The 72,089-nt window shown below is 43.0% G+C and overlaps 1 protein-coding gene and 1 long non-coding RNA gene across 2 annotated transcripts; both read right to left on the bottom strand.

The window, feature by feature from the left end:
* Window positions 1-4,225: 4,225 nt before the first annotated feature.
* Window positions 4,226-7,709, bottom strand: LOC307236330. Its single transcript, XR_013844373.1, has 4 exons — window positions 7,677-7,709; window positions 7,206-7,235; window positions 6,964-7,006; window positions 4,226-4,756 (listed from the first exon to the last, which is right to left on the bottom strand). It is a non-coding gene; the product is annotated as an uncharacterized lncRNA (long non-coding RNA).
* Window positions 7,710-16,034: 8,325 nt separating this feature from the next.
* On the bottom strand, window positions 16,035-64,412 carry ccdc142 (coiled-coil domain containing 142). The gene is made up of 13 exons (XM_080008548.1): window positions 64,227-64,412; window positions 62,407-63,824; window positions 53,421-53,728; window positions 51,919-52,005; window positions 51,455-51,652; window positions 33,685-33,851; window positions 32,898-33,059; window positions 32,349-32,463; window positions 31,095-31,272; window positions 21,198-21,308; window positions 20,781-20,881; window positions 20,137-20,305; window positions 16,035-18,457 (listed from the first exon to the last, which is right to left on the bottom strand). The coding sequence occupies exons 1-13, from the start codon at window positions 64,269-64,271 to the stop codon at window positions 18,349-18,351; spliced, it is 3,168 nt and encodes a 1,055-aa protein (XP_079864674.1). The 5' UTR covers window positions 64,272-64,412; the 3' UTR covers window positions 16,035-18,348.
* Between the last annotated feature and the right edge of the window lie 7,677 nt (window positions 64,413-72,089).

Genomic DNA, 72,089 nt, shown 5'->3' with positions numbered 1-72,089 from the left:
AGAATGATGCAAAATGTATTAAATATTGTCTGAATGCTGTTTTCAAAGGTTTTGACATCACCCTGTGACATTTCTTTATATGGTCATCTGCTCCATCAGATTCGCTGCACTTTTTTCCAAACAAAACCAATAACAATTGTGTTTTTAATTGTAGATGAATTTATTTCATTATATTTTCCGATTTTTACATGAAACAAAAAAATCCCCACTCCCCTCTCACACAAGCACGGCAAGGAAAGTCGGAATTAACTTTTAAATTAGACCTTGTAAATCTGATTTGAGTAAAGCACAGTAAAGCAGCTGGATTGCTGCTAAATCTTACCTCGCAGACCCCAGAACTTGTATAACAAGAGGGTTATAGAGGCATGTTATGAAAGCTAGAATGCATAAAGGGTGGTATTTTCTGCAACAAACTTCAAAGACATGTTTTGGGGACCTCAGAGACCTATATTAACTTGTGTGAAAAGGAGCATAATAGGTCCCCTTTAAGTGATATACTGGAATTGATATCACATTAAATTAACATGTTACAATATAAACAAACTCTATAAGTCAGCCTTGGTTGTTTGAGATGGACACCCAAAGCTTGCAGTTTGTCTTTGCTGGTCAATGACGCTTTTGTAGGAATTGATTAAGATATGAGAGCAATTTATGAAAATCAATCAGCAACATTATTTATCAATGTGTTGGTGAAATTTCACATCAGGGAAAATATTTAGATAAATTTTGCATCCATCATTGACCAGCTGACGTAGAAAAGGGATTGAGAGTTTGACTGGAAATTGTGTAATTTGTATATCAGTGAAGTTCTAATAGACACTACTATACTCCTAACTATAATCCACTGGGATTTTAGTTTTTCCTTCCTGCTTACGGTGATGCAGCAGCTTTTTTACTGAAGTATCTACAGATTGACAACTTAGCCTAAACCTGCCCACAGCCCTCTTGGCAACTCTAAGATAATTAGCCGATCTCTTTTGACCTTTGAGTGGGGGACTATAGATAGCACAACACTATGACCTACACACACACAAACAGTCTCACACAGACAGATGTGTGTGTGTCAGTGAAGGGCACAAGGCTGATGGTTTTCCATTCCATCGGTGTTTTAATTCTGAACTAGATTGGAGAGTAGATAACGTGCTGTTATCGGTGGAGGAGAAATGACAGAGTGACAGAGAAAGACAAGTGGGGCTATGGGGAAAGGTTTAGAAAATAGGTAGAGAAAAGGGCAACTTGAGAGAAAGTTCAAAAAGTAATCATACTAAGTCATATTAATCATACTCAAATGTTTATTACACCTTTTTGACAGTATTATAGAGACAGAGCACTTTGGCTTTTACTGGGGAAATATGCAATACTAAAAATAAGTACTAACCAAGTAAATATGGTGTCACTAAAACTGGCCAATCACCCCGTCGTTGTGTACAGTACAATTAACAGGAACTCAATGGGGCTTCATTTTCTACCGCCTAGTGCATTGATCTATCTTTTAAAGCACCACATGTAACGGTGAAGTATCTGGTGAAAAAGCGAGGCTTACCTACAATTTTAGAAATTTTTATTTAATTGTAAGTCTTATAGCTCTTTTGACTACATGTGCATTAAGGAGACTAGAAATAGGAAGCTGCGCCACGCCACCCCACTAATATTGCTCTCTGCCAATATAAAGTTTCACATGCTGGACTTTCATTCAATGCACCGGCAGCGAAGGGATAATGCTCAAATCAAAATCAACTGCCGACCAATTAAGAAAAACGAACTGAGCATCGAGAGGCTCACGGCATGATACAGTGGACACGGAGAGGAGTAGAGGTAGAGGCGAGGACGGCGTGTCAGCGATGGACGATCAGTGGATCTCAGTAGATTAGTAAGAGCAGAGGTTGTGCTCTGTGATGGCCACACACACAGAAAATGCTGTAGCAATTTTGGCCTCGCCAAAATTATGAGTTTCAATACTTTTTTTTTTTTATGTAGAATCGTGGACTCTTATTATTGGAGCTGAAACAAAGGAGTGCAAAAAATATTGAACAAGACAGTTGACTTTGCCAAGCACAGTCAAAAAAACATTTGTCTGCACACAACGCATAGCAATGGAGTAGAGGGCGAGGGAATTTACGGTCTTATGAGGATACGGGAGAGGCTTGTGAGCCACAGTGATCAACATAACATCATTTGACATCATATGGTCAAAAACAAAAGACCATTCATGAAATGAAAAACAATTGCAACACAGGAGTAGGAGACGAGTGTGATTGGCTGTTAATGTATGAGCATTCTTACTGAGACGGTATAGAGAAAGAAGACAGGTAACAAGAGCAATGGTACAGGGATGGGGGCATGAAAGAGTGAGGACAAAATGAAATGAGAGAGGGGAAATGCAGTGTTAATGAATACAGAATTTATTCAAGAAGCCAATTGTCTCTTAATTAATGCTCTAATTACACTTCCTTCCTCTTGCTGCCCCCTCACCCCGGCATGCATACGTGCATGAATTTTAACACAGTGCAGGTAAGCTGGTGACCTTGCGATAGCTTTTGTGTTTAGTAAAGTCTTGCCTGAACACATATACGCACAAACTTAAATAGACCACAGGAAAGATAAGCACAAGTCCAGAACACTTAAAACACACCAACTCGTGCAGCCCTGTCCCATTACCATCCATTTTACAGGTGTGGTTCTCTGCTTGACAGTTGGATATTACCCATCAGGCCTCACATTAAATATATTCAGTGGTCCTGCTGCCATCATGGCAAACCGGAATTAATGACTCGCGACAGGCCAGCGGCAAGAGCCGGACCAAGAGAGAGGAACGGAAGAACAGAGGAAGTGACCAGAGTATCAACATGACCACGTCCACAGTGCAGGCTAAAGTGGCCCTAGTCCCAATTTTTTTGCTCTTATGACTCAGATCAGATTTTTTTTTCATAACCATGTGAACAGCACAACTTACATGGAATCTGTTGTTTTTGATTAGGAATTGGGCCACTTTCGTATGTGGTCCATAATCTGAGATTTTTCCGAAGTCAAACCGTAATTCATGCAAGTTTTATGTCAATCTAGAGCAGTGGTTCCTAACGTTTTTATCTTGGACCAGACTACAGTGCACAAAATGTTCATGGACTGGGGTAAGAGACTGACCGTTCATGGGTGGACAGGATTGACTCTCTCTCTCTCCATTAAGCAAGGAGGAAAATAAGTAAATCTACAACAGAGTACTAGGGCCATGCAAAAAGTACTAAGCGAGGCGCACTGTGGCCACCCGCCACTGTTAGGCAGTGTATAGTGCGGAACAGCAATGAATGAATGATGGGCAATCTACAATAGCGTGCCCTCTGAGGGAGCGATTGGGGTGCAATTTGTGCATTTTTATTTTCGATGACTTTCACTGTACTAAATTTGTTTGTTGCACGGAAGAGGGGTTGGAGGGGAGTGACAGTAATTTAACGCGAGACTAACTTTTTTTTTTTTTACAAGAGGTTAACATGAGTTATGCGTAAGAGGCAGTGGGAGACAAAAGCAATGGAAGAGAAAGACGTGTGAAGGGGGCACAGGTAAAGGGGTCAAAATTTGAGACACGGGATGAAGGAAAGAGCAATCTTCTGGTTTGACCCCTGCAGCAGACGGTCACTCGCGCACACACAGCTCACACCATGGCCTTGTAATTTAACGGCCTGCTACACCTCGGCAATAATTGACGGACATCAGCTATAGCAGACCCAGCACTGGGAGGCTTCGGCAAAGCCTTAATATTGTGCGATGTGTTTCAGGGTGATGGGGTTCTTAGAACTCATGTAATGTGTTAAACATCATAATAGAATTACACAAACTAAGAGTGGCCTACACTTAAGTGACTGTTTAGCAGGAGAATTTGCACAAGTAACTGTCTAAATGACAGGGAAATTGGTACTCCACAGGTTGATTCCCTGCACTTCTCTCAAGTACTCAAGCAATATATTCCACCTGGTAAAGGAAAACAGCGAACAGAGCATACATTGAATGGCTGCTCATTATTAAAATAAAAAAAAAAACACAGAACATGCATTGAAATTGAGGAGCATGGTTTGAGAATTTAAATTTGAAGTGTCGAGGGTGCAAAAAAAATTAACACAAGCTGACACAATTTGATTGGTGTAGCAGATTATTTGTTTCGATACACACAAACAGCTGGCTTAGCAATTCTTCCTTTACTTTGGGGGGAAAAAAAAAAACCCAACTCCTTAAGCACTGTCCAAATGTATTGTTTAATAAAAATGCAGCACGGTTCTATGTACTCTGGTGACATCATGTGGAGGCCATAAATATTGCAAAAACGTCAAACCTACACAAGGATATTTACCTACTTTAAATTGGGAGGCACTTTGACTGCTGCAAGTCAGGGAGAGTATAACTACACTTCAAAACCATATTTAGGAGGGATTAATGTGAATTCCTCCTATTTCTGTCCCTTCATTATAAAAAACAGTGGGACAGAATCTGCAGGTCACAGCAATTAGAAGTCCAGTGACTTGTGTATCATACAAAAAAATATAAACTGCATCTTCAGAATCTCACTTATTGAATTTTGTAAGTGCATGCACTCACCAAGTATGCAAAGGTAGGTAAGTACTTAAATTACTTTATCAAGTCTCAGGTTGTTGTGAGGCTGCAGAGAAAATTTATATTCATTCAAAAATATAGCACATCACAGTAACAGCAGCAGTCTCTATATCACGTCCATCTCGAATTTCTTTCCTCCAGAGCAAGTGAATGCATCCTGTCAAACATTGAGGGAAAGAAAAAAACAATATATCACCATCAGACAGGTAAACAACTAATATAAAACATTCCTACAATTAAAAGTGCATGTTTCAGGACTTAAGTCAGATTCTAGGAGATTGCTTCTACTGAATCTGTGCCAAAGTCCCGAGGATGCTCTCCCAACACAATGAGTCCACAGCAGAGTAGAAGTCTCTGCCATGGCAGTACAGGCTGGGCGCGCGCACACACACACACAGTTCAGAGTGATTCTGGGCCGATTTTCCGCTCACTGATAGGTTTTTGAAGACGCCGAGCAAAGCCCCAGACTGGAGGAAAATCACAGCACGCATGAGCGACGATGAGTGTGTGGTGTGAACTGCTCGACACGATCTGACTGCTTGCCGATGCCGGCAAGATATCAAACATGTTCAATATCTTGTAATGAGTGAGGCAATGCGCTACAGCCAATGAGAGCAGACATGGCATGACTAGGGGAGGGGAGGAGTCGAGACAGACGGGAGCACCGCAGAGCAGCCAGAAACGCAACATACCCATTTTACTTTTGTCATTTAGGTTTTTGATATGGTCATTTAATTTCTACTTTTTTTTACAGTGATAAATTATTTTATAAAAAAAAAAAATAATAATCCTGTTCCTCACATGGTATCGCATCATTTCCGGTGTCAATTCTCACATGTTTGGGACAAAATGTAGTTTGGAGACCCGACAGATCGGTCGGGATTCCTCCTGGTAAAAGATCTTGTAATCTGTGATCCCCTGTTGCCGATCAGTCATGTAGTGTGAAACCACAACACTGCAAGATTCCCGATCACAAGAAAAGTTGTTTAGTGTGAACAGTACAGTGTGCCCATGGCATTAATGGGGAACCCTCCATGGTGTTTAGTTAGCATTAAAAAGCCCTGAACTTTTGCTGACTTCAGATTATTCACAATACACTAGGCCTCCCCTCACTATATTGAGACATGGATATCAACAGTCAATGTCAGTCAATGTCCAAAACAACCTACTGCCTTAAAACCTCCTGTATTATTAAAAAAAAAAGCAGAATAATCTATGCTGATGGATGAAATGCATTATGTTCTTAAATCTGACCTTATTTACACCTGGCATTAAAATGAGTGTAGGGTGATGCGATCACAAGTGGACAGCTCCAAGTACAGGTGTGAATGAAACACACCCAAGACGTTTTAAGATCTCATCGTTCAGACCACATTCAGGGGTGGTCTGGGCTGCGATATGGCCTCATTCTTTCAGCAGTGTGTTCACATATGTGTCCTGGGCCACATTGAAGGACTTCCTACTCAACTGACATCCAAGTTAGCGCATATTCATTCGTGCGCCAGCGTAGTCATTGGAGCATGAAGCAAGAGTGGTTAAAGTTAAAGTGTTATTATGTTAAAGTGGTTGCCTTTGGCAACTACTTTAACATAATGACAGCAATCTGAAAAACATGCACCTCAAAATAAACACATTTGCTGCATTAGAAAGATTTTAATATTGCTGTTGCAGTCAGAACGCTGCACGTACGTTCACTCATGTGCACAGGCAGCAGTGGACGGCAATAGAGCAAAGTTATCAGTCAGGAATGCAAACTACTCACTTTTTCGCTTCAATTTGGATGAGTTTTGTGAATCGGCCAAACCGAAACATTGTCAATTAACTAGTAGACTCATTCTGACATTACCTTAGAATTAATGATCCTGACACGGCTCCAGTTGAACGTGCTCTTACGCAACTTGTCTCCGTAGAGACTAGACGCGTTTCAGTTTCTCGTCTTTGCAGCTGAGCCCCACAGTTCGGACCTTTCCCAAACATTTTCCTCCCAAAAACCAATCTATTTTAAAAATAGATGTAAGAAATAATGTGTGTGAATACACAATATTTGTGCTTTATTTGGATTCTGCTCCATCCCTACGTAACAGCAATGTTATGCTTCCATTCCCACATACTCCCATTCACAGCCGTTCGGGCTGTAAATTATACTACTTAAAGAATGAGTAATTTATGGAACATCTTTAACTGAACATTGACACCGGGCTCCCATTCCCACATGACGCCAATTCCGCGTGTACAAGTGTGAGAAATAATATTAAGTAACAATTTGGCAGTCTCATAAAGGGGAGGGGGCTCCGATGAAAACAGTTTGAGAACCACGCTTTAAATAACTAATTTTGTCACTGCAAGAACCCCAAAGGAACTCACCGAAACACGGCAATGGCACAGTCAAGGTAGAAGTCCCAAATTCCTGGCGGGTGAGTGGGGGCAGCAGTTAGTTTGAGAAAAAAAAACCCACAGCATTGGAGGTGAGAACACTAGTTATATGCTCAGGAATAAAGGTTCACCACAGTCATTTGTCTGCATGATGTGTTAAATATCATCAAAGCATGTGGTCATTGTTAGGTTGAGCGTCACAGGTGGATCAGGAGTAATGGTGTCAAACTCACCTTCTAGGGAGGGCTAGGTCAGTGTACGACCTGGTATAACAGGTAAAAAAAAAAGGCATAATCACTTAGTTTCAGCAGTGTTTATACAATAGGCTATACGCCAAATGAGTGAATTATAACAAGTGAATTATAACAACCGCACACGAATAATCGTGCTACAACGGATCAAGCCAAAAACCCGAAAATGAGACTTTAGAAGTGTGCGACCCTTCACTAGGGCTGCCTCTGTGTTAACATTGGCAGCCCACTCTCGTCGGGCCTTGCTCTGCGTACAACTCAGCGGCTGCACCCTCCAGAACGGAACGTGCGGCGCCGAGAAAAGCTCCAGAAACTTCCTCTACCAGCGCTGTAACACTGAGCCAGACACGTACAACTGGACAGCTGACTTAGAGCTGGGCTTCGATGACAAAAAAAATAACACACACTTGGAACAAAGCACAACATATTGGCACATGGTTGAGACACGCTTACCGGAGCCTCCAGCAGACATACGCCACGTTTTCGTAAGAGAGCGAGCGGAAGTGTCGCGAGGACTTATAAGGGCGCGTTTCGCTGTGCATTGTGGGATATACCCGGAGAAAGTGGGAAGGCTCCAATAAAAAAAAAAAAGAGTGGCGCAGTGAAGACATATTTTTGTAGGCCAACCCAGTAGATAGTCTCGCCCTGGTTCCCTCGACCAAAAGCCAATGGGATTTTTCCATTGGAGTTTGGATTATCGCAGAAAATAAGCTCTGTAGCAAACAAAAGTTTATTTTACTTACACCTTTTGTTCACCAAAATAATCTTCACAAATTATCACTACCATTACACGTGCTGAGACCCGACAAATATCTGTAAAACACTAATATGTCCAATATTTCAGCATTCACTACCAAATTGTCCCGGTTGTCACCACAATTAAAAAAATATTATTATTATTATTATTATACTTGATAATGGTGCTTTCTGCACATACTCCAAGAGTATCGGTCGAGCACGGTGGAAGTGCCAACATACATTAAAATATAATATTAAGATGGCCATACATTGAAAAAAAAAGTAATAATAATTGTTCGCCATTTAGCCACTTGTTAGATACCGCCTTTTGAAGACATGTTAAGCTTCAGAATGCACGAGTGGGGTATTTACTGACCTATTTTATGTCGTAAAACAAAACGTGACATTCGCTTAAGATTGTGTTCACCACGTACCTTATTTCAGTCATATAACCAAACACCCATTCAAAACCCCATTGACTTTCAGACACAGGCACAACTCTATTCTTGGACAATCTATTCACGAAACCGTTCATATTTTTATTATAAATACGGCCATATTTACAGGGATTTTAAAAATAATAATGCTTGAAGTCTATTTTACAAGCTTCGGTCAAACCTCTCTCTCTCTGTGGCTCTCGCGGGCACCCGATCTGGGGGGGACGGCCGGATCGGGAGTGAGTGTGTCAGTGTCGGACTCCGAGGGTCCACATGGAGACCTGTATACCTTGGTTGAAATACAGGGGTTTCTAGACGCCACATTTGGAAAGTGTGTTAAAGTCACAGATCATTTCCCTGACTCGGGGAAGTTTATTAAGACGGTGGCTTTTCTCAGGAAGTCGGCCGGGTCAGGGTTGGATGATAAAAAAAGGTATTGACTAAGGAAACACATGACGGCTCTCCGGAAAGAGAACCGTTGTAGGGGCTCGGGGAGACCCAACCATACCTAGGTGTTAGGATGGCTGGTTTCGACTGGGTGTTCCTTCTCCATTTGCTAGTTTTCGCAACTGTCTCCCTCTTTTCTCCCACACATACTCCCATGCACAAGCTCAGGATTGGCTCTTTAAATATCAATGGTGGGAGACGGCAGCAGAGGAGGGCTCTGGTTGCAGAATTATTTCATCAGAGGAAGTTAGACGTGATATTTCTGCAAGAGACACACAGTAATGCAGCCATTCTCAGCCATGGGACTAACTTCAGTGCAGGGACCGCGATCCTCCTTTCGAGAGGGTCAAACATCAGGGTTCTGGCCAGCACCGAGATAGAAGCGGGTAGAGCTCAGATGGTCAGGACGGAGGCAGGAGGTTCTACTTTCTGTTTCATTAATGTCTACGCTCCCACTCTAGGCTCACAGAGTTGTTTGAAAAGTTGCAGGAAACATTGTGGAGGGCGGATCAGGCTGACTACATTGTGATGAGTGGGGACTGAGAAGAGGCAGGAGCTGAGCACTTTCCTCCAGGAGAGAGGACGGGGTGCCATGGTCAGGGCTCGGTACATCAGCATCAGGGATATAGACGCCCAGACAGATGGCCTGTCTCTGTCTCCCGGCCGGCAGGGTGACCACCTACCAGTGCGCTACGCTACCAGTTTCCTCGCGGCGAGCAGCCCTCTCTCTTATACCCAAGAAAGGGGACTTGGCCTTGCTCAAAAACTGGAGACCCGTTGCACTGCTTTGCACGGATTACAAACTCTTCTCGAAAGTCCTGGCCAATAGGCTGAAGGGAGTTTTAGGGCTGTTGATTTCCATGGACCAGTCTTACTGCGTGCCGGGCAGATCTATTAAGGACAATTTATTTTTAATGAGGGATTTGTTTGACCTGTGTAATTTCAATAACATCAATATGGGTGTCTTATCCCTTGACCAGGAGAAGGCTTTCGACCGAGTGGAGCACTGTTTTCTGTTTTCGACCTTGAAAGCATTTGGGTTCGAAGAAGGGTTTCTTAACTATGTGCAGCTCCTTTACAGGGGATTGAGCTGTCCACTCCCTGGAGAGAGAGGGATAAGGCAGGGCTGCCCCATCTCTGGCCAGCTCTACTCCCTTGCTATAGAACCTCTTCTGCACGCTTTAAGGAACAGGCTGAGTGGGCTCTCCCTACCGGGGCTGCCACCGGGGCTGCCACAGGGGCTGCCGCTGGTCGTCAGGATGACGTCTGGGGTTTGGTGGCTTGCTTGGGGATGTATCCGACGGCCTCATCTGCTAAGGTAAACTGGGAGAAGAGCGAGGCCTTGCAGGTGGGGAGGGGACGCCTCCTGAGCTACCAGGGGGCCTGAGCTGGGGAACAAGAGGAATGAAGGTTTTGGGGGTGTTTTTGGGCTCTGAGCAGTACCAGATGCAGAACTGGACTGGTGTGGTGGAGAAGGTGTGTCCCAGACTGTCCAGGTGGAAATGGCTGCTACCCCAGTTGTCCTACAGGGGGAGGGTGGTAGTTGCTAATAACTTGGTCGCCTCGTCCTTATGGCACTGACTGACCGTTCTGCATCCACCCGGGTGGATGCAGAACGGTCTAACCAGTGCTCTGACGGTCTGAACGGTGGCCACAAACAGGAATCTGGCATGCCTGGACTCCCGCACGGGGCGGGATGTGTCTTCTGCTCTGAGAGGGAGACGCTGCAGCACCTGTTTGTTCTGTGTCCTAGGCTGCGGGGGCTGTTCGGGCTACTGTAGCAGTGGGTCTGGGGGAGTGCTTCTCTTTTAAACTCTTTGTTTTTGGTCCTGTCTACACTGTGTCAAACAAATCTGTCCATGTCCTGGTGAACACTGTTTCGGGGGGTGGCCAAGCTGGCCATTTGGAAAAGCAGAAGGAATGCTGTGCGGGGTCAGTAGACCCGGCCCAGATGACGATTGGTCTGCTCTCGGCCCGCCTCAGGGTGGATTTTGATTTTTACAAACTGACTGGCAAATTGGACACTTTCAGGAGTGTATGGGGTGTTGAGGAGGTGCTGTGCTCAGTCCGGGATAATTCCGTCATTGTTAACCTGTGATCTTTCCTGTGGTAACTGTGATCTTTTTTCCTCTTTCTCCTCTCTCTCTCTCCCTCTCTTTCCCTCCAAGGAGGTAAACTGTACAAAGGAGGAAGTCGGGGCTACAAAGGGAGCTGTCTTTATAGTGAGCAGCTGTCTCAAATCTGGCGAAGAAACCAACAGATCCGTGGGTACCTAGTTATCTCTGAAGAGGGATGTCTGTACTCTTGCTGCCTATTTTACCGGTTGACTGATTTGTCTGCTTTTTTTTTGCTATGTCATTTTGGTTCCTTCGTGATAAAGTTGCTGCTGCTGTGACATGACTTACTGCAAATAAAGGAATCTTAAAAGTCTCTCTCTATCTCTATCTCTCTGCTCTGTACATTTTTGCTCATTCTGTGTGCCGTCCTTCCAGTGTTTTTCCATTTAACTCTGTGTGCCGCCCTTCCAGTAGTTTTCCACTTGGGGGGGGGGGCTATAAGATGAGTCCGAACCGTGTCTCATCGCTCATACCTTGGTATCAGACCAGAGTGCACCATTGTTGTACCTGTTGGAATAAAACTATGCAAGTACTGTACACCCTTACTGACTTTGTTTGTTCTTTCCTCAGTCGTACAGGCAGTAAATAACAGACCGTCATGCTGCATTTTTTAAATGTAATAATACAACTAAATATAATAATAAATAATAAAAATTTAATAATCAAAAAGAAGCAATATTTGGTTTGATGAAAATGACTATTTATATACTGTTATATAATATATGTATTAGAACTGGAATGTTTTCATGGAATGGTTTCATTTCTCAATAAAGGTATCTAGATGTGAGGAATAAGATAGATTTGGGATTAACACTGATAGTAAAATTCATCTCATGATGCATTTGGACACATCCTCAGTGATAGTACCTGGGATCATGACACCCTCACCCTTTGATTTGGGTTTCCAGGTCCACCCAAGAAGACCTGCCTGGGCTTTTGGGCATGGGTTTGGATGTTGTCCCACTCTCACGGATGCGATTTCTCGTCTTGATGGTGGGAGATGCTTGCTCTGGTCGATGGTGCTACAGATGGACTCAGCGATTACCTTCAGCACATGGTCGTGTTGCCAGCGGTACCAGCTCTCTCCCAAAGCTTTAGGACAAGTGCTGAGGATGTTCTCCAGTGTTCCTCTTCCTTGGCACAAGGGACATGATGGTGCGTCTACTTTGCCCCAACAGAAGAGGTTAGATGGGCTGGGCAGAACATTGTACACGGATTGAATGAGGAACTTGATGCGGAAGGGTTCAGCCTTCCACAACTCAGACCATGTGAACTTGCGATCCACTGCCTATTCTCACCTGGTCCACGACCCTGCTGCCTCATTCCCACCATCTGGCTCACACGCAGCTCCTCGACCCCAGCTCTCACTTCTTTCTGGACCAAGTCCCGCCTCTCTTTCCCCTTTGCATTGATGTAGTTGGAGGTTAGTATGCTTCCCAGTCCTGCTCTACCAACAGCCACAGATCCCACCAGTGCTCTGTGGCGTAGACGTGATTCTGCCTGATCCACTGCTTCCAGTGCCTGCCACTTTCTTCGAGTCCTCACCTCAATGCCTGCCTGGGAGACTTTTGGATCCCTGGACTCCCTGTATTGCAACACCTCCCTTGCTCTGGCAACCCTGAACTCCTCACTCAGACTGTTGCAGGGGAGTGTCAGTTTATTACTGTTGCCATACAGGGCAATGCTGCTCAGGCATCTTGGCAATCCCAACCACCTACGGAGGTGACGGCTAATCCTCCTCTCAAACCCCTCGACTGTTGACAGTGGGAATTCATACACCACCAGAGGCCACAGTATCCTGGGTAGGTTGCCATGCTGGTATATCCAAGCTTTGAATTTCCCAGGTAGTCCTGATCAACAGTTTATAGCCATCCCTCTAGTTCTTGGATGGTTGCTCTGATGGAGGCAGCGTCCTTCAGGGAGCAGTTAAAGATTTTCCCGAGACTCTTTATGGGTTTTTCTGTAACTGATGGAATCTGGATACCTCTGAGGGAGAAGCGGAATCGGTCTGTAACCTTCCCTCTCTTCAGCACCAGACACCTGGATTTTGACGGTTTGAAAGACATCCGAGCCCAAGTGATTAACCTCTCCAAGCCCTGGAGGATCCACCTGCTTCCTGGGACTGACGTGGTTGTAACTGTCAATTCATCCATGAAAGCCCTGAAGGGGGCTGCCAGACTTCAGACGTGGATACTGGTCCTCTGCACTCCACCTTGGCCGACTTGACCAGCATGTTCATGGCCAGGGAAAAAAGGGTCACTGAAATGGTGCAGCCAGTGATCGCTTTTTCCAGTCGGTGCCACTCCAATGTGATGGGCCCAGAAGTAAATCTCAGGCTAAAGAGGTTATAATAATACAAGATGAGGTCATTGATGTTACTTGGGATGTGATGTCATTCCAATGCTGTCTGAACCAGTTTGTGAGGTATAGAGCTGAATGCATTGGCGTAAGACTAACCATAGCACTGCCAGGTCGCCTTTTCCTTCTCGTGCCTCTCGGATGAGCTGTGTTACCACACCACTGTGTTCTAGGCAGCCTGGAACCGCTGGAATTCCACCCTTCTGCAGAGAGGTGTCATTGTAATGATTCTTCAGGGATTCATTTGGGATTAACACCCAACAGAATACAAAATAATGACTCATTATTATTTTATGACCTACTGAACATGACAGAAGGTGAGGCCATAAACAAAAATAAAAACCCTTAAGCTTTACATTGACTTCATTGTAACTAAGAAATCATAGGACAATGATTAAACATCAAACAACTGACCAAAACAAAATGTACAAATAGCTTCAGTGAAATTAAATATATGCTGCAATACATTTGTGCATAATAGGCCTAGAACCCCCATCAAACCAATAATAATTTGATGTATACTCAGTATACTCAACACAAAATAACTTGGCACATTTATAGATACATGTGACCCACCACAGCAAAACTCGCCATCTCACGCATTTCTAAAATCGCCAGGGGCAGCCAAATGAGTTGAAAGTTGATTTTTCCAGATTCCTGTTCCTTTGTTTTTTTTTCATCTCTCAACATATTTTCAAAACCGAGTTTGATTTATAAATTGTAGAAAAATCGTGGAGTTAACAATTCCCGTTAGATAACATGGGCAAACACAGTTCACTTGAAAGCACTGAACAACGCCAATCCATCGTTTCCTTTAAAGCAACCGTCCAGGTGAAGATCATTCCTCCATATTCCATGTGATGTGAAGTCACAATGTGAAACCATTTTGATAGAGTTCAACCTTTAAATCTTACGTGTTTTATACACACACAGAGAGACGTCGTTGTGGAGGGGGCAAGATGAGGATCCGGTTTCAATTGTCTGTGAAAACTTTAATTTCCCTGTGTTGTTATTGATTACGAGAAGCAGGTGGAGGAAGATCTAAATCATATCGCGGACCTTAATCTGACCAGTGCGATAGATCCAAGGCAGTTTAAGCAGCGACTCGACTTCATTTTCTGCTATTATAGTCAGTTCTCGACAGCGACTCTGAATCTGATATTACTCCGTAATTGGAGAACATTTCAAACAGCGGATTTCAACCATTTACCAGTCAACTTGAATGTGACGAAGTAACGGAATATTTTCAAGAACCATCGGAGGAGACCGATGATACGCGTGTTGCTGTTAAAACGGAAGTTGATGAAGTGACGAAGTCCGCAAATGTTGGTGATTTAAAATAAAAGAATTCCACTTTTATAAAACATGTATATTCTTACTGTTAAATAAAACCCTTTTTCAAAACAAAAATACGTTCAACGTTCCCTCAAAACACAAGAACAGAGCAGTGATTGGCCGATTCCGCAGTATGTTAATTAGCCATGTGGCTTTGGCTACCCCATTTGCATTCTGGGAGCTGGCTGAATGAAGACGAGTCTCGGCAAATTTTCAAGGTCATTAGCTCAGAAACAGTTTGCCACACCCTTGTCATTAACAAGTCATAGCTTTAAAAATATTTGCTTGATTTGCACAAGTAACACATTGTTCGAGGCTCTGATTCTCCACTTTCAAATGATGCGAGAAAAAGTCGAAAGCCGCCAAATGACCCTAAATTAAGCGGTGGGTCACAAATGTAATATGCTGCCTACTTCATACTCGAAACTAAAATACTAAAAACACAACAAAAACCCCCCACAAAATACTGGTGCAAAAAAAGTCCTGAGCTTGGTTTGTTGTAGTGGGGTGTGGTTTTGGCGCCACCTGAAGGTGGGGGAGCCAGCACTGAGCTGCTGGCTGTATGGTTACTGACTGAAGTAAATTGAATATAGTAGTTTAAAGAGACTGTTGGTGTGTATGTCAGAGAAATTTTGCTGCGTGGTTGTTGAGGTGATACTGCTTCGCTGTCAGGAACAGACACAGATCTTCGCTTTATCAACAAGATTTATTTTGCTAAATAAATGAGACAATAACGTGATGCACTCTCAAAAGCAGTGACCAGCATTTATTTGTCCAGAGAGAGCTCTTACGCACACAAAAAAATAATGAGCAGTACAGTTTGGGCGCAGGTGCAAGAAAGACCTGTGTAGACAAACGTTTTGTTTTTTTTCTGACCACTTGGCAATGGCTACAGTATGTCTGTATCTATATAAAAAAAAAAAAAATAGGCTACTAGCGGATGGCTGCCATTAGTAGCTGGTCATTTATTAAATTGGGAAAATGGATCACATTGAGAACACTATTTCAAAGGTGTCATTACAAACAATGAAATTCTTGACTCAGTAAGTCATAATGACTTATGTATCTCATAATTACGATTTAAAGGTGCAATAAACCGTCAACTTTTGTGCCGCTGTCGCAAAGACAACCGGATCGCTTTACAGTCGCTTAGAGTGCTCCTTGTAAATGATCAATACCACTTCGGAAATAAAAGAGAAGAGGCATGTTCACTGAAGAGGTAAATGGACATTGTCAAAATTTTAGTTACATTTTATTTATTTTGGTTATGCAATCATAGACATATACACTGACCAGCCACAACATTAAAACCACCATTAATAACCACTAATATTGTGAAGCCCCAGCCCCCCCCCCCCGTGCTGCCAAATCAGCTCTGACCTGTCGAGTCATGGACTCCACAAGACCTTTGAAGGTGTCCTGTGGTATCTGGCACCAATACGTTAGTAGCAAATCCTTTAAATGCTGTAAGTTGCTGTAAGTCCCCCATTTATCGGGCTTGTTGTTCCATCACATCCCACAGATGCTCGGTCAGATTGGACCCTATCCCCGACCACCCAAATGAGGTAGAACAAAATGTGATTAATCAGACCAGGCCACCTTCTTCCATTGGTCCAGTTCTGACGCTAATGTGCACATTGTAGGTGCTTTCGGCGGTGGACAGGAGTCAGGGTGGGCACTTAGTGCACTTAGTCTGTGGCTACGCAGCCCCATATGAAAGCTGCGATGCACTGTGTGGTCTGACACCTTTCCATCATAGCCAGCATTACCTTTTTCAGCAGTTTGTGCTACAGTAGCTCCTCTGTGGGATCCAACCAGACAGGCTAGACTTCACTCCCCACATGCCTCAATAAGCCTATCTGCGCCAGGTTGCCGGTTCACTGGTTGTCCTTTCTTGCACCACTTTTGGTAGGTACTAACCACTGCATACCGGGAACACCCCACAATACCTGCCGTTTTGGAGATGTGCTGACCCAGTCATCTAGCCATCACAATTTGGCCCTTGTCAGTTGCTCAGATCCTTACGCTTGCCCCTTCTTCCTGCCTCCTGAGGTGTCTTGGAATGTGTGGCGTCCCAAGACAGCCCCATCGTATAAGATAATTACTAAGAGACGGTGCCAGAACCAAATGGTAATTGTTGTCCTTGGGCAAGCATAAAAGAGCCCGCCCGAGTCTCATTCGACAGAGAATCCTTCCGGCTCGGTTCTCTCCTGGACGTCCTAGGAAAGTCTGGTCTGATAGTGTTCTTTTGTAATAAATCTATTATTTTACTCAAGTCAGCGTCAGCGGTCTCTCCTTCTTCATCAACACATCAAATTCATCAAGAAACTACACTCCAACACATCAACTTCAAGAACTGACTGTTCACTTGCTGTCTAATATATCCCACCCCTTGACAAGTGCCATTGAAACAAGATGAGCAATGTAATTCACTTCACCTGTCAGTAGTTTTAATGTTGTGGCTGATCAGTGTATATATAAACACTGAATTGACTGCTTCGGCTCGTAGCTGTGATACATCGTCAATGAGCGAATATAGAATTATTCCATATTGGAACGGGCCATATTGGATTCTATAGCTTTTACAGTACATCAACATTAACTTGATAAGTAAAGGCAAAAAAAAGTTGGATATTGCTCCTTGAAGTAACTCAGAATTATGACTTAGTTAATTATGACTTCTTTTTTGTTGTCCCTGGCAGAAATGGGCTTCCATAGGTTTGGGTTTTTGAAAATACAATAAAAAAACATATCCTGCTTACTGGCCGGCATTAATTAACCCTACACAACTGCAAGAGACTTGCTACTATGTTGTCCTCTCCTTTAAGACCCGCACAGAAATCACATTTCCCATGTCTGCATCTCTTAGGGAATCCCCTTGAACACATTTGGCTTCTCAGTGAGGGAGAAAAAAAGATCACAAGCAAATGTATTACACCAAGAGTAACTCAAGTATTCATATGCATAGCATAACAAATCATGTAAAATGCGTCTCTTAACACATGGGAATTTTCATTTTTACCAACATTCAACCACCATGGTAATTTATCAGAGATAATAGTTTAAATGTAAAAAGATACCTTGTTCTCTTTTGGCTCAACAGTCCAACACGAAACAACACGAAACAACATTGAAATATGCTTCATGTGTGCATTTTCACTGCAAGTGCAAGTTCACATAACACAATTTTAAAGATTGTGATTTTAAGTAGCTGTTTAGGTTGTCTGTTTAGGCTTGGTTCTACTGTAGTCCCTGCTGGAGTCTAGAGGGGGTTACGACTATGAAGGCTGCTTAACATATGAATCGTTTCTTTAAATCACCTCACATTATGTCTTTTAGCAGACACTTTTGTCCAAAGCGATGTGCAAAATACGTTTTGTCATAGTATCACATCACTGTATATCACAATAACAGCCAGCTAAACAAGATGGCTCTTTTAAAAAACGCCTTATTCAAGATAAAATAGGAGTTTTTCTAGAGTGCAGTTAAATACAAACTAAAATAACCATTTATTTCCAATAAGACAAGGGACAAATTGAGGGTTAGGTCAAATTAAGTTTAAAGTTAGATAGTTAACCGATACATTCTGCTCTGTAAGACTACAAAGATGGTTTCAATGCAGCAATGCTCACATTCATATTAAAAAGGGGGTGTTGGCAATACACCCTGAGTTTTGCCGGAAGCGTGTCACTTTTAGGGTTCAGACTTTGAGAGACAGTGCAGCCCCAGTATCCACCATCGAGGGGCACCGACATGGATTCTCAGGTCCAACCATTCCTGCTGAGCGGCACCTAGAGCTAAGCTAGAAGCAAAATGAGACGAGTGCCCACATGACAAAAATCAACAGATTGTTCAGAGAATAAATAAATGAGACAAAATATACTATGTAAATTCCATGTTGTTTTGCCCTCTGATAGAAATGTTAAGACATTAAAGGTTCTATTGACTACATTCATTTCAGGTAAACAATTTTAGGAATCTGCTTCCAGTCTTCTAGCAGATGCTAGATCTTGAATGAAATTTACCAAAGTGCAAGTCATCAAAGTTAGTTTTACTTCAACAAAACCACGAGAAGAGTTTTAAAAAGGAAAGTAAACTTCTCACAAACATGTTCACAGTAAACACATTGTGAATCTGTTTAATTTCCTGCCAATTTTCACAATTACAAACATCAATTTCTGAACACTGTCACACTATCAGTTGCGGTAAACAAAAAGGTGCCTCTTGCAGCCTACCGTTTTGTAGGAGAACCACCCTATAGCCTCCTTACAGTGCGCTCACCACAAATGTGACACGCAGCGACAAAGCGGCCGGAAGTCATTAATTTCCAGTGGGCGGTGGCGACGAGGAGGGAAGGCGAGCGACTGGAGAGAGCTGAGCAAGTTCAACTTTATGCTAACTAGCTGTGACGTGGGGCAGTGAAATTGCATTTCCGCTTTTCTGTCCGCTACTAAACCATGAACAATCCCTTGACTTTGGTTGCTACAAAAGCTTTGTTCCCAAAATCGAAGAAAAGCTCATTATTGCCGGAGCCGGTTTACCCATGCTTTATGATGTAACGCTATTCATTTATAGAGACCTAATTAAAAAAAAATATGGAACAAGATTTGGGAGGTTGTTGGGATCCCTGGTGAGGTTTATTAAATGCAGTGGACTAAAACGTCTCCAAGACTTACAATGCCCCTATACTTCCATAGTTTTGATGAGATGTTAATCTGACCGGTAAAAAAAGTATAATTTGTATAATTTACACTATTTTATGTGTATAAACACACTTGCATACATCCACTAAGAGAGAGACAGAAGGTTTCAATGTTTTGTTATTGTATTTTTTTTTTTTATATCATTAGACTGTAAGACAAAATGGAAGGGACATACAGAAGGCAGCGGGATGGCATTTGATTTGTGAGGTAATGTTGCACATATTCATATAAAAAAAACCGTGTCACTTAAAATTAAATATATTTGCAAACAACAGCTAAATAAATGAATGCATCTATGTGCAAATTTATCTGTTTAAACTCTATGGGACCTACTCAGCAATAAGTTGAACAGCGACAGCGATCACGTCTCTTGTGAGTGTACAGTAGAGCAACAGCTCTCTAGCGATTGAGAGACCACAATTGCCTCATGTAGTGGTTACAGTACATTGCTAATAAAAAAGGTCATCGTTCCAAGAAGACACAGTAATCTGGATTACCCGCTTGCTTTGTCTATTAGATATATTTTTTAAAGATTCCTAATTATAAATTAGTTATTTTTTGGGATTTCTTCTGGAGATCTAGGCTTCTGTATCTTCTCCAATTTAGTATTATCTTGTTAGATACAACATACAGTGATACACTGTCTGTTTCTCTCAAATGTATGGAAAAATGTACAGTAAAAAGATGTAATTGTTCAGAGTGTGACATCGAGTGTGAGGACTGAATAATAAGGTGAACAGAAGGGGAAAGGTCAGAATCTCATCAAATTCTCACACACCTTGGGGCGAGGTAGGGCTGGCCTGTGGGGGTGGTCGCTGCTGTGGGGGCATCAGAGCTTAAGAGAGAGGGCCCCAAGTGAGTCAGCACCTCCCCCTCCATATGCTCCAAATTGGTTATACTGCCCCCCATCTCCACATTGACGCTACTTCCACTCCTCGCAGTAGGGCCTGGAAGGATGGGCAGAAAGACAAAAAAGATGGACAACAAGGTTTGTCAAAAATGCCACATTGACGCCACTTTACCTTGAGTGCCACAAAAGGTTCATGGCAGGTTCCTGTTTGTTGTCTTTTCGTCAGCATTTTATACTATCCATCCAACCACCGGTGAGGAACAGCTTAACTCTTCTTCACCCCCCTGCACACCTTATACTCAACTGAACACAAATGAGTTTCCTGATGCTATTATCACTTTTAGTCTTGTTGGTTGGTTTATGAAGCACACGGGTACTGACAGAAGAACACAATTTCTGAGGAACAAAGGCAAGGGCCATTGTACCATCCTGTAGCACATTCCTTGTGCAGGAAATTCTAGGAACTCTGCATGTGATACTGAAGGTATTGTTTAAAATAACTTCAGTATGGGACATTGGGAAACAAGGGGGAAATGGTATTCGGATGTTCTGCTGGGTTAGCAGTTACTCACAGCATCGTATGAAGGGCTCCCATCCTCTAGACTGTAAATACGGTTTGGCCTGGGGCTGCTGTAACAGACAAACTACTGCTGAATCCACCTGCTGGAAAACCCTGTCGGAGAGACAGACGGATCACAAAAGTTGATGAACTTTTGATTAAAATAAAAAAAGGTAGTTGGCCTTTATGTTACAATACAATAATAAAATCTTATATGAACATTAGATTTAGCACATTTTTGTATTTAATAACTTCAATAGATATATTTAATTTTAGACTGGTGTCGTATCAGTCCACCCTCAATAAAGAATCTGGGACAGTTTAAAGAAATGCAATCTTGGTCAAAATAATCTAAATTGAACATGAGGTCTTCTCCGTCAACACATATGTAGCAATTGGATAAAAAGAACACAGTAAATCGGTGTGGTACCTGAGATCCAGCAGTCGGTTGTGTAGTTCAACTGACAGGTTGTAGCGGTCTGATTGGATAAACTCTCTGATGAAATCAAAGTCCTGTTTCAACTGGAGCGCCCCCTGAATACTAGAGGCAGACGTACGTGTGTGTGTGTGTGTGTGTGTGTGTGTGTGTGTGTGTGTGGAGGGGGTTTGGTTAGGAAAATTAAATAAATTCACATCCTAAGTTGTGTTAAGCGATATTTCTGCAAATGAAATTAAATCAAAGGATTGCTAAATACTGCCAATTGTCAGAATCATCAACTCAATCTACAACTACATAGAGTATGCTATTTTCTTTTTACATTAATCACAATTTCTTTGAATTTCAGTTAATGCAGCTTAAATACATACACACACACAGCAGATACATTACATTAAGTCCCTTTTTGTCCAAAATAATGCTACAATAAGTAACATTTACTTTACTTAACTTACTTATCATTGATTATTTTCATTTGGCAATTAGATAAATTGTGAACTGTTTGTTCGCTCTGTAGAGGTAGCACTAGCCAGGCAGGCTCACACAGGAAATAGGTGCATGTAATTATTTTCCAAGATTGATCCAAGTTGGATAAGCACTCAGCAGCTGTGGTGCACTTTCGCTACTGTTTTGCTGAAGAACCACCATGGTGGTGCTCCCGCCTTGCTGTGCGCAAATTTGAAATAAGGTATATTTAAAAATAAATTCTAGCGTTAACATTATTAAGTTAGTAGTTCTGGGTGTTTCTCACCCTGTCACTACATCGGAGCTTATGGAAGAGTTTGTAGAGTTGTACAGTTTCCTTTACATTCGACCTTACCAGGCAGGTGCAGAGGGGGTGGTGGAGGTTCCCCAAGTCCCTGTGCCTTTGCCACTTTATGTCCATGTCCTTTTTATCAGGCGCATTTAAAAATGTTTTATTTTGCGTGAATGGGCATTTGAGATTTTATATAATAATATAAGCCCAAATAACAGGCATATTTAAGTTGGCGCCCCTGTGTGGTTTGAGTGGGGAAAAAGAAGACACTAACTCTGTGGCAGTTTCGCCTACCACACGCCACCTAAGTGAGACATTAAATACGGGGGTTGTAGACACCAGTTTATTGTAGAGAGTGGGCTAGTTGGAATTAGCCCAGCAGCAGATAGACATGTGTCATCACACATGCTCGGCTCCCACACACACACACACACACACACACACACACACACACACACACACACACACACACACACACACACACACACACCTAAAAATTGTTTCTAAAATTGACCAGGTTATGCTGGAAATGGCATTTTAGAATCTTGTTCCATGCGCTGTTTTTTTTTTTTTTACTTTGAGCACCTGCCCCTCTTAAGGTCTCTGGGACAAGCTAGGCAGCAGCTTGCAGGCCTTGCCAGAGAACCTCCAGTGAGTTAAAGAGTTGCAAATATTGTGTCCAGCCACTAATAACTTGCCCTGGTCGCCGACCAAGGACACGGCATTCCTTGTTCCCTTGCCTAAGCGTATCTGCCACTTCCAGCGCCAAGGAACCAGATTTCCAAATGTCCCCTCTCGAGGTCACGGAGGCAGGCAATGACTATTCAAGGTGGATGGTCAGCAGCCTCTCCTGGCAGCACCTCATCCGTTGGGAAGCGCTTACTTCAGACCCATGAGTAACTACAACTCCAGATGTTTAATTTCAGAAACAGAATGCAGGGTAGATGGAAGAATATGGAACCAACAACAATAGATAGCACCATATGGCATTTAACCGTTTTTTTTTACATTGACATTTTGACACTAACGCGGGTCGTCGCTTATCGACCAATTCGCTTAACGACCTGGTCCTAGGAACGGAACATGGTCGTTAAGTGAGGAGTACCTGTATTGATATTTTCAATTTTCCATCGTTCATAGAATGTTTGGAATCTTGAATCATATCACCAGGCATTTCATAGAACTATTGTTTGTAAGCTATTGTGAGCCAAAAACGCTCTTGGACAATGAGGAAAATTACATTTAAATGTTTATTGGAATATTGGAAGGAACACCAGGGCAATCTGTGCTTTTGCCCGGGGGCCTTCAACTGTTTTCAGCCCAAGGACCCCTTGGTGGATAGAGAAACCTACCCCTAGATTTTTTTAAATTTAATTAAAACTTTGTGTTGCATTTTAAGCCTAGCCTATAATAACATATTTATAATGCCTTATTAACCTATTTATATACTCTGTTATGATGCTTATGGTTCCTGTGTTTTTATTTTAGATTTATACATTTTCGTTAGTTTCCTAATAGTATGAAAGAAAAAGCGTAAAATGGAGGGAGGGGGGGATGAACAAACAACGTTAATTTCAACACATTTATTTTAACACGTACAGTGGGGCAAAAAAGTATTAAGTCAGCCACCAATTGTGCAAGTTCTCCCACTCAAAAAGATGAGAGAGGCCTGTAATTTTCATCATAGGTACGACTATGAGAGACAGAATGGGGGGAAAGAATCCAGGAAATCACATTGTAGGATTTTTAATGAATTAATTGGTAAATTCCTCGGAAAAATAAGTATTTGGTCACCTACAAACAAGCAGGATTTCTGGCTTTCACAGACCTGTAACTTTTTCTTTAAGAGGCTCCTCTGTCCTCCACTCGTTACCTGTATTAATGGCACCTGTTTGAACTCGTTATCAGTATAAAAGACACCTGTCCACAACCTCAAACAGTCACACACCAAACTCCACTATGACCAAGACCAAAGAGCTGTCAAAGGACACCAGAAACAAAATTGTAGACCTGCACCAGGCTGGGAAGACAAGAGATTCAAGATTTTTTTATTTGTCACATACATATACATACTTCCATACATATATGCAGTGAAATGTAATGCAACGCACCCGGTGATAGCACACAATATGTCCTAGGAAAAAATAGAAAATAAAATAAAAAGTAGAAAATTCCTTTCTAATAGACCGACAAACTGACTCCTAAAACGTAATACAGTAAGTGGAATACGTATAGAATAAGATAAAAATATATAGAATAAAATACAATAAAAATGAATTGAAATAAGATGGAATAGATAGAAGGAATATGCCTATGTATATACAGATATGTGCATTTAAAGTGGCATGTGAATAAAAGTGGCATGTGAATGTGAATAGAGTGAGGTAGTGTTTGGGATGATACAGCACAGTATACAACAGTACGGCGCAGCAATACGGCATCACGAACAACCCTGAACAGTGACACAGTATGCTACATACAGTACAGTAGGTAGTGGAGCCTGGTGAGGTCAGCGTTGACAGTTCTAATGGCGTGCGGGAAAAAACTCCGTCTCAGTCTCTCTGTTCTCGCTGTGTGACTGCGGAGGCGCTTACCTGACCGCAGCAGCTGAAACAGTCCGTTGTTGGGGTGATGAGGATCCTTCATGATCCTACGGGCTCTGCTACTACACCTCCTGGTGTATAACTCCTGCAAGGGGGGGAGGGTAGTTCCAGTGGTACGTTCAGCTGAACGCACCACCCTCTGCAGGGCCCGCCTGTCCTGGGCAGTACAGTTCCCAAACCAGGCAGTGATGTTGCCTGTCAGGATGCTCTCCACTGCTCCAGAGTAGAAGGACTTGAGGTTCCTCACCGAGACCCGGAATTTCCTCAGCTGCCTGAGGTGGTAGAGACGCTGCCTCGCCTTTCTCACCAGAGTGTCTGTGTGAACAGTCCATGTTAAGTCCTCTGTGATGTGGACTCCCAGATATCTGAAGCTGCTCACCCTATCGACAGAAGTCCCATTAATCCACAAGGGCGCGTGCGTCCTCGATTGTGATCCACGCCTAAAGTCCACAATCAGCTCCTTGGTTTTGCTGACGTTCAGGTGGAGGCTGTTGTCCTGGCACCAGAGTGACAGGTCAGCCACCTCCTCGCGGTAGGCCTTCTCATCGCAGTCGGTGATCAGGCCCACGACCACGGTGTCGTCAGCAAACTTGATGATGGTGTTGGAGCTGGACCTGGCCACACAGTCGTGTGTGTACAGGGAGTACAGTAGGGGGCTGAGGACGCAGCCCTGGGGGGATCCTGTATTCAGGGTGAGGGAGCTTGACATGTACTTCCCCACCTTGACCACCTGGGGGCGGCCTGTGAGGAAGTCCAGGATCCAGGTGCACAGCGGACCATTCAATCCTAGCTCCATCAGCTTGACAGCCAGTCTGGTGGGAACTATGGTGTTGAAAGCTGAACTATAATCGATGAACAGCAATCTCACATAGGCCCCCTTCTGGCCATCCAGGTGCGTGAGCGTGGTGTGCAGTACCTGGGAGACCGCGTCATCCGTGGATCTGTTCTGCCGGTACGCGAACTGCAACGGGTCCAAGGTGCGGGGGAGGGAGGCGCAGATGTAATCCTTAATCAGCCTCTCGAAACACTTCATGACCACCGAGGTGAGGGCCACCGGACGGTAGTCATTCAGGCAGGTTGGAGAGGCGATCTTCGGGACAGGAACGACGGTGGACCTCTTGAAGCAGGACGGGACCACTGATTCAGCCAGGGAGATGTTGAATATTGTGGTGAACACTGGAGCTAGCTGGTTAGCACAGGTCTTCAGTACTCGCCCAGATATGCCATCTGGGCCCGCAGCTTTCCTGGTGTTCACCCGCATCAAAGACCTCCTGACCTCGTGCACGGACACTGAGAGTGCGCGCTCATCCCCAGCGGTGTAACTCCAATTAGCGGGCGAGCTAGCGGTGTTGCTGCCAGACTCGAACCGCGCATAAAAGGAGTTCAGTTGGTTGGCCAGGGAGGCGTCCACACTCGTGGCTGGGGAGGAGCTGCTCTTGTAGTTTGTTATTGTTCGCAGCCCCTCCCACAAGCGTCTTGTGTCCCCCCGCTCCATCTGCAGCTCCACGGTGTCTCTGTACGTCCGTTTAGCGTCCCTCACCGCCCTCCGCAGATTGTACGACGCCGCTTTGTAATTGTCCATGTTGCCAGATACAAGTCCGTCGTTGTAAGCGGCCGTGCGCGCATTCAGAGCGCAGCGGATGGATTTATTAACCCATGGTTTCTGGTTTGGAAATATCCGAACTTTCACCGTGGGAACGATTTCATCCGCGAGCGTAGCCACGAAACTTACTACAACCTCCGTAAACTCGCTGACGTCACTTGAACTTGTTTGGAACATGTCCCAGTCTACGTCAGTCAGAGCGTCCTGAAGCGCAGCCTCTGATTGGTCCGTCCACCGCTTCACTTCCCTCGTCATCACCAGATCCCGCGCGATCAGAGGCCTGTAAACAGGAAGCAGCGAGATCGCGGCGTGATCTGATTTCCCGAAAGCAGGGAGCGAGACGGGCTTGTATCCGTTCTTGTAAGGAGTGTAACAATGGTCCAGAGTTCTGTCTCCCCTGGTGGCACACGTGATGTGTTGGTGGAAATTCGGCAGAACTTTTTTAAGGTTGGCCCTGTTAAAGTCCCCAGTCACCACCACAGCCGCGTCGGGATGTCTGTTCTGAAATCCGCACAACACATCGTGCAGAACCGACAGAGCTGCGGATATAAACGGCTGTAATGATGACCGTGCTGAATTCCCGGGGGAGATAAAATGGACGGCATAGTATGGTCAGCTGTTCCAGGTTCGGCGAGCAGGAGTGGGAGAGGAATTTGGTGTTGTTGGCGTTACACCAGCGGTTGTTTACCATTAGGCAGACGCCTCCACCTTTGGATTTCCCCGACTCTCCCGTTCTGTCGCCGCGGAACACGGAGAAGGCCTCGGCTGGACGTATGGCTTCATCCGGCACCAGTGGGTTCAGCCATGTTTCCGTCAGGCAGAGGACGCAACAGTTCCTCGTGTCTCGCTGGAATTGAATCCTCGGTCGAAGTTCATCCATCTTGTTCTCCAGGGACTGGACGTTAGCAAGAAGGATGCTTGGCAGAGGTGGACGGTAAGGTCGCGTCCTCATTCTGACCCGAATGCCGCCGCGTTTACCTCGGTGCTTCCTCCGTGGGCCGGCTCGTGGAACAGCGACTCCATCTTTGTTGTTGTAGTTGTTGCGAGTGTTCCCGCGTAGGATTTCCGCCGGCCACTCTGCTCCCACGGATAAAAAGTCCCAAAGTTGTTCGTTTAGGGAAATTTTTATATCCATGAGTGCATCGCGGTCGTATGAGTTAATTGTTGTTGTTTTTCTGGCGAACATTGTGATAAAAAAAGGAAAAAAATACTAAAGGGTAAGAAAGTAACCGGAGCGCCGGCGCAGGCGACCGCTAGGGGCGGCGCCACTATCGCCACAGTCTGAATCTGAAGACTGAATCTGCAATAGGTAAGCAGCTTGTTGTGAAGAAATCAACTGTGGGAGCAATTATTAGAAAATGGAAGACATACAAGACCACTGATAATCTCCCTCGATCTGGGGCTCCACGCAAGATCTCACCCCGTGGGGTCAAAATGATCACAAGAACGGTGAGCAAACATCCCAGAACCACACGGGGGGACCTAGTGAATGACCTGCAGAGAGCTGGGACCAAAGTAACAAAGGCTACCATCAGTAACACATTATGCCGCCAGGGACTCAAATCCTGAAGTGCCAGACGTGTCCCCCTGCTTAAGCCAGTACATGTCCAGGCCTGTCTGAAGTTTGCTAGAGAGCATTTGGATGATCCAGAAGAGGATTGGGAGAATGTCATATGGTCAGATAAAACCAAAATAGAACTTTTTGGTAAAAACTCAACTTGTCGTGTTTGGAGGAGAAAGAAAGCTGAGTTGCATCCAAAGAACACCATACCTACTGTGAAGTATGGGGGTGGAAACATCATGCTTTGGGGCTGTTTTTCTGCAAAGGGACCAGGACGACTGATCCGTGTAAAGGAAAGAATGAATGGGGCCATGTATTGTGAGAGTGAATACCTCCTCCCATCAGCAAGGGCATTGAAGATGAAACGTGGCTGGGTCTTTCAGCATGACAATGATCCCAAACACACTGCCCGGGCAACGAAGGAGTGGCTTCATAAGAAGCATTTCAAGATCCTGGAGTGGCCTAGCCAGTCTCCAGATCTCAACCCCATAGAAAATCTTTGGAGGGAGTTGAAAGTCTGTGTTGCCCAGCGACAGCCCCAAAACATCACTGCTCTAGAGGAGATCTGCATGGAGGAATGGGCCAAAATACCAGCAACAGTGTGTGAAAACCTTGTGAAGACTTACAGAAAATGTTTGACCTCTGTCATTGCAAACAAAGGGTATAGAACAAAGTATTGAGATGAACTTTTGTTATTGACCAAATACTTATTTTCCACCATAATTTGCAAATAAATTCTTTAAAAATCAGACAATGTGATTTTCTGGATTTTTTTTTCTCATTTTGTCTCTCATAGTTGAGGTATACCTATGATGAAAATAACAGGCCTCTCTCATCTTTTTAAGTGAGAGAACTTGCACAATTGGTGGCTGACTAAATACTTTTTTGCCCCACTGTATAATGTGGTTTTGAACTACAGAGAACCAAGAAAGGAGTGGGAGCAGAGCCAGTCTTGAGTGTGTGCATGCAAGATGCGCGGGGGACCGCGCGCAACCACCAACTTCCTATCAGATCTGGGGTGGCCAATGACAACGACAGGCCACCCCCTAGAATCGCCACTGGATGGCCCATCCGTCTGAACAATAGGATTCACACACCGCTTGTTCTAGTGGAAATGGTTGAAAATGATTTGAATTTTTCATAAAAAAACAATTTTGACAGAAAAAAGCCGGACCCTGTGCAGTACCTCTGGAGTCCCCTGATTGAAGACAACTGCTTTAGCCCATAGATCACAAAAGTGCTGCTGCACTTGCTTCTGTATTATCTCAATTCGATCACAGAGAAGTAGCAAAAGTGTAAGAATATTATCCCATTATATGTTCCGTGGTGATTCTCTACGTTTCTACTTTCTAATCAGCTGGTTGTTTGCTAGCATAGCAGCAAGCCAAGTCAGTTACGGTAGGGTTACACATGGGAGGCAAAGGGACTGCAATGCATTTAAAACGGAGCTCAGCTTCATTGAGCTGCAAGGGGCGGAGCTATGACCGGTGATGTGCTCATAGCTTCACGGCAACAAGGAAAGTTGAGCAGACTACAACTTTATGCAAATGAGCAGCGACTATCGACAGCCAATAGAAGGGTGGATACGCTCTCAATGTCGCTGATCCTTGAAAAATGGATGCACTGCATCATTGTTCATGATTAGGCTATTTTTTTTTTAATGAAAAACATCCGTAAAACCATTGATAAAATAAGGAACACGTCATTTTATGTTTCTCCAATAAAGAGAAACTCTATTTCTCTTTATAAGTAAACAGCTACACAATTTTAATAAAAATAAAAATGTACACACATCTATCTATATTATGTATATTAAATATGGAAAAGGAGAGAGGTTTGTAATGTTTAGTGTGCCCACAACAGCCAGTCGACTTTGAGCTGACACGCCCAAAAAGGCCAGGGGCACAGAGACCTGGCGACAAGACGAGAGAGACTTGGCTTCATTTTGCAGCACCATCTTGACCGTAGCATTAGCTATCAAAAAAGGAAAGTAAATGAAGGTGCCTGCTTCATAGAATTGATTTCAGACTTGAATGAGCGTTACTAGCCTGCATGGAGACTGTAACGTCAGATGTACTTTTAAGATGGTACGGTTTATTTTCTTTATAGGTGCGTAACTGTGTAACTCAATCAGGATTTACGCACACACCTTAGATCGTTGTCAATAATCGCCCATTTGACTTGTCAAATCTGAAGAAGGGTTGCTTACTCTTTCATAAGAAAGAAAGCGTGCAAGAAATGATTTGCTGTTTGATTAAATTAACATTGTTTTTAAGAACCATATAACATGAAAAACATAAAAAAATAAATAAGAAAAACAACATTACTTATAAGCAATAATTATTAGTATAGCATCACTAGTAGAGACAAAAGTGCAATTCCTTGCACCATGTTTTTTTACAAACCCTGATTTCAAAGCCAAATCTCACCCTATGGCTGGCAATAATGTGAGTGTGTGTGTGCGTGCGTCAGTGTATAGCCATGTTACAAGTCAAAGCTGTGGCTGGAACTAGGGTTTACACTTGTTCTCGGACTACATGGCCTGAGGGCCCTTTTCCACATCATTTTATTGTGTTTCACAGTCTATACTAGTGGTGTAAAGGACATAAGTTTGCCCCCCAAGGTTCGGCGCGCATTTGAACCGTGGATTAATTGCAAAATTTAACCATCATAGCGAAATACATTTCCAGCCACCATTACTTTTTAAAGTAATAATTCCCTAAATCTTGATGCTGAGTTGCAGTGAAAAGAAGATAGACAAGACAGATGCATGCTGTGTTTTACTCTGAAACGCAATGATTGGTTTACGGTACATACAGTTTAGGGTGCAGCGTTGCTGCTACTTTACAACACGTCGTGATTGAGGTGCTGAAACAGTCAATATCACCACTATGCGTCTGCAGGTCCGCCAAATTGGAGTGGTCAACATCCGTTGGTAAATCAATCAATTGAACATGATACTGTTTACTAATTGGAATTAAATTCAGTTACCTGAGGCGAATCGAATCATATTTTTTCATTCACTATCATGTATAAAGGAAGAAGCTATCATGCGTGCCTCATATTGCACTTTAATTTAACAAATAAGTATTGATTGAATATTTGATATACTTTAAAATTGTATATAAATATTAGACATCAAGAATGTTGTTTTCATTTAAGACAATTGGCAAAAGTTCCTTGCTTTAAGTGTTTTACAGAATAAATGGAAAGCTATCTCCCTTTTTTCCCGAAAAATTATCCGATCTGTAACTGAAAACCATGACACGATCCGAACCGTGAGTTTTGTGATCCGTTGCACCCCTAGTCTATACTTTCAGATTCTACAAGATAATGCTACCACTTAAGTTCAATCACATATATTTACCTAAATTTTATCTTCTGTTTCAGGATGTGCTCCATCCAAGCCTCCATGAAAGCTGTCATGGTTATACTCAACGCTTGGACACGGGCGTCGTCGGAAAGCGGAGCCACGCCTTCTAGGACTTGACCAATTACAGTCTGGGCTGCCAATGATGCATACTCACTAGGGCTTCCAGAAAATTCTAGAAGACCAGAAAAAGAGATAGAGATCAGCACAGAGAAAGGACATATACAGTTTTGTACTGTGGCATAGTTGTAGTTAATGTTAGGTTATATTGTTACATTGAGATTGATTAAAATTATGATGCATCATTGTGAAAGTAGTGCAATTAAAGATCTGGCATAATATTTGGGTATTTTCTGTGGAAAAAAACATAGGATTTTAAATATATAGTGGACGGTGATGCACAGCAGAACCTCATTTAGAATCTAATTTATCCAAACCCCTGCGGGAATACCGGTCACTGTATTATGTAGGGTACATGAAAACTGTTCCTAGGTTTACTTAAACTCCACTGGAAACAAACATATGAACGTCCTGCATTATTTACTTACTTAAATATAAAATATATACTTTAAATGTTGTCAGAAACAAACTTCTGACCATCTCAATACTTCTGAAAAATTAAGAATACTTTAGATCTGTAAGTGGTGAGCCATACATGTCCAACAGGCCTTTCACAGTAGACAAAACAACATTTACATGTCCACTTATAACAGGTTCCAAAAATAAGACAATACTATCAGAAATAAGAAAAACAAAGCAATTATTCAGTCACCTTTGATTGATACACAGACACACACACACACAGTATAATAAATGAAAATATTTTGAAGTTGGTTTTTAACTCGCAGATTGAAATGTAGACATTTTGATCATAAAATGATACATTATATAGTTGAATGGTGATAACTGTGGAATGCTGTGCCCAAATGAAGATTTGTTTGAGTTTCTTTAAGGCTGCAGCAAAAAAATAAAATAATTAAATGTTATGTTTCCTATGTGATGGTGTTTCTCCTTGGTGAGTTGTCCAATCATGATAATCATCAATAATGCTAAGCTTCTATGAGTGACTATAAATGCTTGGTAAATCTCATAAACACACTGCTGAAGGACATTGCCTTAATCAGTTGTAATTATGTTATAAACCCCACACAAAGAACGGTGTTTTTTCCACACCAATATTTCCTCACATTTAGGCTGACGCCGTCCACTGCAAATCCAATGCACTCGGAAATTAAGGTTTATTAGGATTACCTGTCTTGTAGTTCAGTCTCCAATGTTTGTCAGAGGGCATGGTCTGTTCAAAGATTTCACCCGACATCCGCTTGCAGTTGCTGGAGAAGATCTCAAGCACGAGGGAAGAGAAAGCCTTGACAGTAAAAAGACACACACACAACAGGAAATCAGAAAAGACAAATAGAATATATAACAAGATCTTACTTCATAATGTTTCTTAAAACAATAAAATACAATTTCAAACGGATGGGAAATCTTATCAAAATGTGTTCATTTAAAGTAAAGAGGAAGTCTGTCATTCATTTTGTTACTTCTTTCAATTCAAGGAATATTTTGATTTTCTTCTAAGATAGTTGAAGACATGAAGACTGTCTGAATAATGTTAGAAGTGTGATTCCAGGGCTGTTATATTATCTAAAATAAAACACAAATGGTAGATTGTTCATATTTAAGATTTTCTAGCTTGCTGATGATTTTTTTTTTTGCAGTTTTCACACTGAAAATAAGGCAAGTCTGCCGCTGTGAAGTAAGATAAAAGGCAGTGAAACATGGCCCATGGGCACTTGCCTGCAGCTCAGAGACAGCTCTACGAAGTACAGCTAGCTGCCGACTCAGCAAAACATGATGATGGCGGTAGTATTGATTACAAGGGAGATTATGAAAATTATCTTCCCTGTCCTGCAGAGTCTCCATTTGCTGTAGAAGCCTCCCCAAGGACACCCCAAGGACCTACACACAGACACATTCTTAAAATCTCACAAGTGTGACACGGCATTAACCGATGACAGCGTTGCTGTCAATATTTAACGGATCAACCAATCAGTGGAATGCGGAGTGCAGCAGGATTAATACAGAATGTGACATTTATTTTACAAACACAGAGCAAGAATTACTGATGGAACAATATTTTAACAGTATTTAAACACAATGTGAATTAGCATAAACAACACCCTGATTTCGCCAGCGGGGTGTGAGATTGGCGCAGGGGTGGCAGCCGTAGGAGATTGAGTTGATTCGCAAAGACTTTAAAAGTTGTGGTACATTTGATCTCTGCTTATTTCTCCTGACAGTGAGGCTGGTCACAATGCAAAATCAGTTTTGTCTTAATTAAAGAAATATCCAAAGGATTATATGAAATTAAAGTACAAGTACATTAATTCTGCCAATGAGCAAATTAGTGAGCAAATCAGTCACTAAAATGTCTGAAACTAATATATATATGCAATACAAATATACAAAAACGAAACATGAGTATCATGTCCTTTTAAAACTAATTAAATGTGTTATGAATAATCACACTAATAATTATCAAGACAAAAAATTGAACTAATTTTAAAAGTAGAATACCACCCACCTTTAGGTCACCCTGTGTTATGAGAAGGAATTTGTCAAGGCTCCAGGAGGAGAGAAACTGGTGGGCTTTAGACATCACCCACACTGTAGTGGACTGCACTGAGGCCAAAAGCAGGCCAACAGTGGCTCTGCAGAGAGATAGTCTGGTTGAGCTCAACATGAAACATCCTGAAAAGAAGAGACAACGGGAGAGTTGGGTAGGACCTATTACCCTGCGTCTCATTTTGGGATTCTATTAGATTTTGCTGGTTTACATATACAACTGATACATTTAGAATTTTTTTTTTACAATTGGTTACACGCAAAACTTTTCACGCAAAACTTAGCAAAACAGCAGTCCATTTGGACTTAACTGTGAATAATCTTTCATTGATTTGACACAAAATGCATTCAATGACCACATCTTTCAAAATTCATGAATTATTTTCCCACTAAAACTCAACCACCTGCAAAATGATGCATCTAGAACCCAACATAAAATAAAGTTGAATTAGACAGCAATTTGCTCCATTTCTACAGTAATACAAGATACAACAAAAACAAACAAACAAAAGTTTTACTTGCTAATATACACAGATCAGCCACAACATTAAAACCACCGGTAACAACCATTGTGTGCTCCCCCTCATGCCGCAAAAACAGCTCTGACTCGTCGAGGCACAAGACCTCTGAAGGTATCCTGTGGTATCTGGCACCAAGACGTTAGCAGCAGATCCTTTAAGTCCTGTAATGCCGAGTTCAGACATTGTGATTCTGGGCTGATTTTACACTTGCCAACAGGTTTTTGGAGATCGTCGAGCAAAACCCAAGATCAGAGGAAAATCATCTGAGAAAAAGCTTGTCACTCCCATGAGCGACGAGCATGTGGTGTGAACTGCTCATGAAGCTCGCAGAGTCCTCGACAAGTGCTAGCCGATGCCGGCGAGATATCAAGCATGTTAAATATCTGGTCGTGTCGGGATCGAGTTGGGAGTGACGCAACGATCTACAGCCAATGACAGCAGACACGGGGTGATTGTGGGAGGGGAGTAGTCGAGAAGGAGAGACAGGAGTGCACAGAGCAGCAGCCAGAAACACACAACATACCTATTTTACTTTTCTGCTCTGGGTTTTTGATATATTTCTTATTTAAATTCTTCTTTTATTTATTATTTTTTAGTGGTCAAGAATATATTAAGAAATAAATAATTCTGTCCCGCGCATAGCATCGCATCATTTTCAGTGTCAATTGTCATGTGTGTTTTCGTGACAAAACGTAGTTTGGGGACCCGACAGACTCCTCTGGGATTCCTCCCGGTGAAAGATCTTGGAATGTATGACCCCCTGTCGCCGATCAGTCATGTAGTGTGCAAACTATACTGCAAGATTCCCGATCACAAAAGAGAAAGTTGTGTAGTGTGAACAGTACAGATATCTGACGACTTTGAAAGTCATGTAGTTGGCCCATGGCATAAGTTCCAAGGTGGGGCCCCCATGGATCGGGCTTGTTGTTCCAGCACATCCAACAGATGCTTGATCAGATCGGACCCTAACCCCGGCCATTCACATGATGTCGAAGAAAACATGATTCATCAGACCAGGCCACCTTCTTCCTTGCTCCGAGGTCCAGTTTTGAGGCTCAGGTGCCAATTTTAGGTGCTTTTAGCAGTGGACAGGGGTCAGCATGGGCACTCTGACCGGTCTCAGGCTACACAGCTAGCTGTGATGCACTGTGTTCTGACACCTTTCTTTCATAGCCAGCATTAACCTTTTGAGCAATTCGTGCTACAGTAGCTCTTCTGTGGAATCGGACCAGACGGGCTAGACTTCGCTGCCCTCAATGAGCCCACATTGGCCCTGTCGCCGATAAACTGGTTGTGCTTCCTTGGACCACTTTTGATAGGTACTAACCACTGCATACCAGGAACACCTCACAAGACCTGTTTTGGAGCTGCTCGGACCAGTCTAGCTATAACAATTTTGTCCTTGTCAAAGTGGTTCAGATCCATAAGCTTGCCCATTTTTCCTGTTTCCAACACATCAACCTCAAGAACTGACTGTTCACTTGCTGCCTTATATATCCCACCCCTTGACAGGTGCCATTGGGGCAAGATGATTCATGCTATTCACCCCACCTGTCAGTGGTCTTAATGTTGTGGATGATCGGTGTATAGTAGTTCTCCAGCTGCAATTTGTTTTATTCCAGCAGAGGCCTCTACTACATTATAGATAGATTTTAGATTTACATTTATCGATTCAGCAGATGCTTTTGTCCAAGGCGACATAAGAGGTTAGAAACAATCAAAGCATACATCAACCAGATGTACTGCTTCACTGAGTGATATAACCTGCAGCCAGAGCCGGCAATCACTTTGGGCCCTGGAATGGTTAGGGGCTCTGGCATGTTTTTAAAACCAAATAATAATAGGTGGTACAAGAGAAACGCTGATACAAACATCATAACAGCACCCCAGTCAGGTGACTGGTGAAATGAGGTGTCTGCGAAGATGATTGAGTGGTGTCTGGCGAATCACCTAATTTCACCACCTGACTGGAGTGAAAGGAGGTAATGATTAAGGGGATCAAGTGACACATTGTCCCAGTCAAATAATGGCAATTACTTAAAAGAGGTTGAAGTTCTTGCTAAGTTGGAACCTGTATTACAGCAACATATTGCAAGGGCGCAAAGTGCAATTTGCTATCATACACATTACTTGGGGAAAACTGTTCAATGGTTCAGATTCAATGATTTTCATGCGGCAGACAAAAGCACTGGTGAACGTCTGGCAAACCTCATACTCAAAAAGTGGAGTGAAAATGCATGGGAAACACAAGAGTGTACAGGTCAGGCTCTTGCCCAGGACTTTTTTGTGCCATGTGAGGCATATACTCCGAATTTAGTTGTGTCTGACGCAGCCAAAGCCTCCTCAGATGCAGTTAGTCGGACCTCAAAAAGATCTATTGCCTCTTCTCACCAAGTGTTCAGAAATGGGCAATTCTGAAAAAACATGTTGAGATTAGTGTGAAGGCCGAGGTAGAAACTATGTGGGAGAGCAGAATTAAAAGTGTAGAGGCTCTATTCTTTCAGGCTGCAGAGGTTAGAGAGGCGCTCTTGGAGGTGAGGGATAAGGCCACTGGATTGAAGCTCAGTCTTTGGCAGAAGAGGTGAGCGCATACCGTTTTTCCATTTGCTCGGTTGTGTGATATGACATTCTTGCCAGCATCCAGCATGTTTAGGGGTGAACATGCTGTCCATCTGCTCCAGGGCTTGTTCCATCTAGCCCCCTCTCTACAATAAACTGGTTTCAAAACCCCATTGTCTGTGTCTCTGTGCCAGAGGGCCCTGAAAATGCCACCCAGGTGGCGTGTGGCAGGCGAAACTGCCACAAAAATATACTTACGATCCACAATGTCCCATGAGCGCCTCACTGGTCTTGTGATTCTCAGTGTGAATCACAAAATATGTCAGAATCTCATATGATGATGTAATCAATGATGTTGCTGCTAAGAAGTCCTGTAGAGTCAAGATCTGAACCTCATCAAGTTCTCATGGCAGTGGCTTGTATGTTTTATTTATTGTTTACCTTTTAGTCATTCCTAATTTACGTCCTAACATCCTAACATTATAAATGTACATTTCATAAGGTACATTTTATTTATCTAGTTTTCTTTTCACATTATTGCTGCAGTCTTGTTTTATGCTTGTTTTATGCATAGATCCATTGATAGATCCAAGATGGCGCTGTGCTAGTGGCAGCCTTTCGGAGCAGATGTGTTTTCGTCATTTTATCGTGTTTTTATTGCATTTTTATCGTTGTTTTTAGTACTCATCGTGTGTTGTTTTATGGTTCTGGACATCACTCAACACCAAGATGGTTTTACAATGGCTCAGATACGTTTTACTACTGTTTTAGTCTCCAGCAGCCGTTCCCTAATGATGCGACCTCGACGAGCTTGTGCATTATAGTCCATGAAGATGAAATTAGGCCTGTGTTGTTCATGCAGGGGCACAATGACTGGATTAATTATGTTATTCAGGTAGTATGGGCTTGTCACTGTACCATTCACAAAGTGTAGGGCAGTTCTGAATTGACTAGACACACCTGCCCACACTGTAACACCAAAACCACCAAAGGCTCATCTGGTGATAAAAGTGGCTGATGCATAGCGCTCTCCTCGACGTCTCCAACATCGTTGGCGGCCATCATTTCTGCTCAACGTAAATCAACTTTCATCAGAGAACAGCACTGAGGCCCACTGGTCCCTCATCCAGCGTAAATGCTCCCTGGCCCGTGCAAGACGATGATGCCTGTGCCTGGTGGTGTGGTCAGGTACCCTTGCAGGTCGTCTAGCACGCAGACCACGCTGATGGAAACGGTTTCGAATGGTCTGACGTGACACTTGGATGATCTCACCTCCCATAAATGTGCCTGGAGTTGAGTGGCATTCATCATCCGGGTCCGCAGGGCACTGTTCACAATGAAGCGTTCATTAGTGTGGGATGTGGCCAAAGGACGTCCACTTCTATGCCTTTCTGTGACTCTCCAGTATCTCAATTGCAACCTACTGATGACACTCTGTGACACTCTAAGCTCAATGGCCACTTCCCTCTGAGAACATCCTGTTTGAAGTCTCGCAATGGCGAGGTACTGTTGATCAGTTGTTAGGTGTCGTCTTGGTCTCATGATGTAAAAATGTGAACAGCATGATGAAGAGGACTGTTTAAATACCGATTCTAATTGAACCAGGAAATGTATTGGTCGATTCATGGATCAAAGACCTGTTGTGAATTTGGCTGTTCAGCTCCTTGTTAGAGAACAGCAAGTTGTGCAAAACGTACTGAAACAGTGAACAGTTGGACATGGGCATTCAAAAGTTTAGAGAAGGTCAAATTAAGTTCACCTGTAAAGATTATAGTGCATTTTAAGTTCATCCTGAAATTTCACCCGAAAGCCGAATATCCCTAACTTTTTGTGAGTAGTGTATGTATGAACATATGTATATATATGTGATAAATAAAATAAATGACTCTTGTAATAGAGTCTAATGAACTAATCGTTAGGCCCCCTGCAGTTTGCCTATCAACCACATGTGGGTGTGAATGATGCAATAATATAGCTGTTTCAGAGGGAATACTCCTCCCTGGTCAGACCCAACAGTACGGTATGGATTATGTTCTTTAACTTCTCCAGTGTCTTCTATATCATTCAGCCGAGACTGCTGAAGGAGAAACTGAAGGACATGCAGGTGGATGCCCCCGTGGTCTCATGGACTGAGGACTACCTATCAGGCAGACAGCAGTTTGTGAGGCTACAGAGCTGTGTGTCTGCACATCTCATGAGTAACATTGGGGCCCCCCCCAGGGGCATGTGCTATCCCCCTTCCTGTTCACCATCTACACGTCGGACATCAAGCACAACTCTCTATCCTGTCACCTGCAGAAATTCCATGAGGAGGAGTACAGGGGTCTGGTCGACCGCCTTGTAAAATTGTGTGGGAAAAACCACCTGCAGTTGAACGTGGTGAAGACAAAGAGAACGTGGTGGATTTCAGGAAGAAGAATGCCCCACCTTCTCCGGTCCGCATTAGTGGGAGTGATGTGAACGTCAAGTCCTACAAGTACCTAGGTGTCCATCTGGATGACAAACTCGAATGGTCCATCAACACCACGGCCACCTACAAGAAGAGCCTGAGCCGGCTTTACTTCCTAGGGCTCAGATGCTTCAATGTCTGCAAGATGCTCCACATGTTCTATCTGTTGTTGCGAGCACAATCTTCTATGCTGTGGTGTGCTGCGGTGAAGGTATCTAAGCAAAGGACACCAACAGCCTGAATAAACTCATAAGAAGGGCTGGGTCTGTCATTGGATCCAAGCTAGTAACAATGTAGGAAGTGGCGGAGGACAGAATGCTGGGAAAACTACTGGCGGCCTTGGATAATGCCTCCCACCTGGTACATAGCATGTCAGCCAAGCTAAAGAGCACCTTTAGCAACAGAATCAGTCAACCCGGGCGTGTAAAGGAGCGATACATGCTGGGTGCTATCAGCCTTTGCCAGGCCTGCTGACATTGAACTTTGTGGACTAAACTTGCTGTTATCAGATATTTTTTAACATTGACATCTGGTCGTACAGGGGGGCAGGTTACTTGTTATATCTTATATTTTCTAAAATAAATTATCAATTGGGTATTAAAATTATACCGCTGTCGTTACTTCTGCAACAGGAATAGTGTTTAAGGTATTATTAGTATTATTTTAGGTTTGGTTGGCCGATATGCAATATTATGTTAATTTATTAGAGGTCCAACCCAGAAGGGACGGGAGTCCTATTGCTATTGTTAATGAAAAACTGATGTCTATAGATCTTATGGATCTGCCATACTCACAGACGAGATTAATAAAATGTGTTTTCAGGGAGGCTCCGACATGTTGTCATCCAAATTTGATTCAGCTCGGCCCATTATTGTAGAATCATTTAGTAAAATTTTTTTATCAGTGCCATAACATGCACGCATGGGCAAATGACGGCTCGCACAGGTCACATGATAGCATTGCAGTCTGGTGATTGGTTAACAATTGGATCCTTACCAAGATGGTGGCAAGTGCAGATGGGACTGATGTCAGACATTGTGATGTCAGGGATCCGATGAACCCAAAGAGAATCTGAATAAGATGTGTACTTGGGGGAATTCCTACATGGTGAGATATATAAGGCCGATATATAATGTCGATATCATGTTGTTTTTTTGTAGAATATATATTTGTATTATTAGTTATATTATTATATTCTGTATAATACAACAATTCAATAATAATAACAAATAAGACACAAAATCACTGTACTTAAATTAACATTTATTCATCACTAATGTTATTGTCTGCATTCTCTCTGCAATGCACTTATTTTAAATAAATATCAACTCAATAAATGTCCACAGGTAAACAAAAAATGAAACTTTGTAAAAAAAAAAACTTATGAATGAAAAAAATAATCAATAATAATTACAACAATAATAGTTCAAGTTCAAGAGATTATTTGTCACAAACATATACATAGTCATACAATGGTGCCATATTAAAGTCTGGTCTGGAAATAGAGTCTCCACTCCACAGAAGTAAAGTATACAAAAACTTCCAGTTTTTACTGAATTAAGTCCCAGAGCAATGGAAAGCAACAGGGAGATGGTGTGACGTGGCACAGGGCGGTGGGGACACAGGCAGGCAGGTGCAGAGGGGGGTTGAGGATGCCCAAACACCTGCCCCTTGATGTCCACGGTGCCCCCCCTTTTTTTTTTTTAAAGCGTGAATGGGCATCGAGGTAGCTGATTTCCGCGATCGGGACTCCAGCGATAGTGCGCATTGGGACGTCTACAGAGAGAGGGGGTCCTATCCAGAATGATTACATATTAAATCTTATTGAGTATCACACTTCATACCCAGAAGCAATGATCATGTCATTATCATATCTAACCCCAGCCAGACATTAAGGAGGGAACAAAAATATTTGCTACATTTTGGACAACCTCCTAGAGCAGGGGTCGGCAACCCGCAGCTCCAGAGCCGCATGTGGCTCTTTCATCCCTCTGCCTTGGCTCCCTGTAGCTTTGAGAAAATAGTGTGAATAAATAATGGCTATTTAATTTAAATACATTTTATTCTATTTAGTTAATTTTTTCAATGCATTAGTTAAATAAAAAGCATGTTGAATAAAAAAAAAATGACCGAAGTCCCCCACTATCCACCTTATCCTAGACTACTACGACAACTCCAGGTTAAGAGTCACAGCCGGGTCTAGTACATCCGACTGGCATTGGATAAAGAATAGCATAATAACAGGCTGTACCATCTCAGTCAGCTTTTTCACCCTCGCCATGAACATGATAGTCAAGTTGGCTGAGGTTTAATGCAGGGGTCCCTTGAGCAACTCTGGTGTGCGCCAACCCCCAATAGGGGCATTTATGGATGACCTGACAGTCCCCGCCACATCTGTCCAGGGCAGCAGGTGGCATAGAGAAGGCATAGAGAAGCTCATCACTTGGTCAAGCATTAGCTTTAAGCCAGCAAAATCAAGGTCTCTAGTGCTGAAGAGGGGGAAAGTAGTGGACGAGTTCAGATTTTCACTCTCCGGAGCCACCATCCTGTCCATTACAGAGCAGCCAGTCAAGAGCTTTGGGAAAATCTTTGACTGCCGCCTTAAAGATGCTTCTACCCAGAAAACCAGCAAAGACCTTGAGGCCTGGCATAGCAAGGTGGACAAGTCGAGGCTGCCAGGGCGATTCAAGGCCTGGATCTACAAGCACTCCATCTTGCCCGGAATCACCTGGCCCCTGCTCGTGTATGCTGTGCCCATGACCACAGTCAAGGCCCTGGAGAGGAAAAGCAGCAGCTACTTGCTTAGATGGCTAAGCTTACCCCGCAGCCTGAGAAGCGCTGCTCTGTACGGCACCAGCAACATCCCCAGCTCCCAATCAGTGGCCTCACGGAGGGGTTCATGGTGTCACGGACCCAGGAGGCACTGCAGTACAAGGAATCCAGGGACCCGAAAGTGGCTGGCATCCAGGTTCAAACAGGCAGGAAATGGAGTACAGGCAAATCGCTGGAGGTGGCTGAGTCATGGCTGAGGCAGAAGGCCCTGGTGGGGTCCACAGCTCGAGGGTGTGCGGGGATTGGCTACTTCTTCCCCCACAGGGCAAGAACCATCACATTCCTTAGAGCGGGAGAGAAGCCCCACACTCAACCAAGGGCAAAGTCTGGTCTCCTCACCACTGCTACTGACTTGCACCTGGAAGTGGACCTCGGAAAACAACTTAAGTTCCCAGCCAGGATAAGTTCCCAGCCAGGATAACATCTACACGGCTTCGCCCAGACATGATCATTGTTTCTGATTCCACCAAGCAATTGATCAAGCTGGAGCTCACAGTGCCCTGGGAAGAACGCATGGAAGAGGTCAATGAAAGGAAGCGGGCCAAGTACCAGGAGCTTGTGGAGGAATGCAGAAGGCAAGGTTGGCAAACTCGCTGCAAGCCTGTGGAGGTGGGCTGCAGAGGATTTGCAGGGCGCTCACTCTGCAAAGTGTTCATGCTGCTAGGCTTCACTGGGAAGGTAAAGAGGAAGGCCATCAGATCTGTAACTGAAGCTGCAGAGAAAGCCACCAGGTGGCTTTGGACCAGGAAGGCAGAACAATGGGCAAACGCTGCTGGGACACAGGCCGGGGTCTGATCAACCTTGGTCGGGTCGCCTGGGCGAGGGTGCCTGATGCTTGAAAGACCCGAAACACCCAGTGACCCCAGGTAACATCACTGATGATGTGTCCCAGCGCATCCGCAGGATGTATCTCGCAACTAACAACACATTTTTATAGATTAATATGTTCTATTTGTTTTAAACATGTGGACTTGTGTTATTTCAACCCTTGTTTTAGAACAGATACAAGACTGTCTCGCTCCCTGCTGTCGGGAAATCTGACCACGCCACGATCTCGCTGGTTCTCGTTTACAGGCCTCTTGTTCGCACGAGAACTGGTGGCAACGAGGAAAGTGAAGCGGTGGACGGACCAATCAGAGGCTGCGCTTCAGGACGCACTCGCTGACGTAGACTGGGACATGTTCCAATCAATTTCAAGTGACGTCAGCGAGTTTACGGATGTTGCGGGGAGCTTTGTGACTACGGTAGCAGATAACATCATTCCCGCGGTGAAAGTTAGGATATTTCCAAACCAGAAACCGTGGGTTGATAAATCCATCCGCTGCGCTCTGAATGCTCGCACGGCTGTGGCACAGTGCATTGCACTACTGCGGCACAGTGCATTGCACTGCTGCCTCACAGCAAGAAGGTCCTGGGTTCAATTCCTGCCTGGGGCGCTGTTGGCACTGTGCTCCGGGCGGGTGATAGGAGCCTTTCTGTGTGGAGTTTGCATGTTCTCCCTGTGCTCACATGGGGTTACCTCCACCCAACGTCAGCAAGGACCCCCCCCCCCCCAAAAAAAACATGCATACATCGCATCGTCCATCGCTGGTTGTCTGACCAGCGATAGACACTCATCACCAGGTTCCCGGGCACGTCCACGAATGCTGCCCACTGCTTGTGGCTGACAAGCCAGGATGGGTTAAACGCAGAGGCCTCATTTCACCGGCCACCATCCAAAGCATGTGCATGTGTGTGCGTGTATTGTGTATCCCCAGCAACAAGAATGGATGGCTACCTAGCCAACGAACTGAACTCCTTTAATGCGCGGTTTGAGTCTGGCAACAGCACTGCTAGCTCGCTAGCTAATTGGAGTTACACCGCTGGGGATGAGCGCGCACTCTGTGTCCATGCACAAGGTCAGGAACGCTTTGATGTGGGTGAACACCAGGAAAGCTGCGGGCCCAGATGGCATATCTGGGCGAGTACTGAAAACCTGTGCTAACTAGCTAGCTCCGGTGTTCACTACAATATTCAACATCTCCCTGGCTGAATCAGTGGTCCCGTCCTGCTTCAAGAAGTCCACCGTCGTTCCTGTCCCGCAGATCGCCTCTCCTCCCTGCCTGAATGACTACCGTCCGGTGGGCCTCGCCTCGGTTGTCATGAAGTGTTTCGAGAGGCTGATTAAGGATTATATCTGGGCCTCCCTCCCCCGCACCTTGGACCCCTTGCAGTTGCCGTACCGGCAGAACAGATCAACGGATGACGCGGTCTCCCAGGTACTGCACACCACGCTCACGCATCTGGATGGCCGGAAGGAGGCCTATGTGGGAATGGTGTTCATCGATTACAGTTCAGCTTTCAACACCATAGTCCCCACTGTCAAGCTGAAGGAGCTCGGACTGAATACTCCGCTGTGTGCCTGGATCCTGGACTTCCTCAAAGCCCGGCCCCAGGTGGTTAAGGTGGAGAAGCACATGTCCAGCTCCCTCACCCTGAATACAGGATCCCCCCAGGGTAGCGTCCTCAGCCCCCTACTGTACTCCCTGTACACACATGACTGTGTAGCCAGGTCCAGCTCCAACACCATCATCAAGTTTGCTGACGACACCGTTGTCGTGGGCCTGATCACCGACTGCGACGAGAAGGCCTACCGCGAGGAGGTGGCTGACCTGTCACTCTGGTGCCAGGTGCCAACAGCCTACACCTGAACGTCAGAAAAACTAAGGAGCTGGACTTAAGGCGAGGATTACAATCGAAGACGCACACGCCCTTGGTGATAAAAGAGACTTCTGTTGACAGGGTGAGCACCTTCCATCACCTGGGAGTCCACATCACAGAGGACTTAACATGGACTTTACAAACAGACACTCTGGTGAGAAAGACGGGGCAGCGACTTTACCACCTCAGGCAGCTGAGGAAATTCCGGGTCTCGTGAGGATCCTCAAAACCTTCTACTGTGGAGCGGTGGAGAGCATCCTGACAGGCAACATCACTGCCTGGTTTGGGAACTGCACTGCTCAGGACAGGCGGGCCCTGCAGAGTGTGGTGCGTTCAGCTGAACGTACCACTGGAACTACCCTTCCCTCCCTGCAGGACTTATACACCAGGAGGTGTAGTAGCAGAGCCCGCAGGATCATGAAGGATCCTCATCACCCCAACAACGGGCTGTTCCAGCTGCTGCGGTCAGGCAAGCGCCTCCGCAGTCACACAGCGAGAACAGAGAGACTGAGACTGAGTTTTTTGCCGCAAGCCATAAGAACTGTCAATGCTGACCTCACCAGGGGTCCTCACTGAGCCACACACATAAGCTCCACTACCTTCGGTACTGTATGTAGCATACTGTACTGCATACTGTGTCACTGTTCTGGGTTGTTCGGTGATACCGTATTGATGCGCCGTACTGTTGTATACTGTGCTGTAATATCCCACAAACACTACCTCACTTCATTCACATGCCAGTTAATGCACATATCTGTATATACATAATTGCCTAACCCATATACATAAGCCAATTCCCTTTATCTATTCCATTTTATTTTATTCTATATATTTTCATTTTATTCAATAAGTATTCTTCTTCTCGTCGTTTCCGTAACATGCTTCTGGTAAGGAGCAAGTGGTGGGGGCTCGTCGCCCAATGTTCCAGAAGGAATGGGAGGAACTAACTACAGTAACTAACTAACTATAAGTATTCGACTTACTGTATTACGTTTTAGGAATCAGTTAGTTGGTCTAGTAGAAAGAAATTCACTAGGACTTATTGTGTGTTATCACCGCATTACATTTCACTGCATATATGTATGTATATGTATGTGACGAATAAACCTCTTGAATCTTGTTTTATAATATTAAGAGTTAATCATTTTTGTTTCTGATATTTCTTTCACCCCTCTTGTGTCTTTTAGGTTTGGCCATATCCCTTTATATGTTCCCTCCTGTTTCAGTTGGTTAACTACTGTCTAAGTTCTGTGGCACTTGTTTGCAACCATCCTAAGTTTATATATTTTTGGTGAATAACTAAATTTTTGCCTCAATTCACCTTTGACTCCTGTGTTTGATAGCTCAGACAAAAGTCCTTATGTTTCTTGATGACAACATTGTGTTTTCAGACACACACTGAACATCAACAGCACCGTATGCATGTCAAATACTTTTCGTTTACACTTCATTAATTGAGACAAAATGTACTGACGCTGGAAAAATCAGTGCACTGCAATTACTGGATACTATAGGAGATCTGCTCTGCTCTATTTATTTTATTTTTAGACGTTTCCGTAATCAACGAAACAAAAAAGCCCCAAGTCTCGCGATACTCTAAGCGCTGCACTGCTCCGGTGTGTTCCCAGGTAGCACAGTGGAAATAGGCAGTTGATTCAGATGAACACAGTCCAAACTACGAGAGGGAAAGCATCAATCATTTTTTTACATGCAATACAAGAAGACTTTTACACAATCAACATTACAAATATTCAATAATCAATCCAGGACGAAAGAGAGAGCGTGGCCGTCTCCCCCTCTACTACCGTTCTGAATGATCCAGAGCGGGGGTTCAGTTTCAGAACACAATAAACTACACCGTTTCAATGCTCGGATTTTTCCTGGCTGATAAAAATAAATAAAATTGTCTGTCATTAACGTCAACTGCGATCAACTCCATCAATCACCAATTGATGATTTAATTGTCAATCTGCATGAACCCAGATAGTACCTTCAGGAAAAATGGGTGAAGGTTTTAGAATAGCAATCGCAGGCTCCAGACTTGAGTATTACTGAATATCTGTGGCAAGATCTCAAACATGCTATACATGCATGCAATGCGACCAAGGAATATTTCTGACTAGACATGGGTTAGGGTTCTGTCAGGAAGAGTGCATGCATGTGCCGTTTTGTGAGACAAAATGAGAATAAAGTGCTTCAAGTTCAACTTGGTTGATAATTGTATTCAAATATCAAGGGTTAATTACAAAGAAAAGTAAAGCAGAGAAGCAACAGCTTGACTGAAATAATCAATCAAATGATCAATCTAGAGTCAATCTTGAACCAAGCCTGTCCAAAAAACTGTATGCAATCAATACGCTTACGAAAATGTCTCTATGGCCAAAATCCAGCAACCTTCATCACAAAAAAAATATAAAACAAGAGAAAGAGAGGGAAAGAGATGATAAGGGCATTAGGTACATGGTACATATACAAATCAAGCAAATATTTTTAAAGCTATGTCTTGTTAATGACAAGGGTGTGGCGAACTGTGATTCTGAGAAAATTACCTCCAAAGTTTTACCCGCACCAGGTTCATTCAGCCAGCTCCCAGAATGCAAATGGGGTTGGCGGACAAACAAAGCCTCATGGCTTATTAACATACTGCTGAATGGGCCAATCACGAACAGCTCAACAACACACAACTATTTTTGTTTTTAAAAAAGCTTTTATTTAACAGTAAGAATATACATGTATTATAAAAGTGGAATTATTTTGGAGTTTAAATGTAAAGTCAATCAATATTATGAGTCTCAGAAAATCTGAAATCTGGAAATCTGTCACCAACCTCAACGGACTTCATCACGTCATCCACTTCTTACGTTGTAACAATAACGGAATCATCGGTCTCCGGTGGTTCTTGAAAATATTCAGTTTCATCGTCACATTAAGTTTGAAATCTGCTATTTGAAATGTTCTCCAAATCTGGAGTAATATCAGATTCAGCATCGCCGTTGGAGAACTGACTATCATCGCGGAAAATTAAGTCCAGTACGCGCTGCTCACACTGACTTGGATCTATCGCACTGGTCAGATTAAGATCCGAAATATGATTCAGAGCTTCCGCTACCCATAACAATACGTAGAAGAAAGTTTTCACAGACAAGTGAGACCGAAACACCCCCGTGCAAACTTTAACCGTCATGTTTATGGAAGTGACGTAGGTGCATGATGCAAAGGGGTTTTTCTTCTTCGCCATTTCACAACACTGGCTCCATGTGTATAAAAGTAGTATGACTTAAAGGTTCAATTCTATCAAAACGGTTTCACATTGTGACTTCATATCACATGGAATACGGATGAATGATCTTCACTTGGACGGTCGATTTAAAGGAAACCATCGATTGGCGTTGTTCAGTGCTGTTCTGCGTCTCGTAAGTGAACTGCGTTTCCCCATGTAATCTAACAGGAATATTTAACTCCACGGTTTAAGATTTTTCTACTATTTATAACTCAAACTTGGTTTTGAAAATACATTGAGAGATAAAAAAAAAAAACCACAAAGGAACATCAATCTGGAAAAATCTAATTTTCATTCAAGAAAGGTTTTTTCCAACTTATTTGGCTGCTCCTGGCAATTTTAGAAATGCGCGAGATGGCAGCTTTTGCTGTGGTGGGACACATATTGAATTAATTTAATGAGATTGGGCACCCAGAACCTGTACATGAAAGGTAGAGCTAGATATTTGTAATAAAATCTGCATCATGGTACTTTGAAAAATAATTAACTGCACATTGGTTTGTTTTCCTCTGCCTTTCTTGATAGCGCTTGAAAATAAAAATGACATTGCTTTCAACAGAAAAAAATGTGTCCAATAAGTAATCAAAATGTCCTTTATATTTTGTATCATAAAAACAATTTCCATCCCAAAAAGGTCACATACATTTACTCTTTATTTGCAATGAAACACTACCGTGTGTAATTATTTAACACTAAGTAAAAAAAATAGGCGTTTGCTGTGGATGTTATTTTTTTTTTGTTATTTTATATTAATTAATCACTGCTGTTGCTGAATTGGAGGTCTGGGCAAGAGAATGGAGAAAGTTTCTCTGTTACTGGGTATAACTGAACATGGGAAATGTCACAACAGCCATTGTGCAACACTGGTTACTGACTGGGGCGGGCATTTACAAATTGTCAACCCTGTTTGATGTCATTGAGAGCCAAGCAACAAAAAGGGCTTGCAGAATCACAGGATTAAAAAAAAAACAAAAAAACAAAAAAACAAAAAAAAAAAAGGAACTTAAGCAAAACAAGATCCGTTTCAGATGTTTAACCACCTATTGCAGTGTTCTAGTTCTAGGGGGTCACATGTAAAATGATTAATTAAATTTAATTAAAAATCATTATTATTTAATTTCCAAGATGTGAGCACCATTAGCGAATGTACAATAACGACTGTTATGATCATATTTCGTGGATCACTTTAATCTCTAACTATAGTATGGAATTTTGAAATAAATTATATGAAAGAATAAAAAACATCTCAGATTCTGGTTCCAGAGATAAAATCTTATCAAATGGGGTCTGTGGCCAAATGCATATCAAATTGAGGGTCCTTGATATGAAAGGTTGAGGGGGTTAAGAATCATTGACCTATTGGATATAATATCAAGATGTTCATTTATGGAAGGTTTAGTACAAAAGTAGGGGTGTACATCTCTCCCTTGTAAGACGATCTGATACGTATCTAGATACATGGGCTACACGATATGATTCAGGGACGATACATTTTAATATGTATCGATTCGGTGCCATTCGATGCAATACAATGCAAACTGATACAGCACATTTATTTGTTGAATGAAGACATTGATTTTCCATTATAAAGTTAAATAAGCAAATTCTATAAAAGTATATCTTAAATATTTAACGATTTCAGTTTTGTATTTTTGGCAATTTGTGTACATACAACACACACACAGACACACACACAGACACACACACACACACACACACACACACACACACACACACACACACACACTTTCATTTACTGCAGGACTTTAAATTATTGTAAAAATGCCCTTTCACTTTCTGTTTACGGTAGAATTTAAATGTATATTTAATACAACACAGTCAATTAACGCGATTGTATAACTATAGAACGCAGAATCACGATTGCGGCGCCTCCCCTTGCGGCTGCCTGCGCGAGCACCTTGTGTCGATTACGCACATTTTTTTTTTTTTTTGTATTTTTAGAGCTTATAGAGCTTGTGCGTAATCACCGGGTGTCATGACATTTCACTGCATATATGTATGACCGTATGTATATGTATGTGACAAATAATCTCTTGAACACACACACACACACACACACACACACACACACACACACACACACACACACACACACACACACACACACACACACACACACACACACACACACACACACACACACACACACACACACACACACACACACAGGCCGTGAAATGTATTTTGCGCATTTATCCCATCAAAGCTTGTCGTTCCCCACACTCACATTTTATGGTCTCCCGTGCTGGAAAAAAATCATTAACTTCTCATTTTGGATTTTAAATCAGATCTGAATGATTTGACTGAATGATACACAGAAATTCCTGTCTATATACGTGCCAACATCCGGAACTTCAACACGCATTGCGCCGGTAGAGGGGCGAAAATTTGCGCATCTACCCGGGTGTCCTATTTCCATCAGAGCCGATCTGAGCTGGAGCCGATAAAAACCTGTGTTTATTGCAGGGTCATTTGACAAGGGACTGACACCCGGGTGTACCTTTTCCCACTAATAACAAATGCCAGAGGTTAGCGGGTGTTACTGGGTTTTTGGCGCAGTGGGAAAGGGGTATAAGAAATTCCTAGTATGTGTTAATGTACCTGGTGAAAATAAACCAATTCTGAATCTAAAAGTGGCATTATTGTATAAAAGACCAGGGTATCACAAGTATTTTTGTTACTTTATGGCAGCTGGATATAAGATGTACTATATTGTGATTTTGATATAGAAATATATAATATAATATTGTAAAGACCGTGGATGCCTTGGTTACTGCAGGCGGTTCACAAGTCTCGCAAGAGGGAATGTGCACGCACAATCTGGTGCGGGGGTGTGTGTATGTATGGTGAGACAGAGTTTGAGAGAGCGAGAGCGCAAGCGAGAAGTGTACGGTTGTCGGTTCAACAGCGTGAAAGTAACATGACTTGTAATGTCAGTGAGTCGTCAACAGCAGCTTAGTTTATTCTAAGGTAGAATTAGCAGTAAAGCTTCAGTCAACCGATTCGTAACTTTAGAATTGGGCACTTGACCATTGATCATGATCATTGATCATGGTACATTTAGATCGATCCAGGGGTCCACGCATCGATGTAGTCGCATCTTTAACGTTAAAACCGGTTTCAGATTCATATCGGTGATTCGTTTCACCTCTATACAATAGGTAACTTTTAAAGTTCAGTTGTGATGTGTCCACCAGTGAGTGCACAGGATTGGTTCCAAATACTTCTGGTGTATGAGGTCAGAATTAAATTGTAGTGCCTCCAAGCAGTGGAAAAGGCCTAGCAGCCACACACGAGTCCCGCAGCCATACAGACACGGCATGACCACAAGAATGCACCGCAGCCACAGAAGACACTTGCAATTTACCTTTCTGTACGTTATCTGCCAAGCAGTGACAGCGCAGAGAAGAAAGGAGAGGCGGTGGGAGCTGGAGTAATTGCTTCATGGTTGCCGTCACTACCAGCCTCCCGTCTTGCTCCTGTGAGGTCATCGACATGTGAGCTCCTAGGCCCGATCCCGGAACACACTTATCCTTTAGAGCCACGCCCAAAGAACAGCACAACTCTTGAAAAAAAGAGGACAGCAAAGTAAATGAGAGAGACAGAATAAGAATGGAATAAGGAGAATTCACAGTGTAGAAAAGACTTGCTAGCAGATTATGATTTGAAACAAAAAATGTTAAATTTGTCAGGTCTTACACTTTAATTGCTATATAATCACAATATCAGCTCAGGTTTCAATTGTATGGATAAAATTTGATTTTTGAAAATGTTTGAAATTAAGTGGTAAAATATCATTGAATATGATTGAGTATGTGTGTTCAGACCTACCCTGGTCCCAGTGTGTATGCGCCATGCTGACTAATAACTGTAGACAGAATTCATCCAGCATGGCTTTGCACTCCGCTGGAACAAATTCTACAACAAAACGGAATTTTTACACAGATAGAAAATGAAATATCAAGACTGTGAATGTTTGCAAACAATTGCAAATCGCTTCAGATGGTTGGACTTTATGAACACAAATTTAACTAACATATATAAATACATAAATCCAGATCGAACAAAACCCAATGATAGTCTATAACAAATGTTGCAAAAATCGTTGACATCCTCCAGACAAGAACTAGAAGAACGTTTCCACTTGAGAAGTAGAAATTTTCCACAAATTACCATTCAGAGCTGATGGGCTGTGCCAAAGTAGGATCTTTAAAATACTTAAAAGAATCATATTATTATTATACTATTATTATTATAGTATTATAGTATATAGTATTATGATAGTATTATTTACCTAATAGTCTTGGTATGTTTTCATGACAAGAAAATATTATTTCAAATAAGCAGGTGTTGGGGTTACTTCCATTATAATTGGACTGATTAAACAGGTACGTTATGGCTTGAGGGTATATTTTGGATTGTAATGGCTTTCGCAAGCGATGCCAAGACACTAGAGGTGTCATGGTTCATAAAATTGACCATTTGGAGAGATACAGTGGTGTCCCGGTTCAGTACATTATCGTCAAGGAAGAATAAAAAGCTTGCCCAAAAACTTAAATGTATTTAAATTTAAGTGGGATCATAAAGGAAATAATATTAAAAAATATTATAATAATAACAAATATTTAATCTTTAACATAAACTAATCACTTTCTGTTCCGTAATGTAAAGAGGGGGAAGGCTACATGTCTCGATCGTAAAGTACGGAAACATCAACATATGGTCAGTCTCAACGAAAACTGCCCCATCAATGAAACTGTCATGTCAGCATGATCTATGCAGGGGCGTCTTGACTATTGCTGACCTTCATCCCAATGGCTCCCTGGCTTCTCCTCTGCAAGAAGACTGCATAAAAGCTCAGCTCTCCAGTGAGAAATGGAGCATTTCCTCTGTGACTTTCTGTTTTATTGTTACACTGAAACTGCTCCTCTTGTACAACCTTGGATCCTCTTGCACAAGATTAAATACTTTGTTAACCTAAAGTATTTGTCTCTGATTTCTTCTTTAACGATTAACTCGTCCACCAACAAAGTTTATAGCTGTTTAACTTGAACAGATGTAATTGATAACTCACAAGCAAGAGCGGTGGGACAACTCGCCCAAGCCTTTCATTTTTGAAATTATAGATCCATGATATTTTTTAAGAATTAAAATAGTCAAAGTTCAATAGCTTTTTCCATCATGTGGCTGAGAATACGCAAACTGAAAATGTCTGCCTTTGCTGTGCAACCATGTAGTTCACCACCACCACCACCGCTACGCAACTGTGCAGGCCCATGCAAACCCTGCTAAATCAGATTTAAAAATCAAATTTGTGGCTATGGCAATCATACCCGTCTTAGAAGCTTGACGAAGCGTGTGCTGGAGCTGAAACATCTGGAGGTTGCCCCACAGGTTGACACTTTCTGGAGAACCACTCGGCGATGGAATAAGGAAGTACTGCCATAAAGCTTGGCAGCAGTGGCTCCACAGCATGCGTCGGTATTCTCCAAACAGTTCTGCACATACTGATGTCTGGCTTAAGTCGAACCACTGCACAGAACGAGGCCGGCAAAAAAGTTCCTGTGTTGCTGGTGGCTCCTCTTCTTCAACCTTTTTGAGATGTTCTTCCTCAGCCTCCAATTTAGACACACATCCGGGGCTATATAACAGAAATTTGAATGGTTACCCATGATATTCTCATTTTCAGAAATGTATAACTTGGGGATTGTATAAACTACGTAAAAAAACATATTAGTGGAATCTCTTCCTCGAAACACAAATGAATAATATGAAAAAGAATCCTGAATGGATCCCAGTAGTTTATTTAAAGGTGCAGTGTGCAGAACTGAGTGGCATCTAGCAGTGAGAATGCAGATCGCAACCAACTGAATACCCATCCCTATGTCGGCACCCGTGAAAGAGACGGTGGCCGTGAAACTCGCGAAAGGCCCGAACTAGAGCAAGTGTTTGGTCTGTCCGTTCTGGGCTACTGTAGAAGAAAGATGGCGGTGCAATATGGCAGCCACCGTGAAGCGCATACTATGGGAGAAATTTACTATAACATTCAATGGTAATATATGTGTATTATCTTGCCTACATGCTACATGAATCAAATAAGTGTGGGGAAATACTGAGTAGAGAATATACCACTCTCCCCCAGTGCTGATACAGTATGCTACCATTATAGATGTTAAGGGGTGAATGAGTATAGTAGCTCTATGGAATGTGTAGAGTTAACATGTTCCATATGTGGAAACACAAGCTCAAGGACAGAAGGAAAACAAGGGTCCAGTGGACAGAATTCCATATGTTGTAATACAAGATCAAGGCCAGAAAGCAAACAAGGGTACAGTGGACAGATTTCCATATAAGGAGTGAAGTATGGATGATAGACGTGTAGAATGGAGCATATAAGCAGCCTGGGGAGAGGCTCCTGAGTTCTTTGCACACCAACTCAGGCTTCAATGGTACTTGTTCACAAGTGATAAAAGTTTTTATCTTTCAAACTTTGGCTTCCTTGTTATTTTGTTAAAGTGTTCCGAGTAAAGTTTATCTACCACAGATTTGGCGTCACGAACAGCATTGGAAGAAAAGGGACCACCACCAGGTGTTGTGCTGCGGGACGGGGCCCGGCACGGGTCACACAAAACTGAGTGGCCACTCATTTGTAAAAAACGTAAGCAAAGTTCTTACTTATTAGTTCAGAAAATTGTGTGATCAGTGTCTGCCCGGTCCTTACGCTAAGCAGTAAGTAAAGTGTCTCTCCAAATTAATGAACCATAGTATAGCCTACATAAACATGTGAGAAAAAAGAGAGGGAAGCCTGGGGTGAATGAATGTGCATGCCCTAACCGTAACTGCTCTGTGATTATACTAAATTGCTGTTTTTAAAATCCTGTAGTCAAGGCTGTGACAGCACAATTAGAGACGTACAAAACAGGATTTGAATTAACTATTTGCTTCGATAACGCCTCACAGAAGGGTTAGGGTGATTAGTTATCCATTTTTAACTGATTGTTGTTCGCCTGTGGTTCACCAGTATTTGTAAGTCCTGTAAAGGTGTAGGGCAGCATTCTCTGGCTTAAAATACATATGGTAATCTATTTTTACTTTGATTGTTGTTTGCCTATTGTTCACCAGTATGTGTAAGTCCTGTAAAGGTGTACAGCAGCATTCTGTGGCTTAAAATACATATGGTTATCCATTTTTATTTGATTGTTGTTCGCCTATGGTTCACCAGCATTTGTAAGTCCTGTAAAGGTATAGGGCGGCATTCTGTGGCTTAACATACATATGGTAATCCATCTATGTTTAGAATAAATATATCAAATTGATAAGAGTAGAAGCTTAGGGCAAAGTACCAGAAGCAACAGGTAGAAGAATAAAAGTATAGGTAGACATTCAATAGACAAGCAAGACATATAGAATAACTCAATAAATAAAATTAAATAAAATTAAAAACACGTGGTAAAAACGTATTCTAGGAAGAATTAAATAATTAATTGAACACTATATAATTATAATAAAGAAAAAGAAAAATAGTTTAGCAATAGTTTATTCCAAAGTCTAAGTAGAGCCGCGGCTAGACAGAGAGGAGTTACAAATTGGAAAAATAAAAAACGCGGTCAGAGGAGAAGAGAGGAATCAGAAAAGGTGGGAGGGGAGCAGCACAGCAGTACATTCAGCATAAACGGCAGACCCACAACGGAAAGATTTAAAGTAGGTACAACTGCATACACATAAAAACAACAATGTCACCAACAGCGGTAGAAATTTATTTAAAAGAGGGCAAATTCGATGCGGCAGCCATGTTTATCACAGGTAGCAGAGTTGAGAGCTCTTACAGCTGCATGTCAAGAAGGAACAGGGAAAACAGTGAATATATACACAGATTCTGCGTATGCACATGGTATGTCATTTGTTTGGAGCGGTATGGAAAATGAGGGGATTTAAGAAAACAGATGGGTCCCCCATACTGCATTGTGATCAGATTGTGGAACTAATGTCAGCATTGCTTTTGCCTAAACAAGTAGCAATAATCAAATGTCAGGCACACAGGAAAGGAAATGACAATGTCATAAAAGGTAACAATGCTGGAGATGAGGCTGCCATGGTAATCTCCAGCAGTAGTGGGACAGTCCAGGCAGTTTTGACCATGCCTGAGGCTTCGCCTACTGAAGAAAATGCTGTCCGCATGCAGAACAAAGCAGGAGTTTATGAGCATAACATGTGGCTGAAAAGGGGTGCTGTGCGCACCCCCAAAGGGCTATGGAGAACTCATGATGGGATGTTGTTAGCACCAACAGCATTGTTAGGTTTGCTTATCACTAATGCGCATGGTTTTGACCATTGCGCAAGGGGGGAAGTCATGAGAAGAATCAGAAAACAAGGTTTTTGGTCACCACACCTGCAAACAATGGTTGATAATAAACTTAATGAATGTGAGGTATGTGACAAAAAATAATGTAAGAAAAACCATTACTACTCCATTGGGACACATTCCCACACCTGAGGGACCATTTCGACATCTGGTCTTAGACTATGTGGACATGATTAAGAAGGTAAATGGAAAAAGATACATGTTAGTAGTCATAGAAGGATTTAGCAGATGGGTAGAGGCAGTCACATGAAAAGATCAAAGTGCGGCCACTGTAATGAAATTTCTGACTAGAGAAGTCATGCCAAGGTTTGGTATTCCGACAGGAAAAAGCTCAAAAATGGCTCAGCGTTTATTCAAAAAACAGTAAAACAAGTCATAAAGCAGCTGCATGTCAAACAAAGATTGGGTTGTGTGTACCATCCTCAGTCACAGGGGATCGTGGAAAGAGTGAATGGGACACTCAAGACAAAAATAAACAATTTGTGCAAGTGCTGAATTGAATTGGGTAGATGCACTCCCACTAGCACTAATGAATTATCGCATGCAAGCTAACAGAATGACACATTTAACTCCACATGAAATGCTCACGGGTCGACCCATGCCTGCACCTAACATTACAGGACCCCATAACGGACCGCCGTTGAAACAATTGCTATTGGAAATAAGGGAATATATTCAACAACTAACTGCCATACACAAGCATATATTCCAACAAGAGAAAGACAGAGTTCCAGAGCCAGAAGACAACCCACCAAGGGGGTGGAGCCCGGTGACCATGTGTACCTAATGGTTTTCAGGAGACAGTGGAACGAGCCCAGGGGAGAGGGACCATACAACGGACCAGTGCAGCACCAACAGCCATCCAGGTGGAAGGGAGCGCCACCTGGTACCACCTCAACCACTGCACCAAAGCCGCCCAGCCAAGGACGAGGAAAGAGCGTGAGGAGAACCAGGATGCAGACGTACCCACCACCGACCAACTGCCTCAGGACCAGACCCAGCCCAGCCAGGAGCCCCAGCCACAAAGAGAGGCAGAGGATGGTGCTGAGAGGGACCATACAACGGACCAGTGCAGCACCAACAGCCATCCAGGTGGAAGGGAGCGCCACCTGGTACCACCTCAACCACTGCACCAAAGCCGCCCAGCCAAGGACGAGGAAAGAGTGTGAGGAGAACCAGGATGCAGACGTACCCACCACCGACCAACTGCCTCAGGACCAGACCCAGCCCAGCCAGGAGCACTAGCCACAAAGAGAGGCAGATGATGGTGCTGAAACTGGCAAGCCTGTTCCTGATACTCTACGGACTGGAGCAGATCCCATGGGCCCAAGGACGGATCCAGAGTAAAGGGGACATACCATCAACATGGCAGACCCGGAATGACCAGATATCGAGAGACAGCACCAAAGAAAGCATGAAAGTGTTGCAACAAGGCCAATCCTGAGATATCAGGAAGACTAAACAAAGCAAGAGAAAAGAGGTCAGACAAAATGGTTTTACAAGCTCAGATACCACCACAAGAATTAAAACTCGTGGACAAACAAGTTACTTTTACTGTCAAGGTAGAAGGAGAACAGCTATGTGGGGAAACTATGCACCAGAAATACGAACTTCTAACCTGGGGACAAGACCAGTGTAAAATAGATATCCGGAAAGAACAAACCTACTGGTGTTTTAGGGTACATCCACAAAAACAATGGGACCACGATAAAAATAAATACAAATTAGAAATAAGAAGAGGTCAGTTTCCACAAATAAAATTTGAAATAACAACAGATCTTAAACAAGAAGCAGAAGCCTCTTGTATGACACAAGAGCAAAAAGACAAGGCCTCTCAGTCTGAACAAATTAAGTCAAAAGTAAACGCAACTTGGATTATTCATGAAGTAGACCAAACTCTGATTGTTGATAAAGTAAACGCAACTTTGATTATTGATTAAGTAAACGCAACTCCGATTGTTGATAAAAATAGACCCAACTCCGATTATGGGTAAAGGAGGCCCAACCCCAGTTACTAATAAAAAAGATGAAACTTCAGTAGCCAATAAACTAGCACAAACTTTGGTTTCTAACCAATTAGAAAGAGCCTCAGTGATAATAGAACCAAGAAAGAACCTAACTACAACTATGGAGAAAACAACGGCCGCAAACAAACCAACAAACGCCTTAAAAAACAATTGGTATTTATAACAATGCAAGCCCCAACTTATGGGTTAAAAGGTTAACAACAAATGGTACAGCAGCCACTTTACAGAGTGAAGTAAGTTGTACAACAACAATGCAAACAAAGGCAGAGACGACCCCAACAATGACCCCAAAAGAGATTATACTCAGCACAAAGGCGACTATCAATGGCCAATTCTGACAATACGGTAAATAAGACGATAATATCGACATTCTCTTATGTGACTACTGTGACTAAAACCATAACAACAATACCAACACCAATATCAGAGACACGTGCAAAATCAGTTCAATGCAACTGGGAGTGTTGACCACCTCTCAACCGCAAGAACCTTAAAACAGTATGAACCTGACCCCTATGGACGCACAATTAGGGTAAGAACAAAAGACCAATTGTATGAACAAGCAAAAGCAAAAAGTTGGTATAAATGGGTGGAGTTCACCGGAAAACAGATAGACGCAGATGACTGTTATTAATGTAGTACAAATCGTCAGAATGCATTTTCCGAAATAAACACTAAATACAATTTGGAATTATGTAGAGAAGAGACAGCAAATCAGAGGCTTAGAAGAGAAAGAGTTGAGGGAACAGGCCGAAGTGAATAAAACACGAACAACAAGTAATATATTCTCACATCATAATAAGGTAGTGTGTTCAATGCAATGTTTACTGTACCTAGGATAAAGTGAATACAACAAGTATTACGAAACTAAATGGGATGGAAGTCCTATAATCTTAATTATGAAAAGATGTTGAGATATGGACATAAGTCTATCCAATGCAGTAGACTAAGTAACATTACCAATAGGAACAGATTTCCAAATAGAGGAGGGATTAGAGTGTTATCAAAATGACGAAGGAAGCGCAACTGCCAGTGGTGTGGGCAGTGTGGAAGAAGCGCAATGTGGGACAATTTGGAATGTCACCAGATATGATAACCAGATCGCACTACTTAGACCACCACCTGTTATAAAAGGTGACCAGTACATAAAAGACCCTGGTCAAACGACTAAGAAGTCATTCGTGTCATCCCTGTGGGGTGATAGTGTATATCAAACTCAGGATAAAGTGGTGGCAGACCAATTTTGGATCTGTGGTAATAGGATTCTTCGCCCCGTACTATCTAAACTGTGGAGAGGTAGATGCGCAAGAGTACAAGTGGTTACAGAAATTGTGTTATTACCCTCATTAAATGGGGTTGATGGTAACTTAGAAACCAATGAGCCATAAAGGCGAAAAAGAGCGTACGAACCAGACGAGAGTGTAAAAATTGATCAAATAGGACAACCTAGAGGTATACCCCAAAAGTTCAAAGCATGAAATGAAGTAGTAGCAGGATTTGAAACAATCATACTGGCCATCAGAGTGTTCAAAAACACAGAATGGATCAATTACATCTATTACAATCAACAAAGGCTTATTAATTATATGGATGACGCTTTATCCGCCTTAGGCGAACAATTGAAAGCCACAAGCACTGTGGCTTGGCAAAATAGGCAAGCTTTAGATTGGCTCTTAGCAGAGAAAGGAGGAGTGTGTGCGCTCATAGGCGAAATGTGTTGCACCTTTATCCTAAATACCTCTCCGGATGGATCGTTCACTCTTGCAATGAATAAACTTAAAAATTTAAGACAGGTGGTCAAAGACAACGCAGGTTATGGAAAAGATTGGTTTGCATGGCTAAATTTAAAAATGGGATGATGGGGAATGATGTTGACCAAAATAGGTAAAATACTCTTAGTGCTACTAATAATAATGGGTTTAATTTTTTGCTGTTGTATTCCTATCATGAGATCCCTGATAAGAGTCTAGGCTGAGCAAACAAATGATCCTCACGTCAAGGGACACAGTCAAGTCAAAAGGGTTAGAATGGGAACATGTTGGAGACGGAAGCCAGAGTGATGATGATGGTAATTAGGAATACGGACTGACCAAGGCCTAAGCTTTGGAAGGCCGTGATGAATCAATGCATGTTGAAACAAATTGAATGGTCACGTTTTTTTTTTAGTTTTTATTCTTGTGTCATGTATTTTTTGCTCTAATTATATAATGTGTCACCACTATATGTCACATATGTCACCACTTATAAAGGAAACAACACATGCAAGGCTTACACAACACTTATAACTATGTTTCTTTAAACAATGTGTGCTAGTATGTCAACTGTTATGATAATCACTACTATTGATCATATTTTTAATATTATACCAAAGGTTTTTTACTTTTATATTATGATGTGTTTTTCTAATCACATATTTTGTAAAAAAGGCTAATTGATTGATGGGATGGAAACACTGAAAGGTATAACACATTTGGTAATCTTTTTTCCTAGAACAGGTTGTTAGCCCTGATGAACTTACAGGTTGTGAATTCTGATTAAAGAAAGACAAGCAGGTTTTTCTGATAACCAAATGTGAATGCTGAGGATTTATCTAGCTGTCCGACAAGTAGCCATATATTATTGTAAATTGACAAATATATGTAAATTGATTTTTGGGACCTAGTGAGCCCTAAAGGGGGGATATATGGGAGAAATTTACTATAACATTCACTGGTAAATATAAGTATTGTCTTGCCTACACGCTATATGAATCAAATAGGTGTGGGGAAATATTGAGTAAAGAAGATACCACTCTCCCCCAGTGCTGATACAGTATGCTACCATTGTAGATGTTAAGGGGTGAATGAGTACAGTAGCTCTATGGAATGTGTAGAGTTAACATGTTCCATATGTGGAGACACGAGCTCAAGGCCAGAAGGAGAACAAGGGTCCAGTGGACAGATTTCCATATGTGGTAACACAAGCTCAAGGCCAGAAGGAGAACAAGGGTACAGTGGACAGATTTCCATATAAGGAGTGAAGTATGGATGATAAATGTGTAGAATGGTGCATAAAAGCCAGCCTGGGGAGAGGCTCCTGAGTTCTTTGCAAACCAACTCAGGCTTTAATGTTACTTGTTCACAAGTGATAATAAAAGTCTTTATCTTTCAAACTTTGGCTTACTCGATCGCTCTCTTATTTTGTTAGAGTGTTACGAGTAAAGTTTATCTACCACACTACACAATTCCTATTTGTATGGGATTATACACTAATTAAAACATACTTATGAATATTATATTCCATTTCTGCTAGGTCTGTTCCGTTTATTCTATACACTGCACCTGTAAACTCAGAAACAAATACATGAATATCCTGCATTATGTTGAAAACGGAAAATGTTGTGTAAAAAGTGGGATCTCAATGATAATTTAGTTGATTGATTATTGATAATCCAGTGGAGGAATCTTATGGAAGGAATTCTGTGTCATGATTCACAAATATATAGAATAAATACAAGTCAAAAAAAAAAGAGTTGCTGTATATGCACACCACGTACTGTATACACAGCAACCCCACTCCTGCTGCGAGACGTGTCGGAGGACATGAATACAAATACAAAGCACTCCACATGTTTTATACAATAAAAACATATCACAAAATAGTTACCCCATCATATACTGTATATTATGCTACATTTATTTGTAAAATGCTTTATACCATACAAGTAATTCATTATTTATTTGAGGATAGAGAAATATTTTTTCCTGTCATTTTGCATTTAAAACCCTGAAGACAGATTTGTGGATTGTAGCATTTTATCCTTTTTTCCAATTTGTATTTATTATACACATTTGTGAATTTGTGTGACGCAATATTCCCTCAATAGAATCTCAAGACAAAAAAAGTAATATTACATTATTTGGTTAATGATGGATGAATGATCAGATTTACCTGGGACCATGTTCTGGAATGATTGGAGTTTGAGGTTCTCTGCACTCCTGCTGGCTTCTCTCCAAGCTGTGATCGTGGTGAAGTTCCAATTTCTGTCTATTCAATAATACTGACTCCGTTCTACAACCATTTGGTGCTATCTTATCAGTTCTGGGCCCTTGTGAAATGACTAGGTGAGTTTTTCTCTTCAACGCTATTGTGTCTGTTCTGATTGTGCTTTCCACTCCAGGAACCTCATTAACAGAAGCTGCTGGTTCTGTTGTGGGTGTGTGTGGTACCAGTGGAGCCAGGAGGTCGCTGGAGGACACCATGGCCTGAAACAGCAGCTCGACTGAGGACCGGTCCTGCTGGCAGAACTCTGAAAGGGGTGGGGGTGAGGAATGGTAAAGGATAGAGGAAGGGTTGTGTGCGCTTTGGAACACTGTAAGCTGTTGACCCGTTTGGTTTGTCCGCTCCAAACAAGACCGTCTTGCAGTGGGTCGGGCAGCATTTGAACATTCTATACCGATATAGTCTGAGCAGGTCTTAGCTAAACCGGGTTGGCACTGGGTGAAGGGATGTCTTCTAATTTGAATGTGTTGTTGATGCTCCAACAAACTGGACTGGACCGCATGGAGAGAATGGCTGTCAGCAGCAGGCCGGTCCACCCCTGAGTTTGGAACATGGACAGAGGGGTATGTATGGAGTAGCGGAGTAGGTGTCGATGGATGGGGCTGGGCGTCGGGGGGATTCTGAAAAAAGCATGCCGACTCTAGCTGCTCCCAAGTCCATTCAGTTTGGCAGAGGAGTTGAAGATGAGGGCAGACCTGGGTCCCATGGGTGAGAGAAACCTCAGGATAAAGATGAACCTCACAGCAAAGCTGGAATTCCCTGTTGTGGGTGCTCCGCTTTAAGGCCCAACCATGTAGCCGCTTGGCTGCCAAGTTCCCACGATACATCGCGAAAACCTTCATAAGCTCTTTCACTGGTAAGGTGGCTGGGTGATCGCCAGCATTTGTGCCAGACAGTAAGAAAGGGACCTTGGAACGACACGTCCCACACTGCCAAGAGGCCATCTGAGTCCTCCACTGGGTGGCACTGCAGTGAGTCTTATGCTCCTCTACTACTTGGTTATAAAGTTCAGTACCCGCTAAAATATCTTCCAGAGATTCTTGAGGTACTGCTTCAAGCTGGGTTTGGGCAACGGCTGAGAGAATGGTATATACAAAATTCTCCATTAAAACCAGTGCCTGCAGACTGAGTGAATACAGGGTCTGTTTGATTTCTGCCAGCATGCTGACCTGTCTGGCCAGAGCTGCTCTCAGAAACACATCCGACCGAGCCTTAGAGGACAGACAGGACCAGTGATTTAGATGTACACGCAGCTCTTGGCTTAGTGGAACCAGGCCCACTCTGAGAGAGAAGGAAATGAGTTGGTTCTAGAAAAAAGAAATATATAAGTTGGTATTTTGACAGGGAATACTGCTGTTCTAAAAGTTTAAGCAACATTTAAGTATAGCACTACATGCTAAGATTGTTAACAATGTTGAAATTTGGTTTTTAGTCATTTTAAATATTCGTAAAAAAAGGGGGGGGTTGCAAGTCAAATATTGCCACTTACATTTTCCATATGGAAACAACTGTTTCCATATGGAAACAAAACAATTGAAAACAATTGTTTTTGTTAATGTGAGCTGGGAAGGTTTGAGCACCACTGCTTTAAAACAATCATCTTTGTTGGGGTGGGTGTGGATGGATAAATGCATTTTATGTTGAAGAGAACATGGTAAAAATACTAGCATTTCTTCACAGATTGGGCATTCCCGTAGGCTCAGTCTTACCTGATTTTGCTTCAGATCTAGCATTCTAAGCTCCCCCTCCAGCATTCTGGCCAGTCTGGACACAAAGCTAGTTGCTGTCCTCACCCTCCGGGCGTACTCATGTATAAACAACAGCTGTGATCGTTGCTCCAGGTCTCCCCACAAAGCTCCGTAGCAACCCTGCAAAGTGGGAGGGAGGCAGGAGGGATGATGGAGCACGCAGCCGGCCTGGGATAGCCCTTTGACACAGACCTGGTGGAGGGCACAGAAATTGGATAGGGTAATGTGAAGAGAGCCTGCAGGCCTCACGTCACAATGTCTTTTTTATACAGCCCTAGGCCATCTGCATAAATATCAAATCAGAGTCCAACATGAGCGCTTTGCATCCAAAAGTAAAATGTAGATTTTCATTTTTGAAATTTAGTTGATTTAGTTAAAATTGTTGTTCGAAATGTTTTGAGGCTCTCGATTTCTGCAGTACATTTGATTCTAAGTGCTTTAAAGGGGACCTATTATGAAAAACTGACCTGTGCTCGTGCCCATACATTTGGGTCTCTGATGGGCCTACGAACACAAAAACTGTAAAATAAGATAGACAGCTCACAAAAAACTGGCTATTTCAGAAAACTTGGTGAAACAACCCATTCAGATTTGAAGCCCCTTCCTACGTCAAGTGGGGCTTCAGTAGAATTAGAATTGCCCTCCATCTGAGTAACTCCACCCACGGCTGAAGAATAACAGGCGCCACTGGGAACTGCCCCGTTGGCATACACAGCTGCTCCAATCTTTTAAAAGAAAGAGGAATTAATAGCAACTCTCTGTAAAGAAACTGCAGACAATGAAAATGTAAAGTGTTTCTTTAAAAAAAATAAAAAGAGCATGCGGTAGATAGACTGTAGGCTGCAGATCTGCGATCCGCTGTGTGCGGAAGCCAATTAAAAGTGTTTTTATTGTAGATGTATTTATTTTATTTTCTGATGTTTCCTGAATGAAACAAAAAAAGCCCTGTGTTGCGTCCCGTTTCAGTGTAACTGGCAGTGCAGCAGTGCCCTTGGCTTATGAAAGTCGGAACAAACTTTTAAAAAAGGCCTTGTAGATCTTATATTAGTGGAGATTGAGCAACTGGCTTGCTTATTTCCTGCCTCAAATTTGTTCAGAAACATATTTTGGTGGACTGATAAGGTGAAATCAGTGAAAGTTTACAGACTTAATAAAACAGAACCCAAAAGCTAAAAGTCAATTGGACAGTTGGACACTTTTCCACCCTCAACAAATTTGGATTTGGAGAGTCAAAATTCTGTAAAGCTCACCATCTGCCTATGTCATCACCAATGGTTGCACTTCACAGCATTTCACTCTACAACGTAGCACAAGACACAGATGTCCACTCTTACCTTTACTATTCGGCATCTTTATTGAACCCCTCGCAGCAATAATATCATTGGCATACAAACAGGAAACACTGTTCACAAAATCAATTTATGTGCAGACGAAATTTTGTTATTTTACGGAACCCAATATCCCCCACACAAAAGTATTCAATGGTATATATACATTTTGAGCCATCTCAAACTATTCAATAAACTGGACTAAAAACACAGTCTTACCATTCAGTGAGGAAGACTAGAATGCTGTAACCCAGAAATTTCCCTTAACCTAAAGCAACATTAGATACCTTGGTATTGATACCTCCACCAATCTGTCCCTTAACCTTACTCCATTGCTGAAATCCAGCAAAGGAGACCTGACTTGATGGAACAACCTACCTATCTCACCAATATGCAGGATAGCAGCAGTGAAAATGGACATACTACTACTAATATTGTATGTATTTATACTACTAAATATTTTCAATGACCCCAGTCCAAATAACAGTAAATTGGTTTAATACTCGACTCTATAATTAATAAATTCTATTGGAAACACAAGATATTGAGAATTAAACTAGCAGCCCCAAAGTGCAGTTACTACAATTTAGCGAATGATCTTCAATTTATAATTAAATGGTTAAAACCAGAGCAACACTTGGGCCATTTATGGCAAGACACTGAACAGATAGAATGCCAGGATCAATATCTTATCTCCAATTCCATATTTAATCTATAAAGAGACATAATTGCTTTAAAAACCCATTCATCACAATGACTCTGTCAGCCTTGTGGAAATTCAACTATCTCAGTGGTTACATCTCTTCTCTACACAAATTTATTCAAATTTGGCACAAAGTTATTTTCTGTTTAAAAAAACCCCAATAATCTTCAGCTCTTGGAAATGACAATAATTACTCATCTGGAACACACTTTTAAAGACAATTCACTTACAATCACCGGCCACTTTATTAGGTACACCTGCTCAATTGCTTGTTAACACAAATAGCTAATCAGCCAATCACATGGGAGCAACCCATTGCATTTAGGCATGTAGACATGGTGAGGATGACTTGCTGAAGTTCAAACCGAGCTTCCGAATGGGGAAGAAGGGGGATTTAAGTGACTTTGAACGTGGCATGGTTGTTGGTGCCAGACGGGCTGGTCTGAGTATTTCAGAAACTGCTGACCTACTGGGATTTTCACGCACAACCATCTCTAGGGTTTTAGAGAGAATGGTCCAAAAAGGAGAAAATATCCAGTGAGCGGCAGTTGTGTGGACGAAAATGCCTTGTTGATGTCAGAGGAGAATGGGCAGACTGGTTCGAGACGATAGAAAGGCAACAGTAACTCAAAAAACCACTAGTTACAACTAAGGTACGCAGAATACCATCTCCAGCATTCTTCCAGCAAGATAATGGACCATGTTACAAAGCTCAAATCATCTTAAACTGGTTTCTTGAACATTACAAGGAGTTCACTATACTCCAATGGCCTCCACAGTCACCAGATCTCAATCCAATAGAGCACCTTTGGGAAGTGGTGGAACGGGAGATTCGCATCATGGATGTGCAGCCGAGTGGAAAATTGTGGAATCTGTGGAAAATTTCCAACACCTTGTTGAATCTATGCCACGAAGAATTATGGCAGTTCTGAAGGCAAAAGGGGGTCCAACCCAGTACTAGCAAGGTGTACCTAATAAAGTAGCCAGTGAGTGTATATCTCTCCTTACCCTAATCCAAAGGTACAGTATAACATTGGTGGTCACAGTTTCCTGCAATTCCTTCAACTGCAGCAGTCTAAAAGTAAAAAGCAAGCAACGAGCAACATCCTACAACCACCTCCAATGATTGAACATCTTATAGGTAATTTAAAAAATCCCTTTTCCAGAAAATACAAACTTTTATAAAAAAAAAAGATACACTTTGTCTTTACCAACCATTGAATCGGAAAGAGACCTTGCTGTTTCCACCAATATCAACTTCTGTAAGCTTAACACATTTTTTTTTACACAATTCTAAAATGTAAGACATCCAGAATAAGATTTTGCACAGAGCACATATCACCCAACAAAAAATGTTAAAAATTAGATTCCTGGATAAAGCGTTAAAAGTTTGTTCTCAATGTTCCGTCAATACCAGAGATGACAACTTTCATGACATCTGGATCTGCCCACCCTATCAACCCTTTTGGTTCACAACTTTCCAGTTTCCCCGTTTATGTGTCCTTGATGAGGGATTAGGGAGTTTAGGGAGAGAGTCTTTCTAGTGGTGAATTGCCAACATGGCGATAATCTTTATTAATAATTAAAAACAAAAAGGCTTGCTGGCCAAAAGGATAAATAATTAATCAATAATGGGTTGGGCGCAGGAGGAATGACGTTCAAATCCGGCCATGTCCAATGTATAAAGGTAGTGCCCTGGTCGGTCAGGATTTCCTTCAGAATCCCGACTCGGGAGATGACCTGAAACAGTGCATGCGCCACACTTTTGGCCGTAATACTGTGCAATGGCACCGCCTCGGGGTACCGGGTTGCATAATACGCTACAACTAACTAACACAAAACGATAACCGTGGGCACTGTAGTCTTACGACCCGATGAGGTCCATACCGAGTCTTTCGAAAGGGACTCTGACAAGAGGGAGGGGCCTCAATGGCACTCTTGCTGTAGCCAGAGGGTTGACTAACTGGTACTCAGGACACGCAGCGCACCATTTACGCACATCTGCCCAAATGCCCGGCCAATAAAAGCAGGCCATTATCTGCCGTTATGTCTTATCGTGACCGAGGTGACCGGCCATTGGGTTATGGTGAGCGCCTCTACGGCACCAACACCTCTCCCATCTGGGTGTGACAGCTCATTCGATATAACCTCTTCCTAATCATCCAAAGATAATGGGAAGTGAGTGTGGTGTCTGGGAGCAGCAATACGCCATCGATTTTAACTACTCCATCAAAGGCCCCTTGTAGGGTGTTGTTCCGCATCTGCTCCAGCAGAAAATCTTTGATAGAGAAGGTCAATGGGACTACGTAAGATCCCACTTGGGATTCCGCTGCCCCTGCATCTGTTGACGACCCCTCTGCGTCACCGCATGCCAGACAACAGTCACATCTCTCTACCGACTGAATGTACTCCCCCAGCCTCTCTCATCAACGCGTCAAACCCTGGCCAATACGTGCCCAAAATCAGGGAGTGCGACGGGCGGGAACTAACCTCAGGCTGTACGCTTTGGTATGTATGCTTTTTCCCTTAGTAACAAATTTCGAGCTGGACCATCGGATACATTTGAATATCCGCACGCACACAACGAATCTCCACCTGTGACGCCAAAAGTCACCAAAGCCCAAGGTCGACCAGGTGTTGCTGGATCATCGTACCGGTACTTGGTGGGCCCCTTTAAGCCGGGGGAGGGGTCCGGCAACCTAGCGACCCAGACCAACTGGCTGAGTTTCATCCGGGGGCAGTCCCGGCTCTAATGGCCAGGCCGCCTGCAGTGCCCGCACCCCTTCCCAGACGTTTGCGCAGCTCCCTCATTTCCTGCGACAGAACCATCCTGGGAGCTGACGGGGGACAGAGAGGGGACAGCACGGGAAGGGGAGACAGCGTCCCCGGCACATGCCCTGGCTGGTACTTCCACCCTGCCCCAGGCTGGCGGGAGGAGGATCGTGCGGGAAAGAAAAGGGCCGTCTCCTGACCCGCATGGGTGTAGCAGGGCGCCGGGACGGGCTGGGTACCCGGTGAAGCATGCATGGGCCCTAGGGTAGGATGCAGTGCGCCCCCGGGCATTCTCCTCCGGGGCATTGGGACGGGCTGGGGATCTGGCGAATCCTGCATGGGTCCTGGGGTTGGACGCGGGTCCGGTCCTCTGGCCTCTGCCTGCACCTCCAGGGTCCCTGTTCAGGAGCCACTTGTGGGAGTCTCTGCCAGCAGGTAGGGGTTTAGGGAGAGAGTCGGAGTGTTTCTGGTGGTGGATTGCCAACATGGCGATAATCTTTATTAATAATTCGAAACAAAAAGGCTTGCTGGCAAAAATAATAAATAATTAATCAATAATCGGGTGGGTGCTGAAGGAATGACATTCTGCTCCGGTTTCTGGTCGGCTGACAAGCCCACTCCGTCTCTGGGTTGAGCTGGCTGGTATCCGGGGATGGGGGGTGCCTGCGTCAGGCGTCCGTGTGTTGGTTTGGGGCATAGTGGCTGGCTTGGGACTCGGGTCTGGGGGTGCAGATTGCGGGGTCCAGTGTTGGGTCTGTGGTCGTCGGGACACTGGGGTCAAGGGGCTTGGTGGGGCTTGTCCTTCTTTATTCCGTGTGGGGCGGTGGCCCTAACCTCAGGCTGTACGCTTTGGTATGTATGCTTTTTCCCTTAGTAACAAATTTCGAGCTGGACCATCGGATACATTTGAATATCCGCACGCACACACGGGGCCGGTTGGATGTTCCATTTGGTCCTGGGACGCCGGCGAGGACCTGAGCCTGTCTGGGTGTGCTCAGTGCGAGCTCCCTATGTGGTCTCCTTCGGTGGGGGTACATACACCACACAATAGGCCAAGGGATTGCGGGATGGGTGGGGTGCAAGCTATGTGGGTAGGGATGTGGCTGGCGGCTGAAATCTTGACATTACGCTTCTGCCCTGGCATGCCTCACGTCTGTCCTGGAATTTCAATACCACTCATATTAGCTTAAAATGCATGCACAGGTTTTACGCTCATTGGGGCTGACGGTGGGTGTCGCTCCACGGGATCTCAAGTTCTCTGGGGGCTGAAGGATCTTCTGTGGCTGCAGGGCATCGTGCTCGAAGCTTTCCTGCAGTCTTGGAGTGTCTATACGGCTGCGGGACTCAGGGGAGGCTGTGGGGCCTTTTCCGCTGCTTGGAGGCACGACAATATAATTCCGACCTCATACACCACAACTAACTAGAAGTGTCGTGAACTCACCGGTGGACACATCTCGGACGGACACACACACACACCGCACACACCGCACACACGCACGCACGCACGCGCACGCACACACACACACACACACACAAACTCAGACAACTGTGTGATGCTGTATTTCACTGGAACTCGGAAAACTGTAATTTGTGTCGGAAGTGATGCTGCGTTCCATTGGAACAAGTATATTTCAGACCTGGGGCTATCACTGGCTATACAAATAAAATGTATTTTTTATTATAAGATAGAAATAAAGAAATTCAGACAAGGTAATTAAAATGCATACATTTAATACATATATTTTTCAACCTTTCATATAATTTATAATGCAGAACTTACCATGCCGAAGTTAACCATCGTTTTCGTGTTGGACCGTCACAATGACACTCTAAGCCGCGCATCCTCAAAACTAACCTGCTCCTGACCAGGCTAGTTCCAAGGCACATGTTGCCGTTGTAACCTAGCTAGCAACTTTTGTAGCCAGATATCAGGAACACACTAAGCCGGAAGTTAGTCAGGCTAGTGGAACTAAGCCTTGCTTAAGACCTTAACGAGATTCCGGGACTGCCAAACATTTATTCTACAGACACCACCAATTTCAGCATCAAAAGTATAACATTCCAAGATCTTTTTAAAACAGTACTTGGCAAAAAGCTGTGTACGATTATCCAAGCTGGCAGACTCATCACTGTGAAATAAACTGAAACAAATGCCCCACTCTGAGCAAAGAAACAAAATGTGTTCAAGATCTGATCTGGCATAAGAAGGGTGTGTTTTCTGTACTCATTAGAAATTCAGAATACTACATGTTTAGCAAATTAAAGGCCCTTTCAACACCCAGTTCAGGGCTCCAGACTCTGACCAAACTCCGGTCTCTCCATATCTGCACTCTCATCATCAATGCGTAGTAGAGTTGGGCTATGTGTCAAAATCTTCCGACCAGCCACAGTCAGGCCAACAATCGGCACTTGACAAGTGGCGGCATGGGGAGGCTCAGGTGGAACAAGGATTTTCAGCGAATGCAATCATGTAAGAGCTTGTTGGAAAAAATAATATAAAATACCGTATATGGGATTAATTGGGTTTTAAACTGGACTCAACGGGCAAGCCGAAGGATGTAAATTAAGTAATTTGTCATCTTTGCAAACGAGTAGTGCCAGCGAAAGATTCTAACATTCCCAATTTGGTCGTTCTTTGGCACTTTTCTAAGTAGGAGGACAGATTTTCTATTTAAATGAACACAGCAACTGTAGAAGGTATGAATTATTGCAATCAGAATCAGAATCAGAAATACTTTAATAATACCAGGGGGTAATTACTTTCGTTACAACTCCAATCTTCATACAACATATTTACATACAACATATTAACATACAACATATAATAATTATTAAGAAACATATTTATATATAAATATAGATATATATAAACATATCTATATACACATGGTAAAGTGTAAAATGGTAAAGTGTAAAAGGCGTTGTAGAGATTGATGACCACAGGCAGGAATGATTTCCTGTGGCGCTCTGTGGTGCATCTGGGTAAGATGAGTCTTCTGCAGAAGGTGCTCCTCTGCTGGG

Source organism: Zeus faber (genome assembly GCF_960531495.2).
Source record: "Zeus faber genome assembly, chromosome: 10".
Taxonomy (NCBI): Eukaryota; Metazoa; Chordata; class Actinopteri; order Zeiformes; family Zeidae; genus Zeus; species Zeus faber.
Note: the sequence above shows the minus strand (reverse complement) of the source record. Positions and strands in the feature narration are given on the sequence as shown.

Bases quoted from the DNA above. Each gene is read 5' to 3' on its own strand.
- ccdc142 (XM_080008548.1), bottom strand. From the start codon at position 64,271: ATGCTGGAGGGGGAGCTTAGAATGCTAGATCTGAAGCAAAATCAG. The intron at 21,309-31,094 runs GTAAATATATGT...GTCTGCCTCTAG, and splicing joins AAACAGAAGATAAAATTTAG to TATTCAGGGGGCGCTCCAGT. The intron at 18,458-20,136 runs GTGTGTGAGAAT...TTTTGCTTCTAG, and splicing joins CAGCCCTACCTCGCCCCAAG to CTTAGCTCTAGGTGCCGCTC.